Here is a 69,760-nt window from a genome sequence, read left to right on the forward strand (position 1 = left end):
TGGGATAATCCAAAGTATTTGATATTAGTTCAGACAAATCATGCACAGCTTAGGGGACTATCATGATCACCTTCTATCTCAAATTTTGACTTAAAAATAGTGTTAGTTGTAATAATGTCCTTTGTACTACTTTCCTTCGTCTTTTCATCAACTATATTCTACTACCAGAAGCGGATCCTGTAGAATGAGCTACATTTTGGTGTAAAATGACGAAAAGCCTTTTCAACTTCCTTTAGGAGGGGTGGTGATGATAAGGAAGAGATATCTAAGCAGATCGAACCTCTTGATAGGTTCTCAAAAAGTTTTAGTCAAAAGTTGTATGCTCTCGAAGGGAAATCAGTAGGAGACCTTGACGGTGAGCTTCACCTTAGAAGTTATTGTATAATTATGTCATTTTTGAAGTGAACCTTCTTTACGCACGGTAGGGTAAGTTCGTTTTATGTGAGTTGCTATGTAACGAAATCATGCAACGGATGTCCCCCCTCTACTCGGCCACGTGGTCGAGTTCGTAGTGGGGATCGCTTGAGCCGTGAGCGCGCTTCAATGCAACGTTCGTTACACGCAACTCCGGCATGTATAGTGTAGCCCTAACAAAATGTATGAATGTATTTGTACGTGTTTGTGTATGTGTGCCTACACTCTATAGTCGAAACGACGCCACTGACGTCAATTCCTTAACCCCTAACTCGGTATGTTTGTGTGTTTAAAGTTTCACTTCAGTAGCGTGTTGTATAATTACACGTTGTACTTTTTTAATGAGCATACATATTTTTGACCTGAGCATTAGAAAGATACAAATTTGGCAATCGGGAAATACGTTGAAGTTGATTTGCTGCTAATTTTTCACATTCCGTATAACATTCTACAATAATTAAATCTAAGAATAACAGGGGGGAAGGAGTCCGCCTATTCTTATAATTTCTTATATAGGGGTGGAGGAGGAGTTAAAAACTAGCAAAAAAAGTTTAACGTAATAAATGAATGGTCCCACATCGATTGTGAAATAAAATAATATACAAAGATAAAATTCTTTCTAATATGGCCTGTGGTGGCTCATACATCTACTATCATTTTGCAAAATATGTTTATTGTGCAATAATATTGAATACCCCCTTTAAATACAAACGTTCATTAATATTTTGCAATAATACTGACAAACCATTCGCATAAAATAATTCGAAGTGGTCTGTATTCTGTCGAAACTGTCAGACGCGGATCGCGATTTCGATCTTTTTGGATCTCATCAGCGCGTCGCAGACAGCTCCGACAGAACACAGACCAACTTTTACCTGCTCTCTTAACAGTGCGTTTTAGAAAATACCACAAATGGCGCAGTAAACGCCATCTGTAGTACGATGCTACATTTTAGGATTACGTATGCTCCAACAAGGTCCAAGGTCCATTTAAATATATAGATATCTACTTGCTGAAACAAATCCCAGCATAGCTAACCTCAACGTGATAGGCACGTTACCATAATCGAATAAAATAATTCGAAGTGGTCTGTAATCTGTTGAAACTGCCAGACGCGGATCGCAACTTCGATCTTTTTTGGATCTCATCAGCGCGTCGCAGACAGCTCCGACAGAACACAGACCAACTTTTACCTGCTGTCTTAACAGCGCGTTTTAGAAAATACCACAAATGGCGCGGTAAACGCCATCTGTAGTAGGCGTTTATCGTAGGTAAAAGTAGGTCTGTGTTCTGTAAAAGAACACAGTTCTCAAACTGTTAAATTTTTTTACGTGAAAACATCTCATTAAACTTGGCTAGAAATAAAACATAAGTCATACTTTTGTTCTCCCGGTCATGATAAACTTTATTTCTTAATTGCTACAAAGCCGTTAATTTAATTAAAAACTCCCATTCCTTGTCTTGTACCGAATTATTCGCCATTTTGATGCTCGACTCCATACTACACGTGACTGAACTGATCGCAACCGCTCCAAACAGTGAACTGAAAAATATTGCGCCATATTAACCCTACACAGTGCAAGCAAAACATATTGCGCAATAAAATTTAAACTCCTTCAAACTTCTGTTCAATCATTGCGCAATTTTTCAATATTATCCCTACACCGCTAATACCTAATATTGTGCAATTTTTGTTGTAGGTGTATGGGCCGCCTTAAAATACATAAGCTCAATTAGTACATATTTCCTATTCAATAAATAAAATTGTATATATATATATATATCTTGTATGTTCTTTTTCATATTGTACCTATATTCGGTCGACAGTTATAGTGAATAAAATAAAACGCTTATTTTCAAGTTTTAAACAAAGAAACAAAGGATTTATTGGTAAACATGACGCGTTTCGATGATCGGGTTATTATCAGAGAACTTTTATAATCAGTTTGTAAAACTTCATTAATAATAACCGAATCGTACAAACGCGTCACATTTGTTCATAAATCCCTTTTGTGAATTTTAAATGAGCAGGTACCTATTTTTATTTTTTTTCCTTTTCATTAAAGCAAAATGTAGTGTTTCATCTGTTGATTGTTACACTTGACAAATTTAAAACAGGTTTAAACTGAATTTATTAATTATTCATCATAAGGTCGTCAGTCCTAAGACTGGTTGGACACGCATCTCCACCCTTTCTTATCCTGAGCTAATCTTCGCATTTCGGTAAAACATTAACAACCCAGATCCTTTACTATTTGCTAACAGTAACCTAATCTAAGTCTACCTTTACCCCTCCTAACTCCCGTTTCTAACTCTAATATGTCTCTGACTAAACCTTCATGCCTGAGAGAAAGTGTCCTACCAACATATCTCGCCTATTTTTTATTGACTGACTTCCATAGAGTCCTCTGTTTTCCTATTCTTTCTAATACCTCTTCATTTCTAACCTTCTCTATCCACAGTATCCTCATCATTCGCGTGTAACAGCACATTTCGAACGCTTCTAACCTTTTCTTTTCCGCCGCGCCCACTGACCATGTTTCACATTAAATATTACCTACTGTAAATTATTCTTGGAATGTTTTGGACTTTTCGGGATTTCAGGACTTACTGGTGTTCTTAATAATTTATTCTTAATAGAATCCAGGGATATTCATATAGTTATGATGGAGTACGCAATAAGGTGGCTTTTAATTAAAAATTAATCCAAAAATATATAGGAAAAGTATCAATTTAGTATAATGTGAAAATGTTGAGTTGTTCATTAGTCCTAACTGATATGAATGATGAACATCGATTTTGAAATATTAATTTTTTTTAATCTGTTAGTTTTGAATAAATCTTCTTTTTCTCATATTCCGCTAACGAAATTATTACCAAATTACTCTGTGATGTTGTTGTGTATGTAGATATAAATGAGAATATCTTCAGATTATCGGTCATATCAGTTGTTAAAATAATGTTTATTAGAATTATTATTAAACCATATCTATGCGACTAATTGTAAATCAATTATTGTTTAGTTTAATTTAAGAATTTAACTCAAATCGTAAGGAAGATATATGTATTTATAAAGACAAAAATAGATTTTTCTTATAGTGTGAATAGAGGAATTTTGTTTTCGGTGATACTTCTATCTGCACATGTGTATATATTAAAACAGTAGTGTTATGTATTTATATTTAGGGTCATGGTCCATGGGTTTTATCAAATCATATTTATAGCTTTTGCGTATTGAAATTCGTAGTTTGTCCTTTTTATCGAAATTACCGTCTGACGGTGATAAAAAATATAAAATAAAGATTTCATTGCGAGTTAATGAACGGTTATTGTTGCTTTTTTGCAGCCAACAACTTGTGTTAACACTCTTGAAGTTTCATTTAATGGTTCCGTTTTAGTTAAAAAAAAGTTTCACAGTATTGTTATAAATAGTCACGCTAAATGGAGAAATTGCTTCAATAAATTCCTTGAATTTAGTTTTACATATTCATAATACAATACAGGCGAATTGAGAACCGAACACAGGCGTATTCCCTTACATGCAATCAGCAAAAGACAAAGTAATATAGGTATACGAGATCTATTTAAAAAAATTGTGAATTTTGATGTTGACGAGCTCGGACGTCCGGCACGCTCTTCGTCGTTAACATCTTCTCGGCCCCCTGAGAACATTTTGTACCACTGATAAACGTTGCTTCGGCTCAAGGTAGCTACAGGCAAAATTCGGAATGTGTCCGCGCACTTAATCTTTTTTTTTTTTCACACAAACTTGGTCAGTTTTTTTGAAATAGGCAAAAACGAAGACGAGCCAAAACACGTGCAAGCAAAGCAGCTGTCAAAAATTAACTGAACTTCGACATGGCCGAACCGAGAGAAATGAATACCAACATAACACCACAATACTTTTTGAACATATCTCGTATGTGTCCAATAAATGCAATTATAAATGTGTAATGAGTATAAGAATGCAGAGCGTTCAGTAAACAGAAACTGCACATTTCATTGACGGCATTTTCTTTATGTCGCATGATCGAAAATGCAGAATTTGATCAACAAATAAAGTTTATTTATTCAACCGCGGCTATCTGAAAATACCACCTGCTCCTCCGAAAAGTCTCCTAAACTAATCGACGTCTTTTGAATAAACCGTCACACAGCTCAAAAATTTGGAATTACATATTACCGAAGATGTTTGTATGAATTTTCCTGTATCACATGATGATGCCACACTTTGGTAAGTGGCGTAGCTCGAATTTCTGTCACCCGGAACGTAGCCTAAATTTACCGCTTTTCGTATTTTCACAATTATGTAAGATATTTTATTTAAATTGACCTGCATAGCAGTGAAAAGGTGTATCAGACACTGCTTGTTTGCATCTCTTTTTGTTACAGATTAATTGGTGTAATGTTATTCCTTTTCTTTAATATTCTCCTCTGCAATTCTATGTTTACGATATTCCCTACGTCTGCCGTAAGTAAACCTAGGCGTTCTGTCAGCAACTGCTCTAGTCTAGTTAGTAAGTTGAGAGAAGAAAGGAGATGCGACAGTTTTATTCCGGAATATGCCAGTTTTGAACGTCCCAACCATATCTAGCATTACTGTGCTGTGAGCCTGATTCTACAATAATATATCTTACACCCAAGAGAACATTTTTACATCCTTCACAATTATGCCGCCCGGGGCCCTATGACTCCCTGTGCCCCTCACGTTCGCTACTGCCTCTGATTATTATTGCATGTAACAGAATGTCGCTATGTTTGGTATTCAACTCGCCACTAGTGTATAATACGCAACTTTATTGACATTCAGACGATGATCGTAGTAATCGTTCTTATAGGAATTACTATCGGACTTGTGCATACAAGGTCTGTTCAAAAAGTATCGCGAATTTTGAATTTCCTCGGGTTTCTCACTTATATCGACAAGTTCAACCATGTTCTTTGCCTATTCCAAAAGATAGATCAAAGAATCTGTATCAGATTTTGTGTGAAAAACAAAATTAAGTGCGGGGATGCATTCCGAATGTTGACTGTGGCATATGGTGAAGCTACCTTAGACCGAAGCAATTTTTATAGGTGGTAAAAAATGTTCTCAGTGGTCAGAAAAGATATGAAAGGCAATGAGCGTGCCGGACCCCAGAACACATCAACAACAGACGAAAACATTGACAATTGACTCCTGCCTTTCGATTTTTACCAATAATTCGTACCAAAATTGCTCAATTTCGACTTAAAACAGCATCGCATTAACATTGCTTAGGAGGTATTGGACTCTGTCCGCGACGACCCTAATTTGCTCCAGAGGGTCATAAATGGTAACGAATCATGGGTTTATGGTTATGACGTGGAAGCCAAAGCTCAATCATCCCGATGGAAGCTGCCGCACGAGCCAAGACCGAAAAAAACGCGACAAGTTAGGCCGATTGTGAAGGTTTCGTCTATAGTTTTCTTCGATTGTAGGGGCGTGATGCATCGTGAGTTCTTACCACAGGGTAAACATTACATGCGCAATTGCGCGAAGCAATCCGCCAGGAACGCCCGAATTTGTGGAAGAGGAAAAATCGGCTTTTGCACCATGATAACGCCCTGCTTACATATCGTTGATTTTGCCCCAATTTTTGGTCGAAAACAATACGCTAATAATGCCACAGCCAGCATATTTCCTAGATTTGATCCCCTGTGACTTTTTCTTGTTTCCAAAACTGAAGAGGCCAATGAAAGGACGACGCTACGCTACGATTGAGAATATATAGACGGCGTCGAAGGAGGAGTTCAACAAGATCACAAAAAAATGATTTTTTGAAGTGCTTGGAGGATTGAAAAACACGTGTGTGGAACATCTGGTTAGGATTACTTTGAAGGAGAGAAGGTATAATTTAAAAAAAAAAAACACAAAATTCGCTATACTTTTTGAACAGACCTCGTATAGTGCATGTCAACAAGTACGTACAGCGACAAACTAAATTAATTAACTCGATATAATTACAATTCCACTACTTTATCTCATTATCGTGGATAGAGAAGGTTAGAAATGAAGAGATATTGAAAAGAAAGGAAAGGAGAACAGAGGACTCTATGGAAGTCAATAAGGAATAGGCGAGACAGGTTGGTGGGACACCTTGTCAGGCATGAAGGTCTAATCAGAAGCATATTAATGGCAGAAACGGGAGTTAGGAGGGGCAGAGCTAGAGCTGGACTAGGTTACTGTTCGCGAATAGTTAAGGATATGGGTTGTTCTAGTTTTAAGGAAATAGGAAAATTAGCTCAGGATTAGAAGTAGTGGAAGTGCGTGTCCAATCAGTTTTAGGATTGACGACCTTATGATGATGACTTTCTCTCATGCTTCTGTCAGTTTACAATAAATTTAGTGGAGGGCCTGCATGAAATAGTACCTACACTGAGGTAATAAATGGCGTCAGGGCTGGGATGCGCGAAACGGTGTCTTTGCGTAATTAATTAATTATAACTTAATGATTTAAAGAGAGTATTTTTATTAAACGGATGTTTTGCGCATTCAAACCGAAACTCCAATTGTGATATAAATATACCAAGAAGAGAAGGAATACACGAAAGAAATATGTATAGATATGTATCATGAGTTAGCTCGATGAAGAGTAAATATTTACGATATGGGAAATCTATACAAGAGTCCAACATCTGCTTCTGGGGTTCGGGAAAACCCAGAAAAACCCAACCAGACCGCCTAACAATACACATATCAGGAGATACATGTTGTGTTGTTTCGGCTAGAATATGAAACGCAAAGTGTTCGCGAAATGATTTAATTTAATAAGACAATAAATTCAAGAAACCTATGATTAGCTCATTTGTATTTCATATTCATGGCGAAACATCGCAATTTGTATATATATGTATATGCGGAACGAAAGGTCCGGGTCATAAAATTGAATACATATATAGATACATTATTTACATAAGACTCCGAATAAAATCATCATCACCATACGGTTGTCAGTAGGACTGGTTGGACACGTACCTCCGCTCTTTCCTATCCTGAGCTAAACTTCGCATTTCCCTAAAACTAGAACAACCCACGTCTTTAACTACTTGCGAACAGAAATCTAATCTAGGTCTACCTTTACTTCTCCAAACTCCTGTTTCTGCCACTAATATGTCTCTGACCAGACCTTCATGCCTGAGAAGGTGTCCTGCCAACCTATCTCTCCCATTTTTTACTGACTTCCCGAATAAAATATACAACGAAAATTTTGAAAAATCTCAAAAAAAGTAACAATCGTTTCAGAGACAAGGTGAGGTTCCATATCCCCCATCCTATTGATAAGAGCCGGACAAACATTAACTTCGTAGGAGCCGCTACCTGAGGTTAGTGTGGGTCACTGTATACCCTTCAATAAGTACGAGAGAGTAAGCAGTATTGACCCATATTGCTTTCTTTTTTTCTTCTCCCTTCCACTCCCATATCAAACCCCTTCAACCCGTAGACGAGCGAAGCCGCTCTCGCAACTTAGATAATACGTAGTACTAAAATTTTCTAATGATCATCCTGCAGCTCAGGGGTAGCATGCCGGACTATGTTCGCAATACATACTATTGGGTTCGGCTATGGAAGAGAGAACTCACTTACGAAATGGAAGGGATAAGGAAAGGAAAGAATTATCTTACTCGCACTTGCATGAGCTCCTTGGATATACCTATTTTTGTATTTGTGGGTTAACACTGGTATTGAATAACACAAATGTTTGATCTGAACACAATTGTTTATTTATTATTTGAGAGGTACACTGTTGACAATGTTGACTCGAGTTAGATCGGACAAAGACTGACTNGCAATACATACTATTGGGTTCGGCTATGGAAGAGAGAACTCACTTACGAAATGGAAGGGATAAGGAAAGGAAAGAATTATCTTACTCGCACTTGCATGAGCTCCTTGGATATACCTATTTTTGTATTTGTGGGTTAACACTGGTATTGAATAACACAAATGTTTGATCTGAACACAATTGTTTATTTATTATTTGAGAGGTACACTGTTGACAATGTTGACTCGAGTTAGATCGGACAAAGACTCACTATTCCCGATTCACTCAGCCAGGTGGCTCTGTTGCCAACTTGCAACCTTAAGATCAATACACAACACCTATGGAGCACTCGGGAGTCAAAAGAGCCGAGTTTGCCCTGCTCTGCTATAGATCGCTTTATAGGTATGATCTATTGGTTACCCACAGGTACAGCTGAACCATCGAGAGGTGGCCCCTGATTTTTTCACTTGCTGTGCAAATGATAAACAAGAATCGCATTCGGCTAGAAAAGGATGACGCACACGTTCGTGAAAATATGAAAGTGCGCAAGGGGTTGGTCATTAGGAACACACTATTTACTCCAACTTTATTTGTTCGTATTTTTTCGTTATTTAGTCGTCCACTACATTGATTATGAACATTAGGCCGGGCCAGTTGGTGTGCGTCAAGTTCTTAGCACGAAGAAGAGCCGAACTTAAATATTTTACCTTAACACAATATTGCTATCGTCTAAGGCGCATCTGTAGGCATTCTGATCTAAAGGGTTCACATCTCGTTGCTCTAGCAGTGCTTCACTGAGTTTTGTATACGTGCAATTCGCGCCGTCTCATCCTAAGAGGGAAGGATTTATACCACCTATATTGTATTACTTTTAAATAACAAAAATATGTGATTAATATTATAAAAATATCGCATTCTTAGTTACCTACACTTAAAAGAAAATGAAAAGTACTTTTGTATTGTTTTACTAAATCCAAAAAAGTCAGAAAGATTAGAAGAAGTGGCTAATTTTAGGTATATAGGAAGTCACATAAGTCAGGACGGAAGGAGTAGTAGGGATATACAGCAGAGGATAGGACAGGGTCGAATCGCCTTCAATGAAAAGAAGTCACTTCTATGCTTGCGAACGGTTAATTTAGGAATTCGGAAAAGATTGTTAAAGGTGTATGCTTGGAGCGCGGCGCTGTACTTGGACAGTGTGCGCGGCGGAAAATAAAAGGTTGGAAGCCTTTGGAATGTGGTGTTACAGGCGAATGATAAGGATACCATGGATAGAAAAGGTTGGAAATGAAGAGGTGTTAAAAAGAATAGGAGAACAGAGGACTCTATGGAATATGAAGATTGGAAAAACTTTGGCGGTTGTTGTAGAACAAACAGAAAAGCTCAAAACCCCAACGCCAAAACACGACACTGTAGTTGTCCGAAGCACTTTTCGGTAAGTTTACTTCAGTCCCTGAAGAAGGTAACTTTGTTATCGAAAAGTGCTTCGGACAACAGTGTCGTGTTTTGGCGTTGGGGTTTTGAGCTTTTCTGTTTGTTCGACTCTATGGAAGTCAATAAAAAATAGGCGAGATAGGTTGGTAGGACACCTTCTCAGACATGAAGGTCTCGTCAGAGACATATTAGAGGCAGAAACAGGAGTTAAGGGTGTGGGATGTTCTAGTTTTAAGGAAATACGAACATTAGTTCAGGATAGGAAGGATTGGAGGTGCATGTCCAACCAGTCTTAGGACTGACGACCTGATGATGTATGATGATCTTAATAAAGATATTATAGATATTTCGGGCAGCATGATTACTATTACATAAATCAATCTTTTAGCTGTATACTGTTTTCTCAATGTCAACTACTCCGCGGTAATGTGCAATGTGTAACAATCTGGCTGAGGAGCGCAAGATAGTTCTAATAACTTCACGATTGATCATTTGACTTTCCTTAAAACTAAATAAATATTCATGGAACCATGGTACAATGTGAATCCGTTTGTTGATTATTATTTCGTCAATTGTGAATGATTAATAACGTGATAGGTAAGTGTTTTGTCGCATCAGATCAATCGAAGCCGACTTCTCCCTTATTCAGGTGCTTACAAAAAAAATAAAGTGTTTATTAAGATTTTGCTGATAACTAGAATATTTCAATGACTGGTAATTATCTTTCTATTTATAAGGATATATGCATTTACTTAATCAGTCAATACTTTCCCGTTTGCTTGTTGTTCCAAATCGTTAAAACGATGATGTTTGTTACATTTATTTGTTGGGCTATTTTAGCAAACTGTAAGTATTATTTATTAATTTTCTAATCCAACGAATTATTTTTGGTTTGTATTTTGCTGGTTAGTATTTTATTCCTATTTTAATCGGTATCTAGTTGCATATTATGTCTCAGTATTTAATATCATGCGTCAGTACTTCAAAGGTTTGTGGAGATAGAGTTTTCATTATAGTCTTAAGAATTGAACATAGTCTTTTATTCCCAATTTTTTATTGTTTTTCCTGCCTGAATAAATGAACATATTAAAAACTATTATCTATTTTAAACTTGGCGCATCCTTTTTACTACCGTAGTACTAGAGAACTGGCAACAGTGCGTGAACGAGTTAGTCGAGTAATTCATAATACACAGCTCGCCTCATTGGCTCCGCAAACGCAAGTTCCGCGAAGTCACTCATTCCACGTTGCTAGGTTGTCTGATATACTACACTTCTAGTCAATTTTACTCCGATTCGTAGTTTTTTGGTTGAGATTACTTCGAAACTAGACGGAGAGCGTTGAAATGCTTGTGAGAATTGGATATCCCGATACTCCAATTGCTTTCTCCTGACTTTTTAACTATATCTTATGAGCATAGTGAAATTTTGTATACCTTGAAACCAGTGCTCAGCAAACCTTTAAGTTGGAAGATATTGTTTCATGAATTTCAAAGTCACGAACTTTTAATTAAATAATTGAACAGGACAGCGGCGACAGAGGACATTTTGTCTTTCCTAGTAGCGGGCTGTGGTGGGAGGAGGTCCTGCTTGCTACCTGCGGTTTGCTGGTCCTTACTCTGGACGGCAAGATGTCTACTGGTGCTATTATATTGCTGTCGGAGGGATACCGCGATCGATCGTCCTCTTTTAAGTGCTCATTTAGAGACGCACTCCTCTACCCTTAGCACCATCGAAAAAGCCTGTTGCGGTATTTCAATTTTGCCATTGGTATAAAAGCAGAATTGGAAAACTTTATTTTATTAAATGAGATAACACACATTTGATACATACAGAAAGTTAAAGTGGGAAAAAGAATAAGATAGAACATGTGTATAAGCCGATGTGGAAGTAATTCAGAATCTCATGAGTCATGACCTTTGGTTACGTAATGATTGACCGTCGCCGTTTCCAGATTAGCAATCGTCAATTAATCGTTTCGTGTCTTTTAGCAACTTCATAGTCCTCCCTCTCCCACCATTGATACGTGGTGAGACCTTAAATTAACTCCCTTGCTCAAAATCACGTTTTTGTACAAGGTATCTTAAAACATTTCAGAATATTACCTTTAAATATAGGCATAATCTACTTTAATTCAGGAAAATTAAGTACCATGATAAATATGCCCAGGCTAGGTGCCATTCTTCAATGTAGAAATCGCACGTTCAAGGAAAAAAGTAAATATACGAAATATCTCACCACACCTCCCTTCCTCCATGGGATATTTCGTGATTTTTCTCGATCGCCCCTCTCCCTTTCGAGTCTTATGTGATTAATGGACGATCTCTTATCTGGAACTCCAGTCCCGGTCAAGGTTTTTGAAAAGTAGAATGTATTGAAATAAAGGCCACCCCTCGCGCAATTTGCGGCTTATGAGATTTTGAGATATCTCTAATATTCGCTGTAAACATTGGTATCAGTTAACAGATATGCAACCGCAAAGAAACGATTTTGTTTGGAACACCGTCCTACGGATATTCAAATCAAAATATATCCGTTTATTAATAGGTTTTGGCTTCACAGCAATTTACGTTCTTTTTAATTGATAATGCAGTTTATGTTGCAAAGATCCATCTGCCAATGCATCACCAACGCCATTTTTGAAAAGCAACTTGGAGACTAGAGTAACTAACGGATACAATGCAAGCAGACTGCAGTTTCCATATCAGGTTTCTGTTCAGTATGATTACGGACTCAACATGCAATTTTGGGATCACGTTTGCGGGGGAGCCATCATATCACGTACATACGTACTAACCGCTGCCCATTGCAAGTTTCTGGATGGAAACATGAAGATTGTTGCCGGCATTACAAATCTAGGAGAACAAGCTCAGGAGAGACAGGACATTTTAGCTGCAGAAGTTATCCACTACCCTACATATCCTATGTAAGTTTTCATGTTGATGACTTTTTGCTAATTACCATACAGGGCGTCACGAAATCATCGCACAAGCATTGCATTTCGCGATTTAGGAGAAAGGTCCAAGCCCAAAAATCCTGTGTCAGATTTTGATGTAATATTCTATTTTGGAAACACTTTCCATTAGAAAATTGGATTCGAATCAGATCAATCAAATGTATTTCATGCCGTTTTATATGATAAGGTCAAATAATAATTTTATAAGAAATATGCGTTGCACCAAGGAGTTTTCTTCTTAAATTTTCATGTACCTGGGTGATTGTGCTACTCTTCAGGCATTTCTTCTTGTTCGACTTTATCGGATGCTGATGCTGGCTTTCATCATGGCTATGGCTACGGAATAGATCAATAGAAATTACTCCGTAAGTTGGTGTGCCAGAAGATTATCCCTCTACCTAGTCCACTTTTTTCGTCTGATCTACCTTGTAGGAACATTTGTATCAAGTGGGTGTTTCTCATGATACGATCCAAATACTGCATCTTTCTTTCGTTTTTTTATGATGTACATAACCTGTAATTGGCAATTCATCCTTCTGAGGACCTCACCATTTATGGCCCAGTCAACCCAAGAAATTGTTAAGATTCTTCGATAGACCCACATTTCAAAATTCTGGATCCTTTTTTTCTATTGCTTCAGACAACGTCAAAGCCTCGGCACCATACGGGGTCTGTTCAAAAAGTATCTCGAATTGGAATTTCCACGGGTTACGTATATTAGATTTTAGAGTTTTTTGTGGTGTTACCTTAGTACTGGAGTCTCTCACTTATACCGACAAGTTCGGCCATGTTGAATGTTCAGTTAACTTTTGAAAGCTACTTTGCTTGCACGTATTTTGGCTCATCTTCGATTTTTGCCTATTCCAAAAAATGGATCAAAGAATCTGTAGCAAATTTTGTGTGAAAAACAAAATTAAGTGCGCGGACGCATTCCGAATGTTGACTGTCATATATGGTGAAGCAACATTGGACCGAAGCAACGTTTATCAGTGGTGGTAATCTAGAGGGTCATAACTGGTGACGAATCATGGGTTTATGGTTATGACGTGGAAAGCAAAGCTCAATCATCCCAGTGGAAGCTGCCGCAGGAGCCAGAATCGAAAAAAAACGCGCCAAGTTAAGTAGATTGTGAAGGTTTTGCTTACAGTCTTCTTCGATTGCAAGGGCGTGGTGCATCATATGAGTTCTTACCACAGGGTAGAACGGTCAGTAAGGAATATTACCTGCTGGCTATGCGCAATTTACGCGCAGCAATCCGCCAAAAACGCCCGAACTTGTGGAAGAAGAAAAATTGGCTTTTACACCATGATAACGTCCCTGCTCACACATCATTGTTTGTGCGCAAATGTTTAGTCAAAAACAATGCACTCTTAATCCCGCAGCCACCGTGTCCCCAGATTTGACCCCTTTGTGACTTTTTTGCCCCGAAGCTGAAGTGACTCATGAAATGACGACGCTACGCTACGATTGAGGAGATAAAGACGGCATCGAAGGAGAAGCTGAACAAGATCACAAAAAATGATTTTCTGAAGTGCTTCAAAGATGGGAAAAAAACGTTGGCACAAGTGTATAACATCTGGTGGGGATTAATTTGAAGGGGACAAAATAGATAGTCATGAATAAATAATTTTTGAAAGAACTTAAAATTCGCATACTTTTTGAACAGAACTCGTACAGCAATAACAAAAATATAGCAATTTATCGGTATATTAGATATTCATTTAGACGATTGGTTTAACGAATTAACGCTTTGTATTTTGTTGGCCAATAAAGTTTGTATAATCTTTATATATTTTGTAGTAATGATAAAACTGTAACTTTTGGAGACATCGCCCTGATAAGACTGGCAACTGCTTTAGTTTGGTCTCGAGCTGTACAACCAGTATCAATTAGCCAGCACAATTCGGAATCAGGTAATGCGATCTTGACTGGATGGGGTGAAATAAGTTCTAACAGCGTTTTGGCACCTGTAACACTACAGTGGGCTCAAGTACCAATTTTGAGCACAACAGGTAAATAAATTGTATTATTCATTTTCATGGTAGGTACTTGTACACTAGAGAATTTAGAAATTGGCTGTTTTGCTATATGTTAAATAAACGGATAATTAGCAATAGTATAAGCCGCTAAACGTCTTTAGGGAAAGAATAATGTTTGCGTCACTTTTTAATACACAACAGTACTTGCAGTAAGTAGTATACGTTCAAATGCATTGAAGATTTTGTTACCCTGAACTGCTTGATATGCAGTCTAGGTTAAACAAACTAAAAAACTACAAATGGCGCAGTAAACGCCATCTGTAGCACGATGCTACATTTTAGGATTACGTATGTTCCAACATGGTCCACTTGTGTGGATATCTACTTTCTGAAAACGAAATGATTAAGCTAACGTGCCTTTCACGTTGAGGTTGGCTACGCCGGGATTCGTTTTCAGCAAGTAGAGATCCACACAAGTGGACCTTGTTGGAGCATACGTAATCCTAAAATGTAGCATCGTGTTACAGATGGCGTTTACTGCGCCATTTGTAGTATTTTCTAAAACGCACTGTCAAGGCAGCAGGTAAAAGTTGGTCTGTGTTCTGTCGGAGCTGTCTGCGACGCGCTGATGAGATCTAAAAAGATCGAAATCGCGATCCGCGTCTGGCAGTATCGACAGAATACAGACCACTTCGAATTATTTTAAACTAAAACACATTTGCATCTTTCAATTGTGAAAGACTAAATTACAATTTAGTAGCAAAATGTTGCAGACTGATCGAATAAACGCTTTACCTTTATCATCTAACATACACTAACTTATTTAACCTACTGCATTTATTTGTCATGGATATCAAAAATAATCTTAATGTATATAATTGATCTTTGATACTTTGTGAGGGACCATTATAACTAAATTTTTAATTATTTCTGTAACTTTTCAATACTTCACTTAAACGTTACATTGTCTATCGTTTTAAAACTCCTAGGTTGAGTTCCTCCTGAGTTCTAAAACGATAAGCAATCAAACGTTACAGTGAAGTATGTATTGAAAAATTACAGAAATAATAAAAAATTAAGTTAAACTCAATGTAGTATTTTTCGGTCTACTTTTATTCGCAGTGTTGTGTTGGCACTATTGATTTTTTCGCTGAAATAACCGTTAGGTGCAGTCAATGAGACGTTACTAAAAAAGCGTTTCGATCACGACAGTACTTAGGATCTAGTAGGAGTATCAAACATTTCCGCTATGAAAGCTTAGGTACGAGATATAGTAAATATATTTTCTTCTTTTTAGTTTGCGCCAATACTGTTCGATCATTATCTCCGCAATTAGCAGATGCTCCGTTTGACAACACTATTATCTGCACGAATACAAGATCGACAACTTCGCCCGTTTCTGCTTGCAACGGTGACAGTGGAGGACCGTTGGTCCAAAATGGGGTAATCATAGGGGTAGTTTCCTGGGGAATTTCTCCGTGCGGAGAAATTTCAAATGCTCCGACCATGTACACGCGAGTAGCTTCCTATGCTTTGTGGATTGCACAATATGTTACCGACTTATAAATATTTGTCTTTTCACAAGTGTTACTTTTTGACAATAAAAACGATTAAATAGTGTGTTATTTGCTATTGTTTTCTTTATTTTTAACAAGGTCGTATCAAGCCAATATTAAGTTAGGGTCACGCACCTCCACCCTTTCCTGTCCTGAGTTAATCTTCGCATTTCTCTAAAACTAGAACAACCCATATCCTTAACTATTTGCAAACAGTAATCTAATCTAGGTCTACCTCTACCCCTCCTAACTCCCGTTTCTGCCTGTAATATGTCTCTGACTAGACCTTCGTGCCTGAGAAGGTGTCCTACTAACCTATCTCGGTTATTTCCTATAGACTTCGATCGAGTCCTCTGTTTTTAATACTTCTTCATTTCTAACCTTCTGTATCCGCGGTATCCTTATCATTCGCCTATAACATTACATTTCGAACGCTTCTAACCTTTTCTTTTCCGCAGCGCCCACTTTCCATGTTTCACACCCGTACGCGCTGCGTTCCAAACATACACCTTTAACAATCTCTTTCGAATTTCTAAATTAGTTGTTTCCGAGCATAGAATTGACTTTTTTTTGTTGAAGGCGACTCGACCCTGTGCTATCCTCTGCTTTATATCCCTACTATTCCTTCCGTTCTAAATTATCTGACTTCCTACTTCCTAGTACCTAAGATCAGCCACTTCTTCGTCTCCTATCTTTATATTCGCTCTTTCCCTACCTTCTCTTCCATTGCATATATTGCAGTGTTTTCGTTTTACTTTTATTTATTTTCATACAATACTGTTTTGTCAATATCGCTTCCATTTTATTATTAAAGCTATTTCTAACTCCTCCGCGCTAGACGATAATACTGCTATTTTTTTATAACGAGAACAGTATTTTTTTATGGATAGAGAAATTAACGTAAGTGTTGACGTTCTTTTGTATTGTAAATTTGTGGCATTTTCCTTGAAATTCTACATTAGCTTCTAAGGACTTAAAGGATATAAAGTTTAATCGATTTAATAAATTAAGTGTGGCATCCAATATCCTTTTCTTCTTTTATTAATATTAATATTGAATTTCAGTGATATGCTACCATCTGCTAGTAGTAATACGTGTCACCTNGATAGAGAAATTAACGTAAGTGTTGACGTTCTTTTGTATTGTAAATTTGTGGCATTTTCCTTGAAATTCTACATTAGCTTCTAAGGACTTAAAGGATATAAAGTTTAATCGATTTAATAAATTAAGTGTGGCATCCAATATCCTTTTCTTCTTTTATTAATATTAATATTGAATTTCAGTGATATGCTACCATCTGCTAGTAGTAATACGTGTCACCTCGATACGATAAGTAGAATTCCATAGCGGCAACTTCTGTAGTACTCTAGCGCCGTAGTATGATAGCAACTCAAACCATAGATGTCGCAGCGATGTACTTACGCGGCAAGATGAATAATATTTAATTACTGCCATAAATCTGAGATTGTGTTGATATGCCAACGAAATTGTGTCGTATATAACAAAAGAAAAACCGGTCTAGTATGAATTGCACTCGCGCACCGAGGGTTCCGTACAAACTTAAAGGGCTGTATCGTTTGATTGCGACTTAGCATAGAAGTCGGGAATTATTCAATTAAATCGATTTTATGTTTAGCATATTATTATTTCCACTATAACAAGAGTTACTATTTTCCACATTGTTTAATTACATTCTTCAGCAAATATTCACTACTTATGTTTATTTATACAATATTTTACATAAATACAATAATTGCAGCGCTTATATGATTCTAGTATTTATAATAGTTATTATTTTTAATACCCCCAGTGGGTTATACCAACGTAACTTGTAGCACCCTTGTGATCGTCATGGCTTGAAGGAGTATGTGCAGGATGATGTGCATCGTTATTATGGTGGTCGGAACCACCATGTCCGTAATAGTGTCCTTCATGGTGATCACTATACACAGGGTCATATGGGATATATTTTCCGTATCCAGGATGATAATAGTGTCCGGGATGAGCAGAATCGCTATCAAAGCTCGGTTTGATATTTTTTCCTGGTCGAGTTACCTTGTATCCACCTTGAACTCCTTTGTTGTGACCATAAAACCCAGGATAACTGGAACTTCCTCTATGATTATCGTTATAATATTTGTCATGGTTGTCATTATTTTTAGAAACATCTTTTCCTATATGATTTTCATCATAATATTTCCCCTGGTGGTATGGATGATGAGATTCTCCGGTATATTTTCCATCATTATGTTTATCGTATGTTGTCTTGGGATTATATTTTCCATAACTATCATAATTTTTTGGATCGTATTTTCCATAGTGATCATAATTATTAGGGTAGTATTTTCCGTAATAACCTAGATAAGGATTGTTACCATAGTATTTATTATTATTGTTATCATTATGTTTTCCATTGATCACTGGATGGTAAGCTGTTCCAATCCTTTTCACAACTGCTTGGAATCCTTTATGGGGTCCCGCAACATAATCTACAACTCTTTTTGTACCATCGGGTTCATCGAAGGAGTATGAGCCCTTCACTACGTCGCCATCTTTTTCTTCGTGCTGATGTTTATGGTCTTTGGTATGGGGATCATTTACACCATAGCTGAATTGATAATATCCAGGAGTCTAATAATGTAAAATGTTATCCAATTTTGATTAAATTGTTTGAATTTGATAAAAATCATAAAAATGGGTAAGTGTTAATTACAAAGATTAACCTGTCTTTCCTAAATTGATTGGAACAAGCTGTTATCTACCTATATTGAAAGAGTTATTTCCTCCGCTCTTCCTGCGGAAGGCATTCATTTCAAACGGTTAATTTAATATAGTCTTAACGATTGATCTATCAACAATCGTAAGCGTATGTACCAATTTCTTTTTTGTTTTGTGCGTTAATAAGAAGCCTAGTCAATATACGAATATAAATTAAATCCATATTAAACAGAAGTAGAATGTATCAGTAACAGAACAAAGTTCTCTTTGCAAATTAATTAATTAGCAATAGAAATAGACACTGTGGTTTTCAAACCCTCCAACTGGCTCCAAATTGTTACCATACACTCCTTTATGGATTACGGATGATGAAAAGAACTTTTGACTACTTGAATCGGAAGAAATGCATCAATGGGTTGCAGATTATACATATAGTATAAGTTGGATGACTTTACATAGCAAAGTGAATTCTTCAAAAAAAAAAAAACTAAAAAACTTTTTGGTGTTTCATTTCCATTAGTAATACTGGTGGGCGGGTAGTCCCTCCGGACTGCACCGAAAGGTAGAGCGGAAGACCCCTTCAGCCTCATTTCAGGAATCGTTGGAATAGGTGGATGGTGATTCGGGTGAGATAAATAAAAAGAGAAGGTAGAGGTTTTTAGTCGGTAGGTCCGAGGAATCCGACACTATCCAGTCGTAAGGACGGCTGGGTGTCTTTTGAAGTTTTCCCCTCTTCCACAAAAACATAAAAAAAGGAACCCACAGAAAAACTTGGATCAAGGCAGACGGACCTGGAATCGAACTGGCGTCCTCTCGAATAATAAGCAACATGCTTATGACCTATAAGTACTTAATCAAAAATTTGGGGGAAACCTAACTTAATCTACCTTACCCTACTCTCGTAACACAACACAACACAAACAAACTTACGGTTGACAATAATCCTCTTTGCCCATATTGGGTATACAACTCCCAAGGGATACTATCTGACGAAAATCTGAAGCTAATATAAAGGTTTTCCTTTCCAAAAATATATATGTATTAATGTGAAAATTCATTTACAATTTTTTAATTTTTAACCTACTGTAAGCTACTATATTGGTGCGTAAAGCCATAGGTCTCGGGTTCGATTCCCGGCGAGGGTATGACAACAACAACAATTTTTTTTTCATTAGCCTGAGGTAATTTATAGTGGGTTAAAAATTAAAAAGCTGAAAATAAATTTTCACATTAATATTTGATATTAACTACTATTAAAAATGTCAAAGTATTTCATATAGTATTAATATTTTAAAGTACCGTCACGGAAAAAAGAATTGTTTATACTACTACTGGTTTAATTCGCCAAAAATTCTTTTAAATATCATCATAATCCCTAAAGGAATGTGTGGTAAAAATTTGAAGTCAATCGAAGGGTGACCTTTTCGGAATTCCAGACGAAATAAATAACATCAGAGATTAATAATAATAGATTTCATATTCCGTTCGGGCTATATATTAAAAAAATAATAAAAAATAATTTTCATTTTGAAAATGTCTTGCAGGCTAAGCTACGTCTACGTAATCCAAGCAACGAAACTGTATTTTGAGGCTTACTCCTTAAACACAATGCTAATTAGTTAATTACTTGTACAGATCCAGATACTTACAGTTGCATGTTGATGTGAAAAGGCGACCGCGATACATGGTAATGCTAGCAAAAACACGTAAACCTGAAACAAATTTAATTAATTTCTATTCCCAAAGGAAACATTTGGAAAATATGTAAATGTGTGTAATCATACCACTTTATAGCGCATGTTGTTTTCGGCAGCTGTAGGTATTAGTTAGTTGTCAGTGCTGATGTGATTAAAATATTAAAACCACTCTACCTTATATATACGTAGCAACCAATAAATAAGAATTTATTAGGTAATTTCATAAATCTATTCATTTCATGTGTACAAGGAGATCTTTTATTTCTTAAAAATTCTTTAAAATGTTGAAACTACACATGAATGAACATGTACCTATTTAAAAACTATGCATTTATTGTATAAAATTTGAAAAAAGTTGCCATGGTAGAAATAATTCTAAATTTTTATCCAATTTTATCTGAACTACCTAATTTATCTGCTACATAAAATAATGTTCGTACTGTTTTCTTATACTATATTAAGTAGGTTCTTGTTAGTACAGGGTGTAACAGAAGTAGGTGCCGAGCATTCGAGGGAGTCAACTGGATGTAATAAACAATCGCATGATGAATTCAGCAGCATGGTTAGAGGCAATTTTTTTTTTTAAAAATCACAATCACAAGCCAGTCCTGTGCTTTCAAAATTACCTATTTAGAGGAAAATTTTAGAGAAAGCAGATTAAGCAATTCGTATACATAGGCTTCACATACGATTTAGAAAATCAAGAATATCGTTTTTGAAGTTTTGGGTGTGATATTTTCAAGGAAATCTAAGAACGTGCCTTATCCTAACTATTTTTGAAATTACTGCATTATAAAACATGAAAATAAAGTAAATATTTGTATATCAAAACATACTTGAAAGTAGAGGTGAATTAGATTCCCGGCTCTGATAGAGAAATACGTCCCGCAACGCTGCACTCAATCAGCTGGTGATTAGCAGCATCCTTGTTGCATTTGTTTTGTATTTTTTTTTACTTCTGTATTGTTTATTTGTTAGATTCAGGATGTTTCCAAGGTCTAATAGCCGTTTATCCTTTTAACGTTTAAACGTCATGTGAGGCAATCAATGTGCAGTTCAGTAAACTAATTCAGCAAAACATCAGTCATTAGTATTGGGATCCGTCAAATGGGCATACACCATCTGGTGGCAAAATTTATAACTCGAATGAGGGAAAAATTTACATAGGAACTGTGCACCCAAATTGTAAAATTGTTTATTAANATAATAAAAAATAATTTTCATTTTGAAAATGTCTTGCAGGCTAAGCTACGTCTACGTAATCCAAGCAACGAAACTGTATTTTGAGGCTTACTCCTTAAACACAATGCTAATTAGTTAATTACTTGTACAGATCCAGATACTTACAGTTGCATGTTGATGTGAAAAGGCGACCGCGATACATGGTAATGCTAGCAAAAACACGTAAACCTGAAACAAATTTAATTAATTTCTATTCCCAAAGGAAACATTTGGAAAATATGTAAATGTGTGTAATCATACCACTTTATAGCGCATGTTGTTTTCGGCAGCTGTAGGTATTAGTTAGTTGTCAGTGCTGATGTGATTAAAATATTAAAACAACTCTACCTTATATATACGTAGCAACCAATAAATAAGAATTTATTAGGTAATTTCATAAATCTATTCATTTCATGTGTACAAGGAGATCTTTTATTTCTTAAAAATTCTTTAAAATGTTGAAACTACACATGAATGAACATGTACCTATTTAAAAACTATGCATTTATTGTATAAAATTTGAAAAAAGTTGCCATGGTAGAAATAATTCTAAATTTTTATCCAATTTTATCTGAACTACCTAATTTATCTGCTACATAAAATAATGTTCGTACTGTTTTCTTATACTATATTAAGTAGGTTCTTGTTAGTACAGGGTGTAACAGAAGTAGGTGCCGAGCATTCGAGGGAGTCAACTGGATGTAATAAACAATCGCATGATGAATTCAGCAGCATGGTTAGAGGCAATTTTTTTTTTTAAAAATCACAATCACAAGCCAGTCCTGTGCTTTCAAAATTACCTATTTAGAGGAAAATTTTAGAGAAAGCAGATTAAGCAATTCGTATACATAGGCTTCACATACGATTTAGAAAATCAAGAATATCGTTTTTGAAGTTTTGGGTGTGATATTTTCAAGGAAATCTAAGAACGTGCCTTATCCTAACTATTTTTGAAATTACTGCATTATAAAACATGAAAATAAAGTAAATATTTGTATATCAAAACATACTTGAAAGTAGAGGTGAATTAGATTCCCGGCTCTGATAGAGAAATACGTCCCGCAACGCTGCACTCAATCAGCTGGTGATTAGCAGCATCCTTGTTGCATTTGTTTTGTATTTTTTTTTACTTCTGTATTGTTTATTTGTTAGATTCAGGATGTTTCCAAGGTCTAATAGCCGTTTATCCTTTTAACGTTTAAACGTCATGTGAGGCAATCAATGTGCAGTTCAGTAAACTAATTCAGCAAAACATCAGTCATTAGTATTGGGATCCGTCAAATGGGCATACACCATCTGGTGGCAAAATTTATAACTCGAATGAGGGAAAAATTTACATAGGAACTGTGCACCCAAATTGTAAAATTGTTTATTAAAATAATAAAACACGTTAAAAAAGTAAAAATTTTTTTGATGATGGAGTCGACGAAGTTTTCTTCTAAAGTTAAATCAAATAAAAAGTTAATATGTTCAGTGAAAAGCTGCAATAGCACTTCAGACATAGATCTTCACTCTTCACCTACATTAACTACTTTCCAATAAAAACTAACCGTTTTATATATGTAAAAAATATATTCGGAAAATTAGAGAAAAAAGTAAACTAATAGAAGCTTGGATGAAAGCAGTAGGTATCAAAGAAGTGAATTCCGGAATAAAAATTTGTTCACGTCATTTTAATGCACATGATTATATTTCAGCAAGTATTTACCATCAGCCATAACCTTAATATTTAAAACTAGAATCATACTAAAATTATAAAGTGAGAAATTATTTATTCCTGTGTAATTGATTTAACACAATTCTAATGATACGATATAAGTATTTTGAGGTTAAGAACCTACCTGCTGCAATACAACAAAGTTGCAATAATGTGTTTGCAACGTTCTCTTAAATCGGCTTTGCACGTGCAAGTCATTGATATGATTTTGCTTAAATCACCCAGAATCACCTCACCAATTATATAACGTGAATCACTTTTTAAATCCGAAGTTTGTAAAAAGTAGGCAGTAAACTTGACGGAATTTGAAGGCTAGCTTCCGGATTTGTTATTTCCGAATTTTATAATGTGGTTGGCATTAAAAACACGCTCACCTTCAACGAAATTTCATTTCCGAGGCTTTGTGTCAGCCCAATCACATATTGTGTCAATACTTATCATTTTATCGTAATTTAAAAACTTGGAAACTGCATGATACACTATAGGAACTACGATAAATTTTCCCTAATCGGCGCCATGTTTTTAGGCTCCTCCCATTTGACGGATCCCAATAGGTCAGTCACTGTAGAAGAGTTGTCGTTACAATAATGTGACATGACACGTATTTACAGGTTTGAATCATATCACCGCTATAGGGAGGAAATTCTCGATGCAAAGGAATCCCCTAAATAGTACCCGCGAAATAGCATAGAACGTTTGCTCCTCCCATGTGACAGTTTTCAAATTTTAAAGGGACAGCTACTGCATCCTTATCATTTGCAGAGAGTGCAAGCCTTACTTCCAACTGATTTTCAGCCGCGAGTGCATTTGTGTAGATGGTTACGGACGGAATTTGGAATTTTCACAATAATTACAATTGGTTCGACGCAAATTCGCATGTTGTACATTCTACGCTGTCTCTTAGACATCTTAGACATTCGATTATCAGTAATTTTTCCATTCTTCATCCATTTAGCTGCAGCATTTTTATCCTCTATTCGGTAGACACCTATGTTGCCAATTCACGCACAGGACCGGCTTCGGATTGTAAATTATTGTGATTTACTTTTTTGCCTTTAACGACGCTGCTGAATTCACTGAGCGATTGTATATTGCATCTTGTTTACATTCTTTCAAAGTTCGGCATTTATTTCTGTTACACCCTGTATATTTAGATGCAATATGTATATTGTACCTACGTACATACAACATGAGTAAAGCAAATATTAAATGAATAATTAATTGCTTGATTTATTTCTATCCAAAACCCGTGCCAAAAGTGTCATTTCGTTTATATATGTTTGCAAGAGTTATATTCACCTATATTTCACACGCTAAGCATTGAGTATTATATTACTCGTATGTTCTATGTATTGCATTAAATCTAATGCCTCATCATTTTTTTTATATATGTATTATGTATTTTCATTTTTTATGTGTAGAGAAAAGAAAGAATAGTTTTTAGAGTAAGTTACTTTTCATCCTTCTAATAAGGAAGTCGATTGTAATTTCTAGTTTTTAATAAACGTTTTTAAAAACAAAGTTTCAAATTCCCGAAACTTAATTGGCGCAGTCAGTAGGATAGTTAAACGGTTCGGACAAAAATCGCCAAAAAAGGACCGCGTCGTTTTNTGTTTGCAATAAATAAAAGCCAGAACAATTGTTTGATGTTAACAAAAGCTGAGCACTAATTAGTTCTAACAAGTATTAGTTAAAATATGGTAGTTGTCACTATTAATTTCCATTTGATCATTTGTTATATCAAATTTTTTGTATATGCTAATTTTTATACTTTGTAATAACGATTTATTAATCTTGTCAGTTTTTTGCTCTCAACGTTTCGTCGACACGCATGGACGAAATCTTCAGGAGTTCTTCTTCCTAGATGGTAGGTCGAAGTCCTACTCAAAACTCCGAACGACGGCCAAAAGGCCCAAAAATTGACATTTGTATCAACGAAGGCAGCAAAAGCTTGAATACATTTGTGATTATTTAATCCTTTATTTGCAAGACTTTATTGTTAAATGTACGAGTTTGTTCAAATATGTCTATTAGTCGATTAGCATCGAGTCGAGTAATTTTTATATTTCAGTAAATTGTCTTTTTATGTTCATTTAAACCTATATTATAACGTCTTCCCTTTTGACTTATATAAACCTTAGATTCTCCGTTTAAAGACCAAGATTCAAGAAATTTTTTTTTATATACTTAATTAAACTATTTTATTAAAACTTTTGGGGTGCGATTCGAACAAGCAATCGTTTGGTAGTGTTACATTGTTAAAAACAGAAACAAATATTTTTCCTAATCCGTTTCTGGTTTATTGAATAAATATAAATGGTGTACATAATTATCAACTTACTAATTGGTTGAATTCATTTGATTATCAAGCAAAAAAAGTACAACTAAAAATGTCCCCAGTGGGTAGCGCCAACATGACTCTCGGCTCCTCCAAAGCCACCGTGATGTCCGTAATGTGCCGGATGATGGGCATGTCCTAATCTTTTAACAACAGCTTGGAATCCAGTGTGAGGTCCTGCTACATATTCAACAATGCGCTTGGTGCCATCTGGTTCATCTAAACTGTAAGCGCCCTTTACCACATGTCCGTTCCTTTCTTCGTGCTGAGATTTATGATCCTTAGTGTGAGGATCATGAACGCCATAACTGAAGTGATAATGGGCAGGTTCCTAAAAATAAATAAGCTATAACAGCGAATGGCATGAATCAGGAAACTGAGGTCAGAAATGTCATTTTAAATTCTTCAATATAAAACATTTGATATTCTGATGAGCATTATTACGTGAAATAAGAGGATAAAAGAACCAAGGGAATAGTTATTTCCAATTAATTTTTATGGAAAACTTATAATTTACCCTTAAAACATTCCCAGTCCATCAAGATTTTGAAATGTCTTAACCTCAAAATTCTAACGATGCTAATTTATTAGCTTGTTTCGTTTTGAAATTAGGATATTTCAAAATTACAGTCTTCTAAAAGTTCTTTGGGTGCAGACGCAATTTGGCGTCAAAGAGTGCATCGAAAATTGTTACCTTCACTTTTTAATTCTCCAATTTTTCGTAATAATGCTGACGAAAAGGAAAAGACTTTCAAAAATGACAGTAATACTATAGAATGTTGAAAAGAAGAACACGAAGAGGATAATCAATCGAGTTAATTACAAGTATTCAACAGTAGATTTAAGTCTGGCTCCACAATTGCTCTAGCACATTGAAATATCTTAAATAATCTCAAAACCAAACACGCCAAATTAGCATTACTTAAATTTTAAATTTAAAATATTTCACAATTTTTATTCTTCGACAAAAGAACGAATTAAGTTGTTGACCATCAGACGTGAATCGCGATTTCGATTGTATTTGATCTCATCAGCACGCCGTAGGTAGTCTCGACAAATCACCATTCAAACCGAAGGTTTCCGGTATTTATATAATATCGAGTTACGGCAGCATACTGCTATCTACTGATACTTGCTGCTAACAAAAATATCTATTTCAAATATTAGAAAAGGGCTTTACCAAATTGTCTAATTACTTGTTCGCCGAATCAACGTCCCAGCTGAATTAAGTACGGATTAGTTCTTGGTTAAAACTTTATCGAAACTACCGAACGTGGACTGCGATTTGGATCTTATTTGATCTCATCAACACCTCTCAGGCAGTCGCAATAAGTCACCGACCAAACTGTTCTTATTAATTTGGTTTGAGTGTTTCACGTATATAAACTACTTCATTGATTTAGCTGATAAATGGTAAGGCCCTTGTCTAGCATTTGGAACACTTCAGTTAGCAGGAAATATTAGTAGATGGCGACATAAGTATAGTAATACTCTTTTTAGAAAATACTACAAATGGCGCAGTAAACGCCATCTGTAGCACGATGTTATATTTTAGGATTACGTATGCTCCAACAATGCCCGAATTATTTTAATACTCTTTTTCCTTTCGGGCTTAGGAAATTCATCGAAAGCATTTTAATTTTTTCTCTTTCAGCCCCTGAATTTCTTGACCTTATGTTAGCAAGACAATTATGGATATAACAGTTTATATGAAATAATAAACAATAAAAATAAAAGGTACATAAACAAAAAAGTATTGAGATAGTTACATACATGATGTGTGGCTGACACTGCAACAATTACAGTTGCTGCTAAAAGAGCGAATACCTGAAACATTAATACAATAAAAAATTAGGTTGTTAATAGTAAAAATAATATTTTTTTACCACGGTGCCGTTCATGTTGGTTTAGACGTGTTGTTTCTGTAAAATTTGGAACTGTAAAGATACAGTTTTCGTACATTGGTTAAGCTTTTATAGGCAGAAATGGAACTTTCTTTTTGAAATTCGCTGGCATATTTGCAGACCTAAAATGCATATAGGTGTAGGTACACAAAAATTAAAAACCGTTTGACAAAAAGTTATAAAGTAATATTACATCATATTAGCATTATATAACTACTTATAATCAAAAGCATATGTTCATAACTGTTAAAACAAATTTGGTAATGCTGAACGGTTTTTTGGAAGTATATATTATTTGTTTTATTGCAAAAAAGGCACCAAAGACGTGTTGGTCTCATTCACACTACAAAAGTTTCCATAGCAGATTTAGGTTGCGCCTAATTGCACTCAAATTAATAAAACGAGGAGATTTGAGATGTTACTATTTCTTGAAACACAAATTCCATATCTTCTCTTTTTGAAGAAATTATTTTGGAAATGAAATACAATTAAGAGACTGAAAATAAACAGTTCTTATTACTATTCCAAACAATGCCGTCGCGACGGTTCGCCTTTACAACTCTTCTTCAGGGTAGACGAAAGGCTCAATAGCATTTTATAAAAATTATTAATAAAATGTGGTCATTTGAAATATTGTTATTCCATGAAATACAAATTCCATATCTTCCGTTTCATGAGATGTTATTTTGGAAATTAAATCCAATTAAGAGACAAAACAAATATTTATTACTATTATTGCAAACAACACCGCTTCTTCAGAATAAATTTTGTAAGTTAATTCTTACATAATTCTGTAATCAGGACCCTCCATACGGAAATCCTTTTAAGTTTACAATCTACTAACCAACCTAGAGGGATAGTAGAGGAATGTTTTCAAACTTTATGAACTATAAATGGATTAACTTTTAGCCTTAGGGGTAACAAACACAGATAAACGAGTGATACTTAGTTTGTATAAAAAGCAACAGACAGTCGGGCTGCAACGCAGATAAGTAAATATTACGAAAGGAGTTAGACAAGGATGCACACTGTCACCGCTGATTTTTTATCTATACATCGAAGACGCGATTAACATCAATGAAGATTTGCAGATGATATAGCAGTATTGGCATCAGGTAAAGAGGAGTTAGGGATAGCTTTAAATAAAATGGAAGCGGTATTGACATAACAGTACTGTACAGAAATAAATAAAAGTAAAACAAAAATACTGGTATACAAAAAGAAAAAGCGAATATAAAGAGAGGAGACGAAAGATTAGAAGAAATGGTTGATTTTAGGTATCCAGGAAGTCAGATAAGTCGGGACGGAAGGAGTAGTAGGGATATAAAGTAGAAGATAGTGCAGCGTCGAGTCGCCTTCAATAAAAAGAAGTCACTTTTATGCTCGCGAATGATTAATTTAGAAATTCGAATAAGATTGTTAAAGGTGTATGTTTGAAGCGCGGCACTGTACGGGTGTTAAACATAGACGGTGGACGCGGCGAAAAGAATAGCTTAAAAGCGTTCGAAATGTGGTGTTACCGGCGAAGGATAACGTGGATAGGGAAGGTTAGAAACAAAGAGATATTAGAAAGAATAGAAAAACAGAGGACTCTATGTAAGTCAATAAGAAATAGACGAGATAGGTTGGTAGGACACCTTCTCAAGCATGAAGGTCTGGTCAGAGACTTAATAGAGACAGAAACGGGAGTTAGGTGTAGACCTAGATTAGATTACTGTTCGCAAATAGTTGAGGATGTGGGTTGTTCTAGTTTTATGGAAATGCGAAGATTAGCTTAGGATAGGAAAGAGTGGAGGTGCGTGTCCAACCAGTCTTAGGACTGACGACGTTATGATGATGAAGTAAAAAAACTGAATATAAAATGTGAAACTTATAGTCAAAAATGTACTAAAGGGAGGAGGATGTCCGATTCTGGCCTCTGGTCTTGGAAACATTCAAAATTTCGAGATATCTTTTTTCCATGTTCATGAAGAGTGACTTATCTATTATCAGAATTATCAATGGGATTGTTCAACAAAGAATTTACATAAAACGTAAACTGTAGTATGATAAGCAGTTTTCTTCTGGACACAGTGTTTTATGTAAAACGTTTCTTTTTCTTGAAACTGATGCCATCTAAACAGGCGTATTGTGCGTAAACACAACCTTCAAGGAATACATAATTCTTTTCCTTTCTGAGATTATGTACATCTTAAAACTTAAGGTACGACTGGTTTAGTGTCCTGATTCATTTTAATTACATAATTAAGTCGGAATTAATTTAAGATCCACTTAAAAAAATAAAAATTTCCTGGCACTAAATAAAGATATTTTTATGAAACTATAAAGTTCTCATTTTAGGTGCTTATTTACAGATGCCTAATAGTGAATCAAAATTATTTACTATAAGGAAAAGGTGCCTATAAAACCTTTCTCTGAATCCACTTGCCTTTTTTCTTTTATCCTTTAAATTGTCTTTCTGTCTTCTGAAAAAAAATACCAAATTTGAACATCCTCGATTATAAATAACTTTCTTTTTATATGCTGTGTATTAATTTCAATTTTCTTTGTTCTCCTGTTTCGATCGATATGTCTATCTGTATTATCAAAAAATTCAAGTTATCCCACGTTTTCCAGAAAATCCGCTCCATCAAAAAATGTCAGTCAAGATTAGGTTGTTTCAAGAAACTTTTTCAGTTCAATTTCTGTACAGCACAGCAGTAAGTACTATTCACCAAACGGATATTGATCGTGTGCACTAAAAACAATAATTTTTTGTAGAGCAGAAATACAATTTTCAATTAAAATAGTTTTGAGAAATTTTACATTTATTGTATATTTTTCGCACCTCATCAACACTGCAATTTAATCGACACAATGTAAATACGTATGTAGTTAACTACTATAGATCTGGCAAGCCCATAACGTGTTAAAAAAATTAAGAAACTATAAAATATGAGATTTAAAGATGAAAAATAAATAGTAATGAGCAGATTGATATTTCTATTTGCGGTAAAAAAAGCAAACGCCCCAATTGGTTAAGTAGTAAGTAGATATAATAAAGCAAAAGGTAGTGGTAGTGTTTGCTTTATGGCACCTAATAAATTACCCTAATCCGAGCAACATTGGTTGCCTATCTCAATTTTTCTGGGCCATGCAGTTCACTAAAAAAATCAAAATATTTCTGTTTTTTACGTTTTTGCACTGCCGTGCCACTTCTTTCGTTCGAAAAAAAAAACTCGAACTGTATTTTAATGTTTATTAATAAAACAACTTCACTAAAACTAGTTAATAATTAAAATTAATAGATGTTGCTGTACCAAACACTGAAAATCTTAAACAAAAACATATTGAGAAAATTCAAAAATATATTCCATTAGCAGATGAAATAAAAGACATGTGGAATCAGAACACAGTTCGAATTCTTCCAATAATAATATCATCAATAGGCGTTATACCTAAAACATTACACGCTAGCCTAGCCGAGTTGAAACTGCATAAGTTTACGTACATAAGTCTACAGAAATCGGTAATCCTTGATACATGCGGAATTGTGCGTAGATTTCTTAACAGTACTGACATATCCCCCTTTTCAGAAAACACAACAGGTTAAATAAGAAGCAGAGTTTTTAATACTCACTGATCATATTTTAGGGCAAGAAGAACCGTTAGCTCCCTAAATTTTAAGAACAGAAAATTGGTTTCTATATCCCAAAAGATGTGAGTGAGGTTCTTTGGCATTAGCCCGTCTTCACTTGCTTAAAGTTACCAGTGCAAACTGAGAAGACCAGGATGATAATGCTTATGTTTATGTTGATCAAATATTTGTTTATTGTTATGTGATTTGATGATAAATTGATTACGTTGACGGATCGTTATGACTGTTCAAAGTGCAATGCTATCTTCCATATTTAAAGTTTCTCGTTTACCTACTACTATTTTCCCTCCAAGGGGGTGATAACGGTACCTGCCAGAAGTATACGTTTCAAGGCTATCTGTTAATATTTGAATATTAATCAAGGGTGAGTATTGAAACGGTTACTTATGGTATTTACAACCTATGCAGACCATGGGCTAGGGTAATAAACCGCTGTATCCAAAACGGTCAAATAACAATAAATTCAACAATTTTTTAAAAAATGCCACAAATAGCGCGGTAAACGCCATCTGTAGTACGATGCTACATTTTAGGATTACGTATGTTCCAACAAAGTCCATTAAAATATATGGATATCTACTTGCTGAAAACGAATCCCGGCGTAGCCAACCTCAACGTGATAGGCACGTTACCATAATCCTATCACCTGTCACGTTGAGGTTAGCTACACCGGGATTCGTTTCAGCGAGTAGATATCCATACAAATGGACCTTGTTGGAGTATACGTAATCCTAAACTGTAGCGTCGTACTACAGATGGTGTTTACCGCTCCATTTGTGGTATTTTCTAAAACGCACTGTTAAGACAGCAAGTAAAAGATGGTCTGTGTTCTGTCGGAGCTGTCTGCGACGCGCTGATGAGATCCAAAAAGATCGAAACCGCGATCCGCGTCTGGCAGTTTCGACAGAATACAGATCACTATGAATTATTTTATATTTCTGTTTATTTAACAGCTGACAAAAATCGGGATTCGTACTTTTCTTAAGAACACGCTAAACTATAATTTGCCCGAAGAGCAGGTTCTAACTCATTCTTATGTGGCTGGAATTTATTGAATAAGTTTTAAGGTGTTTTTTTAATAAAACAAAAACGAAAAGTACATTCGAAAAAAGCGCTTCGTACTTGTATAGATAATAACGAGAGCTTTGGTTTGAAACTTCGACCACTCTTTTAACTTGTCTACAACAGTAATCCATTTAATAAGAATAAAAAAAATCTCATTTGTCTAGAAGTATGGATGTAGCCGGCAAAATTGTAAAACTGCCCTAAAAATATAATTGTAATTGTTTGCAATTTGTTTATAAGAGAATGGTTATCAACTTTTTTGGGAAACAATAAAGCACAATATTCGGCAAATTCTCAAAAGCGCATGCACTAAATTTGGATCATTTAAATAAATATAACAAAATACTTAAGGATTACATAGTCGTTGTTGATGTTTTCTATTTACATGAGACAAAAATTTGTTTGTAATTCATTTACAATTGAATGGTGATCGACTATGAACGTTTGGCGTGTCAATGCACAACTAATACATTAATAATTAAAAATTGGCATGTTGTAATCCGACACGAGTATGAATATTAACTTTTCTTTCCCTGAAGGAAATTATAAGGATCGATAGGGAATAAATTGGTGATCTGGAATATATTAACTTTATCGTTTGGTAATGAACATAATTAATATCTAGCAATAATATTCATGCCGAATTCCAAACTTACCCATAATAAGAATGGTAAGTAACATATAGGACATAAATAATTAAGTGCTAATTAGTAGACAAAGTAAACAGAAAATAAAAAAAATCAACTTTGAAACTTTCATTTGTGCCAGTCTAACGTTTTATTTTTGTGTCCAATTAACAAATTAGCAGATAAGTAATTCATTAATTAATAGTTTAAATTGGTCAACATTCCTTTAAATTTCCGGTAAGGGTGTGACAGCAGCAACAATTTCTTCTCGGTAATTAGGGTAGAAAATTAATTTCACTTTAATGTTTAAAAATTATTAAAGTGAAACTTCTTTACGCACGGTAGGGTAAGTTCGCTTCATGCGAGTTGCTATGTAACGAAATCATGCAACGGATGTCCCCTCTCTATTTGGCCACGTAGTTGAGTTCGTAGTAGGAATCGCTTGAGCCATGAGCGCGCTTCAAAGCAACGTTCGTTGCAGGCAACTCCGGCATGTATAGTGTAAAATTAAAATTCATATAGTGTACAAATAATACCATTAAACCAATTTTTTAACCCCAATCCCGGTATGTTTGTATGTTTGAAGATTTTCTAAAATTAATTGTTAAGTGGACTTCCGGTTAATCAATTCGTCGGGAATTGTTTGAAACTTCTCCATATGCAAACGGAGATGTTGTGAATGCTTTTTTTATAAAAAGTAAAAACGAAAGATAAACTGAATTTAGTGTGACCATAAGTAATATTGAATTTCTTTATTTAAACGTTCATTTTTGCATTAACATTATTAATATTTTCCTTTTAAATTACATACTAGCAGTTGTTTCTTTTATTCTAAAATAGAATTCGTCTAAGCAGATAGTAAATACCAAAACAAACGAAAGCTCTACTTAATTAGATTATTAATTTTGTACCATTGTTGTACACATATGTCTAGTCGATGAAAAGTATTTAAAAATGCCCCCAATGGCTAGGCACCAACATGACTTTCGTCTCCTCCAAAGCCACCATGATGACCATGGTGTGCAGGATGGTGAGCATATGTCCTAGTCTTCTTTTTTACCTCCTATAAACTACCTCAGGTTATGAAGAAAAATTTGAACCTGGAATCGATCCCGGGACCTATGGCTTTACGCACCAATGCACTGACTACTAACCTATGAGAGATGACAACAGCAACCGCGACAAACCATACTTATTAGGTCACAGATCTGTCGAATTAATTTAAATATTTCACTTCGAAATTCAGTAGTGGTTAATGTACCAAACATTAATGTGAAAATTCATCTTCGGAGTATTCGTGGGTGTTCGATTCCCGGCGAGTGTGTGACAACAGCAAGAAATTTTTCAATAACTTGATGCAGTTTATAGTGGATAAAAACTGAAGATGAATTTCCACATTGATATTTGATAGAAGTGATTAATTTAGAAATATCCTTTTTTTTACATTAATAATTTTCTTTTAAGTTGCTTATCAACAATTGCTTGTCTCATTGCAAAATAGAACCCGTAAATAGTAGATAGTTAACACCAAAACTATGTAATTAGATTATTTATTTTGTACCAATCCTATACAGATATTTGTGTATAATAAATAAAGTATTTAAAAATGTCCCCAATGGGTAGCACCAACATGACTTTCTGCTCCTCCAAAGCCACCGTGATGACCATAATGTGCAGGATGGTGAGCATGTCCTAGTCTTTTAACCACTGCTTGAAATCCAGTGTGAGGTCCAGCAACGTATTCCACAATACGTTTGGTACCATCAGGTTCATGTAAACTGTAAGCGCCTTTTACAACGTGTCCATTCCTTTCTTCATGTTGAGATTTGTGATCCTTTGTATGAGGATCATTCACACCATAGCTGAAGTGATAATGAGCTGGACCCTAAGGAAAATAATTGAATCATCACTACCGGTCGTCAGTCCTAAGACTGGTTGGTTGTATATAAGGTTATAAAATTACAGAAAGGAATTTTAATCATAATAATAAAGACAAAGATATTGTAAAATGTTGCATACACTATCATGATGATGAGTTCCAGAGACTACCAATAAGCTTGCTACTGCTAAAAAGGATAAAACCTGGAAAAAAAAAACAATTTGGTTAAAGCTAGGTTTCTAAATTGTAATCACATTCAACCCCTTACCGTTACAGTAGTCATGATAAGATAAAGGTAGCAAGTAAGCAATGTATTTGGTTTAAAGTTAGAGAACTGCAAGAATGTAATGATATCAAATGAAGGAGAATGAAAGCTTTTATAGGAGTTTAATAATCACTTTCATTTTAGATAACGATACATATATTGGAGTAGGCGTATATCTATACTAAATATGTGTGCTTACAGACCAGAAAATATGCATACAAAAAGCCCATGTCCTACTAACCTTCGCTGGAATTTTAATATTGGTTTACATATCTATTAATTTTTTCAGTTGAAAGGTACTGCATACATAAATCTAACCTAATAAGGCTGCGGGATTTATATAATCCCAAAAGTAAAAAATACACGATTTCTTGTAAGTATCTATAGTCGGTCGAACAAGAGGTTACGTCTCTAGAACGTGTAGATTGTGTTGCAGTTGTATTGTCTAGTGCAAACATTTCGCTTTTCTTAGTAGATGGCATCTTCAGTGAGTTCCACACCATGACCAGCGACTGAAATCTCCAAAACTTACGATAGCACATAATGTCAAATTTGCATGCATTTAAAATGGAAAAAAGTTGAGGAAAAAGGAGGTTTGTACTTATGCTGTAGCAGTTGCTCTCTGTTACATGCTCACAGTTAATGTTATTGGTTAATGATCTACAGAAAGTTAATTGCTCTGATATTAACTAATGTAAGTTTTGTGACTGGAGGTAACATGGCTTTGATGTTTTTATAAAATTGTATTTACTAAAATATACCTTTCTGCATACAGTTATATAAGTTCTCTAAAGTTTTAAACCACACTCACCCAACTCTTTTCATGTTTTTTTTTTATCATAATCAGTTCAATTGGACACACATTTGCTCTTCTTCCTATTTTGAACCAATTTTCGCATTTCTCCGAAAACTAGAACAACCTATATCTCTAACCATTTGCGTACACTCATCTAATGGAGGTTTACGTCTACTTTTCTTTACTCCTGTTTTTGCTTTTAATAAGTCTTTAACTAGTTCTTCATGTCTGAAAAGGTGTCCTGTCAACCAATTTCGTCCATTCACTATTGAGTTCAATAACTCTTTCTGTTCTTCCTCTCCTCCTTTAAATACCTCATTTCTAAACCTCCTCTGCCCACGGCATTTTTTATATTATTCTATAACACCACATATCAAATGCTTCTTTTCTGCACAAGCACATGCGCTTCAAATGGTTGCTTTAATAGATTAATTTGAAAAAAAATTTAGAACACTTTAGAAAACAAACTATAATATGCAACGACCGACGCAAACATAGATTAAAAAAACTTAAGTAAAAGAAGATATAAGCATCTCCTTAGTTAAAAGTGTATAGTTAATAAGGTGTATTATATCATAGTATAACAATATAATTTTAATAATTTTGTATTTATATTACATTTTTTAAAACATGTTTATCAAGGTGCGCCACTTAGCATCTAACTGATCCATGAATCCATTTGGTTTAACCGGGCTTAGCCCAACGGTTGATTTTATGCATCCTGCCTATTAGGGGAGTTAGACCAGCAAAAGGTCCATCATCATAAGGTCGTCAGTCCTAAGACTGATTGGACACACGCCTCCACTCTTTCCTATTCTAAGCTAATCTTCGCATTTCCCTAAAACTAGAACAACCCACAGCCTTAACTACTTGCGAACAGTAATCTAATCTAGGTTTACCTCTATCTCTCCTAAGTTCAGTTTCTGCCTCTAATATGTGTCTGACTGGATCTTCATGCCTAAGAAGCTGTCTTACCAACCTATCTCGCCTATTTCTTATTGACTACCATAGAGTCCTCTGTTCTCCTATTGTTTCTAATACCTCTTCGGTTCTAACCTTCTTTATCTACGGTATCCTCACCATTCGCCAATAACACCAGATTTCGAACGCTTCCAACCTTTTCTTTTCCGCCGCGCCCACTGTCCATGTTTCGCATCAGTACAGCGCCGCGCTCCAAACATACGCCTTTAACAATCTTTTTCAAATTTCTAAATTAATTGTTCGGGAGCATAGAAGTGACTTTTTTAACTTCCCATTAGGAAGTTATTGTAATTGGGTCGAAAAGTGAAATCGGAATTTTCATTATATTTCCACGTTTTAACATATTAGTAGCATGCTAGCCAATTTTTTTGATGATGTGTGTATGTACGTACGTACGTACGTACGTACGTACGTACGTACGTACGTACGTACGTACGTACGTACGTACGTACGTACGTACGTACGTACGTACGTACGTACGTACGTACGTACGTACGTACGTACGTACGTACGTACGTACGTACGTATGTACGTACGTTCGTATGTCAGCATTTTTTTCGTTTTCGATATCTCAAGAACGGATTGAGATATCGCCCTCAACCAAAATTTTTTCGAAAGATATTATCATAATGAAGATCTGAAAGAAATTTGAACGAAATCGGTCAAGCCGTTTTTTTTTTATAAAAAAAAAAACGAATTAATTACAAACAATTTAATTAAAATACGTTCTAATCTAATCACAACAATGAAGTTACGGAATCAATAATAACGAAATATCATTATTCAAGACAGGGAATAACATATTATAATAACATATTATAATAAAAATTTGTTTATAACAAAATGAATTGTTATAAACAATCGATAAACAATAAAAAATAGTATTTACCAATTGACTGATGCAAGTACTCTATCAATTCGGTTTTCTCAGACGAAATACTGTTTCTTATGGGTTTATAAAATGACGAACTCTCAAACATTGTTTGTTATTTATTATTGTGCCGCGTTTTTTTCAAACTTTAGAAACGAATGTACTTTACAATAACTGTATTATCTAATGGGAAGTTAGTCGTATTAGCACCGACCAAAGTGTGCTCAGACCAATTTTTTATTTTTATTGAAGGTGACTCGACCCTGCGTTATCCTCTGCTTTATATCCTTGCTTCTCCTTCCGTATTGACTCATCTCACTACCTATATAGATACCTAAAATCCGCTACTTCTAATTTTTCATCTCCTATCTTTATATTCGCTCTTTCCCTTGCATACCAATATTTTTGTTTTACTTTTATTTCATTTCATACAGTACTGTTTTGTCAATACCGCTTCCATTTTATTTAAAGCTATCGCTAACTCCTCCATGCTAGATGCTAATACTGCTATATCATATGCAAATCTAAGCATGCTAATCTTTTGTTCCTCTATATCTAACCATACAGTTGTACTGTCCTTAATGATGTTGATCGTGTATTTTCGATGTATATAATAAAAAGCAGAGGTGACAGTGTGCATCCCTGTCTGACTTCCTTCCTATTATTTACTTCTCTATGTTGCAGCCCCATGTCTATAACTGCCTGTTGCTCTTTATACCAACTAAGTATCACTGTTCTATCTTTGTAACTCATACCTACATTTTTAAGTATATTTAACATCTTGTCCCATTTAACATTGTCAAAAGCTTTTTCTAAATCTACAAATCCTATGTACGCACTTTTTCTTTTTTCTATCGTTTTCTCTATTGTTACCCGTAAAGCTAGAATGGCCTCCCGCGTTCCTCTATTTCTTCTAAACCCAAATTGATCTTCTCCTCATAGTTCTTCCGCCCTTTTTTCCATCCTCCTCTGTACAATTCTACTTAAAATTTTTGACGGATAGGAAATTAAGTTAATTGTTCTAAATGTCTCTCACCTATCCACGCCTCTGTTTTTGGGTATGGTTAGTACCAGCTTCCTTTTATAATACTCTGGAAATTTCCCCGTCTCGTAAATGAGACTAACTAGCTTAAAGATAGGATCTCTAACCTCTTGTCCTGCATGTTGTAGAATTTCCACCCTGTATCCCATCTACACCTGACGGCTTATTATTCTTTAAGTTTTTTAATGCTACATCGAACTCTTCTCGCATTATTCAATAACCTAACTCATCTATCTCCACACTATCTTCTATATTTCCTAATAAAGGTATACCATATATCAAATTAAGTATACAATACTATATATTAAGTACTTTTTTTTAGTACATTACAATAAAACCTTAAAATTTAAGGTAAAAATGAGCCACGTCTACTAATCATTTGTTTAGTCAGGGGCGGTTATATTCCAAATGTTTAATGACTTTCATAAAATTAAAAAGTTTAATAGATACGCGACGAGTTTAGTAGTTTTTCGAGTCCATCAAATCTAAGTTGCGATTATATTTTTTATTGACAGTAGCGCCCTCTGTTCTCCTATTCACTATGATACCTCCTTTATTTCTAACCATTTCTATCCACGATTATCCTCGTCATTCGTCTGTAACACCACATTTCGCACGCTTCTAACATTTTTTTCCGCCTCTTCCACCGTGCACACGTTTCGCAACAATACAGCGCCGTGCACCAGATATTCACTTTTAACAATCTTCTTCGAATTTCTAAGTTAACCGTTCGTAAGCCTAGATTTGACTCCTATATGAAACACTTTGACATTCAATAGTGGTTAATATATCAAATATTATTGTGAAAATTCATCTTTAATTTTTAACCACTATAAACTACCTCATGTTAATGAGGGAAAATTTCTTGCTGTTGTCCCATCCTGGCTAGGAATCGAACCCGGGATCTTTGGCTTTACGCAACAGTGCTCTGTCCACTAAGCTGCGAGAGTTGACAACAACAAACCGTACTTATTTGGATACAGATCTGTCGAACTAATGTAATTGTATTAATACTGTATGAAACACTTTGAAATTCAATAATGATTAATATATCAAATATTAATGTGAAAATTCATCTTCAGAGCATTAATGCGTAAAGCCAAATGTCCGAAGTCCGATTCCTGGCGAGAGTGTGACAACAGCAACAAAATAATTCGAATAAAATAATTCGAAGTGGTCTGTATTCTGTCGAAACTGCCAGACGCGGATCGCGATTTCAATCCTTTTGGATCTCATCAGCGCGTCGCAGGCAGCCCGACAGAACACAGACCAACTTGTACCTGCTGTCTTAACAGTGCGTTTTATAAAATACTACAAATGGCGCAGTAAACGCCATCTGTGGCACGATGCTACATTTTAGGATTACGTATGCTCCAACAAGGTCCACTTGTGTGGATATCTACTTGCTCAAAACGAATCCCAGCGTAGCCAACCTCAACGTGATAGTCACATCAGCTTAATCAAATAAAACAGCAACAAACTTTTTATTAACCTGACATAGTTTATATTGGATAAAAATTGAAGATGAATTTCCACATTAATATTTGNTAAGAGAATGGTTATCAACTTTTTTGGGAAACAATAAAGCACAATATTCGGCAAATTCTCAAAAGCGCATGCACTAAATTTGGATCATTTAAATAAATATAACAAAATACTTAAGGATTACATAGTCGTTGTTGATGTTTTCTATTTACATGAGACAAAAATTTGTTTGTAATTCATTTACAATTGAATGGTGATCGACTATGAACGTTTGGCGTGTCAATGCACAACTAATACATTAATAATTAAAAATTGGCATGTTGTAATCCGACACGAGTATGAATATTAACTTTTCTTTCCCTGAAGGAAATTATAAGGATCGATAGGGAATAAATTGGTGATCTGGAATATATTAACTTTATCGTTTGGTAATGAACATAATTAATATCTAGCAATAATATTCATGCCGAATTCCAAACTTACCCATAATAAGAATGGTAAGTAACATATAGGACATAAATAATTAAGTGCTAATTAGTAGACAAAGTAAACAGAAAATAAAAAAAATCAACTTTGAAACTTTCATTTGTGCCAGTCTAACGTTTTATTTTTGTGTCCAATTAACAAATTAGCAGATAAGTAATTCATTAATTAATAGTTTAAATTGGTCAACATTCCTTTAAATTTCCGGTAAGGGTGTGACAGCAGCAACAATTTCTTCTCGGTAATTAGGGTAGAAAATTAATTTCACTTTAATGTTTAAAAATTATTAAAGTGAAACTTCTTTACGCACGGTAGGGTAAGTTCACTTCATGCGAGTTGCTATGTAACGAAATCATGCAACGGATGTCCCCTCTCTATTTGGCCACGTAGTTGAGTTCGTAGTAGGAATCGCTTGAGCCATGAGCGCGCTTCAAAGCAACGTTCGTTGCAGGCAACTCCGGCATGTATAGTGTAAAATTAAAATTCATATAGTGTACAAATAATACCATTAAACCAATTTTTTAACCCCAATCCCGGTATGTTTGTATGTTTGAAGATTTTCTAAAATTAATTGTTAAGTGGACTTCCGGTTAATCAATTCGTCGGGAATTGTTTGAAACTTCTCCATATGCAAACGGAGATGTTGTGAATGCTTTTTTTATAAAAAGTAAAAACGAAAGATAAACTGAATTTAGTGTGACCATAAGTAATATTGAATTTCTTTATTTAAACGTTCATTTTTGCATTAACATTATTAATATTTTCCTTTTAAATTACATACTAGCAGTTGTTTCTTTTATTCTAAAATAGAATTCGTCTAAGCAGATAGTAAATACCAAAACAAACGAAAGCTCTACTTAATTAGATTATTAATTTTGTACCATTGTTGTACACATATGTCTAGTCGATGAAAAGTATTTAAAAATGCCCCCAATGGCTAGGCACCAACATGACTTTCGTCTCCTCCAAAGCCACCATGATGACCATGGTGTGCAGGATGGTGAGCATATGTCCTAGTCTTCTTTTTTACCTCCTATAAACTACCTCAGGTTATGAAGAAAAATTTGAACCTGGAATCGATCCCGGGACCTATGGCTTTACGCACCAATGCACTGACTACTAACCTATGAGAGATGACAACAGCAACCGCGACAAACCATACTTATTAGGTCACAGATCTGTCGAATTAATTTAAATATTTCACTTCGAAATTCAGTAGTGGTTAATGTACCAAACATTAATGTGAAAATTCATCTTCGGAGTATTCGTGGGTGTTCGATTCCCGGCGAGTGTGTGACAACAGCAAGAAATTTTTCAATAACTTGATGCAGTTTATAGTGGATAAAAACTGAAGATGAATTTCCACATTGATATTTGATAGAAGTGATTAATTTAGAAATATCCTTTTTTTTACATTAATAATTTTCTTTTAAGTTGCTTATCAACAATTGCTTGTCTCATTGCAAAATAGAATCCGTAAATAGTAAATAGTTAACACCAAAACTACGTAATTATATGATTTATTTTGTACCAATCCTATACAGATATTTGTGTATAATCAATAAAGTATTTAAAAATGTCCCCAATGGGTAGAACCAACATGACTTTCTGCACCTCCAAAGCCACCGTGATGACCATAATGTGCAGGATGCTGAGCATGTCCCAGTCTTTTAACCACTGCTTGAAATCCAGTGTGAGGTCCAGCAACGTATTCCACAATACGTTTGGTGCCATCAGGCTCATGTAAACTGTAAGCGCCTTTTACAACGTGTCCATTCCGTTCTTCATGTTGAGATTTGTGATCCTTTGTATGAGGATCATTCACACCATAGCTGAAGTGATAATGTGCTGGACCCTAAAGAAAATAATTGAATATACTTGCGACCATACAATTACAGAAAGGAAAAGATTACATACACTATCATGGCTATGCGTTCCTGAGACTAGCAACAAACTTGCTGCCAAAAAGGATAATACCTAAAGGAAAATAATTTAGTTAACTATTTGATCTATAAATTCTAATCACATTCAACCCCTTACCATTACGGTAGCCATGATGAAGGTAATAGTTAAGTACGTAGTTAAATTGGACAACTTTAAGAATGTAATTATAGTAATATGAGGAACATGAAGGCTTTTATAGCAGTTTAAAAATCACTTTCATTTTAGAAAAGCACACTTTTGTTACAATATATGTGTGCCTACGGACTAGAAAATATTTACACAAAAACAACAGGTCGTACTAACCTTCGCTGGAATTCGGACATTGTTATATGTACATATAACGTATTAATCAAATAGTTTAGGGTTTATATAATCTTCTAATTTTGAAACTGTACACGATATGTTATAGAGGAGGCGAAAACTAACCTGAAGGTGATGGGCACACTTTAAATATGGTATCATACATATCGGCATAAAAAATTCGTGTTTCTATCTGGACCCGCTTTTCAAAATTATCTATGCACTGCTTTCTGTATTTCGTAAAGGAACCATTTTAAGGGAACTGCTTTTACAGAGTACAACAGAGGGATTTCATTGTAATTGTGCGTTTACTCATAAATATTTACTTATATAGGGATTAGAAAATACTACAAATGGTGCAGTGAAGGCCATCCGTAGTACGATGCTACATTTTAGGATTACGTATGCTCCAACAAGGTCCACTTGTGTGGATATCTACATGCTGAAAACGAATCCCGGCGTAGCCAACCTCAACGTGATAGGCACGTTAGCTTAATCGAATAAAATAATTCGAAGTGGTCTGTATTCTGTCGAAACTGCCAGACGCGGATCGCGATTTCGATCTTTTTGGATCTCATCAGCGCGTCGCAGGCAGCTCCGACAGAACACAGACCAACTTTTACCTGCTGTTACGTTATCCTAAAATGTAGCAACATGCTACAGATAGCATTCACTGGGCCATTTGTAGTATTTTCTAAAACGCACTGTTAAGACAGCAGGTAAAAGTTGGTCTGTGTTCTGTCGGAGCTGCCTGCGAGGCGCTGATGAGATCCAAAAAGATCGAAATCGCGATTCGCGTCTGGCAGTTTCGACAGAATACAGACCACTTCGAATTATTTTATTATATAGGGATTGTTGAATCTATAGAAGAAAAATACTTTCCGTAATTTATTACCGTTTCATTACGTATAACTTTTGTACTGTTAATGTAAAAAAATTTCGTAGCCAATACATTTATAATTAATAATGAAAATATTTCGATATTTATTTATTTGCATCAATATTAGGACAACCATGGTTATCTGCTGCATTTTTCATTACATAGCGTCATCCTGCCATGGGTATTTATTTTCGTGATATTGAGTAAGGAGCGAACAATAAGCCATATGACATTGCTAGAGGGGGAGGTCTAATAAATGGTAAAAGGCTATTCTTAACCATATGCGAGGGTTAGCAACGTATTTTTTTGAATGTTCAGTTAATTTTTGACAGCTGCTCTGCTTGCACGTGTTTTTGGCTGGTCTTCGACTTTTGCCTATTTCAAAAAATTGATCGAAGGATTTCTATCAAATTTTGTGTGAAAACAAAATTAAGTGCGATGATGCATTCCTATTGTTGACTATGGCATACGGTGAAGCCATCTTGGAACAAAGCAACGTTTATCGGTGGTACAAAATGTTTTCAGAAGGTCAAGAAGATATGAACGACGAAGAGCGTGCCGGACGTCCGAGCACGTCGACAACAGACGAAAACATTGATGAAGTGAAGAAAGTAGTATTGACCAATCGTCGAATTACCGTTAAAAAAGTTGCTAAGGACCTAAACATATCAATTGGCTCTTGCCATTCGATTTTTACCAATGATTTGGGCATGAGACGGGTCGCCGCAAAATTCGTATTGCTCAATTTAGACCAAAACAAGATCGAATTAATATTGCTAAGAAGCTGTTGGGCTCTGTCCTCGACTTTTGCTCCAGACGGTCATAACTGGCGATGAATAATGTGTTTATGATTATGACGTTGAAACCAATGCTCAATCTTCCCAATGGAAGCTGCCGCCAGAGACAAGACCAGAAAAAGCGGGGCAAGTTATGTCGAATGTGAAGATTTTGCTTACAGTTTTCTACGATTGCAAGGGCATGGTGCATCATGAGTTTTTGCCACAAGGTAAAACGGTCAATAAAGAATATTATTTGCAAGTTATACACAATTTGCACGAAGCAATCTGCCAGAAACGCCCTGATTTGTGGAAGAACCAAAATTTTTTGTGGGCGAATTTTTGGTCAAAAAGAACACACCATTAATGCCGCAGCCACCGTATTCCTCAGATCTGGCACCCTGTGACTTTTTCTTGTTCCCGAAACTTAAGAGGCCCTTGAAAGGTCGACGCCACGCTACGATTGAGGAGATAAAGACGGTATCGAAGAAGGAGCTGAACAAGATCACAAAAATGTTTTTTTGAAGATTGGAAAAACTGTTGACACAGGTGTATAATATCTAGTGAAGGTTACTTTAAATTGGACAAAATAGATATTCATGAATATATAAATTATTTTTGAAAAAACATAAAATTCGCTATACTTTTTAAATAGACCTTGTAGATTATATAACTGCATGCAGTTGTCGAACTGAAGATGATGCATTTTCTGTGATATACGAGGGTGGATTGATAAGTTTCCGGCCTGACCAAGAAAAACAAGGTTTTTAAAAATTTTTTTTTTTTATTTCTCAACATAATCTCCTCCAAGGCTGATACATTTCTCATAGCGGTGTTCCAGTCTATTAATGCCATCTCTATAGACTGATTCGTCAAGCTCCTCAAAATAACCATTTACAGCTTCGATTACTTCTTCATTGTCCGCAAATCTCTTACCGCCAAGCCATTTTTTGAGATTAGGGAACAGAAAATAGTCACTCGGGGCTAGGTCTGGAGAGTAAGGAGGGTGCGGCATCAATTCAAACTTTAGATCGTTGATTTTAGCCGTCGCAACGATTGACGTGTGCGCTGGTGCGTTATCGTGATGAAACAAGATTTTTTTCTTCGCCAGATGAGGTCGTTTAATTTTCACCTCGTGGCTCAAACGTTGCAATAAGTCTGCGTAGTATTGACCAGTGATAGTATTACCCTTTGCAAGGTAATCAATGTATATAATACCTCTTGCATCCCAAAAAACAGTAGCCATAACCTTGTTCGCCGAAAAAATTGTTTTTGCCTTCTTTGGAGTTGGTTCCCCTGGTCCAATCCACTGTTTAGACTGTTCTTTGGTTTCAGGAGTGTAGTGGTGGACCCACGTTTCGTCAACGGTTACGAATCGACGCAAAAATTCGCTTGGATTACGCTTATACAATGACAAATTTGCGGTAGAAATGTTTTTTCGAATCAATTTTTGGTCGACTGTTAGCAAACGCGGCACCCATCTTGCACAGAGCTTTTCCATATGCAAATGTTGGTGCAAAATATGTTGCACACGTTCATATGACATCTTACAGGTCTCAGCTATCTCACGCACTTTCAATCTGCGGTCTCCCAGCACTATTTGATGAATTTTTTCGATCATATCTGGAGTTGTGACCTCAACGGGGCGTCCTGAGCGAGGCCCATCAGAGGTGCTCACACGACCCTTTTTAAACTCGGAAACCCACTGCTTAACGGTTGAATATGACGGGGAGGATGTCCCCAGTGTTGAGTCCATCTCTTTTTTAATTTCCTTCGGCGTTAACCCCTTCAAATAAAAGTATTTGATGACAGCACGATTTTCCTGCTTTTCCATTTTTACGAAAACCACAGAGGCGTCTTGTTCAGCGTGCTGTCAAACCTACACTAGCAAGGAGATCGGGCTGAAACTATAGCTACAAGCTATCCAAGGATGGTACTATAGAATGTCACCTCAAGGTAGGCCTAGTGGCGTCATCTCTTGGTTAGGCCGGAAACTTATCAATCCACCCTCGTATAGTTAGCCGCAACAATCTGTGTCAGATGATTTTGAATACAAAAATAAAATAAACACAAAATTCCTGTAAAGATTTTATTTCAAAAATGTTAAAAGATCATGCTCTTTTATGTATGTAGGTCTAAAGCTAAAGCTACATCAGTAAATAATGCTGGGGTCGTTAAAGTAGGTTGAAATAGGGTCATATGGTTTATCGAAATCTTCCAAAACATTGTACTTCTTTTTGGAATCTTTCCAGGTATTTCCCTTACGATTAATAAAAGTATAGGCAATAAATTATATTTATCTTGGAAATTTAATTAAATTCTCTGTGTCCGCTTCCTCAATTTTCAATAAAGGAAATTTTATCCAGTCTAGAGAATTTGTAGGTACAAATTATCATAAAGGTAACTGGTAGGTAGGTAGGTATACGTTTCAATTATCGAAAGTTTTTTAAACTATCCTCGGAAATATTTCCAAACTTTAAACAGGTTTTAACTTTTCAGTAAAGGGCAATTTATTAAATTCGTAAATTAAAATGTTTGCTAGTTTAAATGTACTTTTAACATAAGGTAGGAGTCAAAAAGTTCTAGAAAACGCGCGAATAAAAACTAATCAAAAATATAGTAAATATAGTGGATTTTTCACTTCATTTAGAATCCGTATAATGTAGTCAAGTAGTTCGTTTCAGCTGAACGTTTCTTTCATAAAGAGTTATTTCTGTAAAGTTTTCTTTTGGGTAATTACCACGGACCTTTGAAACTTAGGTATGCCTTGTTACTGATTATATTTAATCGTTATCTTTTTTTAATAATGGTATAGCAGTATTAGCATCTAGCAAGAAGGAGTTGGATATAGCTTTAAATAAAATGGAAGCGGTATTGATAAAACAGTATTGTATAAAATAAATAAAATAAAACAAAAATACTGGTGTGGAAGGGAAGAAAAAGTAGGGAAAGGGCGAATATAAAAGATAGGAGACGAAAAATTAGAAAAAGTAACTGATTTAGCTATTTGGAAGTCAGATAAGTCAGGACAAGGAGTAGTAGTAAAGTTGAAGATAGCGCAGGGTCGAGTCGCTTTTAATAAAAATAAGTCACTTCTATGCTCCCGAACAATTAATTTAGAAATTCGAAAAACATTGTTTAAGGTGTATGCTTGGAGCACGGAGCCGTACTGGTGCAAAACATGGACATTGGGCGTGGCAGAAAAGAAACGTTTAGAAGCTTTCGAAATGTGGTGTTACAAGCGAATGATGAGGATAACGTGGGTAGAAAAGGTTAGAAATGAAGAGGTATTAGAAAGAATAGAAGAACAGAGGACTCAATGGAAGTCAATAAGGAATAGGCGAGCTAGATTGGTAGAACACCTTCTCAGGCATGAAGGTCTAGTCAAAGACCTAGATTAGATTACTCTTCGCTAAGAGTTAAGGATGTGGGATGTTCTAATTTTAGGGAAATGTGAAGATTAGCTCAGGATAGGATGGAGTGGAGGTGCGTGTCCAACCAGTCTTAGCACCGATGGCCTTATAATGATGATGATCTGTTGGTTAAATATGAATAACTACAAATATTATTACTTTACTGTGATCATCACTTGTACCCTCCAATTGTCTTTAGAAAATACGGAAGGTCAGTTAACCTAAGTTTATCTTACTCCGGCCTTTTGTTAATGAATGCAAAAATTATTTAAATAACAATAGGCAACGTTTATTTAACAGAAAATATACCTAATATATACCTAATATATAAATTATTCAACTAATATACAGTTATCTTTATATATATTAAAAACATTTAACAACAAAATGTTAACTTAACTATACTCACATTCTTATAATTTTTGACCAAAATAATATACAAACAACAAACATTCTTTAGCTTATAAACTTAACTAAAAAAAAACCTAATACATTTCCCTTCTATTTTTGTTTTTTTAGAAATATCCACTCCCTCACCCTTTACACCTATCATCTCACTGCACATTTTCAATGTTTCATTCTCGATACTTTCTTCCAATCCATACCTTAAGTTTTCTATTTCAATTTCTACAAATCCCGCATTTTCTCTCTTCTTCTAATCAGTATTTATTTCCATTACATTAATTCCCCTTTCTAAATCTTGCTATTATTCCTTTATCCTTATTCTTAATTAAATATTCAGGTATGCTGATCCATTTCCTCATCCCTTCGGCATATTTGGAACATTGAATTTTTCTTGGATCCTCTCCGTTTTCCATTTTCCTACATCTATTCTTTATCATATTACTTACACATTCAATCCCTCGTTTTTCCATTCAATTGGTTGTTCCTTGCTGATTCCCATTTCCTCTAATGCCTTATCCATTTCCTAATCATATCTGTTTCTCATATCTATTCTTAGATCTTTTTTTCTCCATATCCCTTTCCTTATATCGTCTCGTCTTTTAATTTTTCCAGCTTTTCCTCATATTTAATCACTCTTCATTTCGCTTCTTCTAGTATTTCTCCACTATCCTTTCTCTCCTAATTATTAAGTCTGGTGTGCTTCTTTCTAATGATAAAACCCATTTCTGTTCATATTTATTCCACCCTCATATTTCAACCCTATAAAACATAATGCTTCTTATAACTGAATTAGATTACAACATCCTTCATCCCAATTATTCTTACATAACTCTTGTCCTATCCCCAATATTGCCATTGACTTTGTACATTGATTCTCTACTATTTATCTCATCCTTATTATTTTCCCCCAACATGTACCGTAAATACTACGAACCTTTGAAGCTTAAGTATGTTTTGTTACTGATTATATTTAATCATTATCTTTTATGATATGATTCTTCTATTAAACTATTAAAAAATTTTCCGAGATACTGCTAGTCAAATTTGACTAACTGCAGATGATATTACTATTTGTACTCTCCTAGTGTCGTTGGATAATACGCGAAGACAGTTAATCCAACTTTACCCTGCTCCGGCCTTTTGTTAATGGATGCAAAAATTATCTAAATAACATTACGCTATGTTTNACCCAACTCTTTTCATGTTTTTTTTTTATCATAATCAGTTCAATTGGACACACATTTGCTCTTCTTCCTATTTTGAACCAATTTTCGCATTTCTCGGGATATAAAGTAGAAGATAGTGCAGCGTCGAGTCGCCTTCAATAAAAAGAAGTCACTTCTATGTTCGAACGGTTAATTTAGAAATTCGAAAAAGGTTGTTTTACTGATTATATTTAATCATTATCTTTTATGATATGATTCTTCTATTAAACTATTAAAAAATTTTCCGAGATACTGCTAGTCAAATTTGACTAACTGCAGATGATATTACTATTTGTACTCTCCTAGTGTCGTTGGATAATACGCGAAGACAGTTAATCCAACTTTACCCTGCTCCGGCCTTTTGTTAATGGATGCAAAAATTATCTAAATAACATTACGCTATGTTTACTTAACAAAAAATGAAATACCTGAACATTATATTCGATAGATAATTAACTACATTATTTTTCTTTTTATTAGGTTTAAATCACAATACGTTCGTAACCATGTATCTTTGTACGTACCTTGTAATACCTAATGCATGTAATAAAATTTTTTATTCAGCAGGTACTTCGTAATCAGTAATAGCAGATCGTTGAAAGTAACATTGACGGAGATTACTTTTCTCTGCGTTATAAAAGCCGAACGTAGCGACTATCACTTGAACATTCACCGACAATCATTCAACAAACTGAAACGTAAACGGAGAAATGAATTATTCTACGGTAATAGTAATTAAAATTCAATACCAACTTTAATTGCGTCTTCAAATAATGACATCTATCATTTTTGTTACAGCTTTTCTTCTTAGTGATTGTGGGCGGTCCAATGGCTTGGTGTACACATCATGAACATCACGAGGAGGTATGTTATTCCGTTAACTAATTTATTTATTATAATTTTACGTACTTTATCACTTACGGATATTGTATAAATATCAATTTATTTTGTTTTTTTTAACTAAAAATATCAGTGCTTTTATTAAAATGTAATGGACCATAAGGAAATATTTATAAATATATTTTACCGCTCCTTATAAAAGATATTCGGGTTCAAAATTAGAGGTGTTTTAAAATACCATGGGCCGTGAAATACTGTACACTTTAAAAACCAATGACTGGATTGTTGATAATATGTAAACAATGACGATTCGACGTCGAATTTTTTTAGTAAGAATAGTGGTAGCAACCCTAAGTCATGACACACGATATTTTGAACTATCTCTAGTAATTAAGCTAAGAGGAAATTTAAAAAAAATATCATAACACTGAAAAAACGTGGACAGTCTGGCTTTGATAATACTAAGTGTGCCAAAAACATTTTTCCAAGTGTTGTAGTATTTGGTTAAATTATTTACCTCGCTACATTATCCTTTATCCTTTATAAAATTAACTACGTTCCTTATCACTTACGGATATTATATAAATATCAATTTGGTTTTTTTAAAGTACAAATATCACTGCTTTCATTAAATTGTAATGGACCTTATAAAAATATATACATAATTATATTTTACCGCTTATTTTAAAGGATATTCGGGTTCAAAGTTAGAGGTGTTTTAAAATATCATGGGCCGCGAAATACTGTACACTTTAAAAACCAATGACTCGATTGTTAACCATGATAATCTGTAAACAATGACGACTCGACGTCGAATGTTTTTAATAAGAATAGTAGAAATCTACGAACGGGCGGAGTTTGACAATGTGCACAACCCAAGGTCATGACCCACGAGATTTTAAACTACCTCTAGTAATTAAACTAAGAGGACATTTAAAAAAAGATATCATAACACTGAAAAAACGTGGACACAGTCTTGTTTTGATAACACTAAATGTGCGAAAAACATTTTTCGAAGTGTTGTGGTATTTGATTAAATTATTTAAATCGCTACACAATCCTTTTAAATTTTTATTACCTTTAGCAATACTCATACATATGTCATTGTCACTTCATATTCTGATTATTCTTAATGAAAAACGTGATTCTTAATCATCCTGAATATTTGGAGATATCTTAGTGAATTAATAAGAAATGTAGACTTAAATTTTCTATCATATTACTTTGAAACGTTCTGTCATGTCTTGAAGTTATACAGCTTCCATACGAATGCATGGTAATTTATATACTTAATATCTGTCGAACTATTCTATCAGTGGCCCAAAAAATGGTAAGGATTTTCTGAAATACCTGTACCTAGATGTCTTCTTATGTTCATCGAATCATCTCTTTTATTTTTCTATGGTATTAGGTATATTCAACTCTTATAATTCATTAATGAAAGGCATGTGAATGTTTACCGTGATGTGAATTTTAAAACGGCCCATCATTAATCAACAGAAAAAGCTGAAACTGCTTCTTAGATTAGTAAAAAAATACAAGGACAGTAAAAGAATCGATCCTACATATCTACAATCAAATCAATAACTACATTAACTTCTGTAAAGTGTCGACTTACCTGTAGCAATATACAGGTCGGACGAAAGAAGCAGGCGAGCGGTCGCGCAAGTACTTGCCAATTTATGACCTATTTGGGTAAGTCACTTGGAACCGATAGACAAATATGCTTTCAGTAGGCGTAAATTATAGTATTAATACCTATAGGACAGTAGAGTACTAGAAAATAATGTAGAAACATAATTTACCAAAAAGAAAAAATAAACCTGTTGCCTTTGTTTTATAGTTAGTTTTCACATTCACTGTCATTATGGCAATCTCTATCACTGTCACCAACATTAACAATTAGTTCTTCTGTTTGTATGTCTATTACTTGCTCACTGATTCCTATTTTTAAATATTTAATCTACGCCCCTGATAAGAATATTGAAGAAAGAGGGCTGCAATCGTTATACTTAAAACTGCCATTTTTAAATTTCCGCCAGCTTCCAGCGTCAGGCCTGTATTTTAGAACGATTTGGGGCTTGACACTCTTGATGATTAGAGGCGGGAAGTTGTACTAGTGGTCTAGTATTTTTGTATAAATTGATTTTTACAAATCCATGTTAATTTGAATAGGGTGCTATTGAAAGTCACATTAAGAAGAATAATTTTGAGTTGGTGTGAGTTGATGCCAAAGTGGTTGGGAAAGTAGGGCATTTAGTTAGGTCATTTATTTAGATTCGGCTTTTAATTAGGCATTTAAATGGTTAACGTATTATCAGCTGTTTCAGCTGCACAGATTTCAGCTGAAAGACAGAAACCCGTTTTTCTTACTGTTTTCATTCATTAGGATCTTTTAAACCTCTTAATGAAATCGTTTTAGATTTCATGTAACTTTTGCAGCTTCTTTTACAATTTTTAATCGAAAAGTGCAATTTTAGTTCATTTTTTTCCACGGCTTAGTAGGAGATGGACGAAGAAACCTTCAGTGGAGCATTATTTTGTATTTTCCCTGTTCAAGTATTTAAAGGAAAGTAAGAAATCCGACGTTCTTTTGAAAAAATAAGGGCATTTTCCTGTATTAGAGTGCTTTAATTTCGAAATTTTAAGTAAATAGCTTAGTCAACGAGAGCCTTTTTTCATCGAAAATGAACATTTCCGTAAAGACGCAGCTTTATTTTTGAAGAGCCATAAAATTTTCAAGAATTGTTTCTAACAACAACATATTCAAGTGCTCCTAATTTTAGAAAGATTGGTTATTAACTTTACGAATAGTAACTGATCGATTTTTTTGGCTTAATGGTAAAATGCTAGAATCTATTTTGTAAATATTTTCTCCTACTGAAACCAAGGCAGAATATTAAAAAAACTTTCAAATTAAATATTCTGTGAATGTTTTGAAAAAAAAAATTATTTGGGCCGATTTTATAACGATCTTTTGAAAACACCTACGTTTACCTGAAGCCATATATTTTTTTAATTTTTAATTGTAAGTTGTCCGCCCTTTCATAACTTAAAATTGTATTAAAAATCGGTTGTCTGTAAAGTCGGTTTACTAACGATAGTTGAACGTGACAACGTCATAAGAAAATACTGATGGAATGGTTTCATTTTTCAAAAGAAAATTTTAATTTTATTTGTTTGATAGATATTTTGTATGGATATAGAGAAGGAGGTAAATGGAAATCACAATTGAATTGATCAAGTTACATTTATTTGTACGCATAAATACAATTATGTCAATTTTTATTTATTTTTTTTTCCAATGTACATAGTTTTTACAAGTATGAATGTGCTTTGAGCAATCGTTTTACAACTTTTATTTACAACTTTTTAACATCATTAAAATATTTGTAACTCTAGCTTCAATTCGACAATATATCACTGAACATATATTTAATATCGAAAGAATCATTACTTTTATCACCGCAATCATCATTGCTATAAACATTCACTTTTTACTGCACTTCATACTTGACGAAAACATGTAAATGTATTATTGTATAGCAGCTATCCACGCGGACGCATCGCTCACTCAAGTAGGAGAGAGACAGATGTCGAACGCTGCCGAACGCGGAAGCCGATTGTGCCTCATTGTCGCTCGTTCCGCGCTCTCGCTTGCACTTCAAGCCTTAAATGGAACGCCTCAGAGCGAGGTAACGCCGCATGAGTCATGTTTTTTCGTGTGTCCATCGAATTATAAGACGTTGTCACGTCAAAAACCAAAGACTAAAAACAAATTAATGTTCTAGGACCTTCTGAAGCTGAGATATTTTTTTTAACTTAGGATTAACTTATGATTAAAAATTAAACTGTTTTGTACGTCAAAAATTCCCACGGGGATAAAATTCGATCACTTATTAAAGTTAATAACCGATTATTCTGAAATTTGGAGCTCTCTTACATATTGTTATTAGAAACATTTCCAGAAAATTTCAAGTTTTTGTTTCCGACACATTTAATGCAAAAGATTTTTTTGTTATTTTTTACACAATTTATTAATAAACAGAAGCACTTGGTGATTTTCAATTAGCGCAATTGTTTAGACAATTATATGGGGAAGATTAAACATGGAAGATACATATGACGAAAAATGCACTGGAGAGGAGATATTTCACAAAATGTAAAAAAAAATCGGCTTGTTGCCCCAACATCTCAGACTGTGGATAAAGAAATTCATAATGCGCGTTTTTTTTTACTGTTGTACCAAAAAATTAAAAATTACGACGTAAAGAAAAAATGAGGTTATCTAGCTTCCTTGAATGGGCTATAAAAAATAAATATTACATTCAAAATATTTCTTCCAGAAAACACATTCAATAGAATAAATAGGAAATGTTACTATTTCCTGTTAATGGATACAATTTTGTCTATTCGTAGGGACCCGCCCATTATCACTTCAGCTACGGTGTTAATGATCCTCATACAAAAGACCATAAATCTCAACACGAAGAAAGCGATGGGCACGTGGTAAAAGGATCTTATTCATTACATGAACCTGATGGTACCGAGCGCATTGTGGAATATGTAGCAGGTCCACACACTGGTTTCCAAGCAGTTGTGAAACGTATCGGACATGCCCATCATCCCGAACACTACGGACACCACGGAGGGCACCATGAAGGATATGACGGTGCTGAAAGTCACGTGGGTATCACGCATTGGGGACATCATTAGGTAATTTATTTGTTAAAGGCTGTGTTAAATTAAATGGTTATTGTGAGTGCAATTTTTTTGTAATAAAAATAAAGTTGTTATTTCTATACGTATGTACTATTTATTAATTCTTGATAGGTATTATTTTCTTCTACGTGTTTTAAATCTATTGCAGTGCGTTGTTTGATGAAAAAACCATTCATTTTCCATTATTTGATTTTGATACATGAAAACTAGGTATACCATGAACTTTTCAAGGATCACATCCAAAAACACATGAAGTATCAATTCATGCATGGTTTATTGACACAAAAAACATTTTTGCGAAGAAAAAAATTTATTTATTATTTGTGACCCTTTTACTTCAACTTGGTGTTAAAAAATAAAAAAATTATGATGATACGAGCAGCTTTTATCAACTGAGAACATTTGCAAGTGGAAAACAAGAACAAGGAATATTTCTAATAATTTCTGCCACATTATATGCAGAATTATACTAATCTGAACTGAATCAAATCTGTACTTTAATGCGTAATAATTCATCATGAGGTAGTCAGTTGTAAGACAGGTTCGACACGCACTTAAACTTCTTCCCATCCTTAGCTCATCTTCGCATTTTCCTAAAATTAGAACATCCAACATTCTTAACTATTTGCGAACAGTAATCCAATCTAGGTCTACCTCTACTCCTCTTAACTCCTGTGTCTGCGTCTAATATGTCTATGACCAGACCTTCATACCTGAGAAGGTGTCCTATCAACCTATCTCGAACATATATCTTCAACAACCTTTACCAAATTTCTAAATTCATCGTTTTTATTAAAGGCGATTCGACCCTGCGCTATTCCCTGCTTTATATTCGTACTACCCTTTCCGTCCTGAGTTATCTCTCTAAGAAGTATTTATCGCTCGCATCAATTACATGCGCACAATGAATTCGAGTGAACAGCAAAAATTTGAATGTATTATATCTCAACCAAAACGGATCCTATTCACATGGATTACAAAAAATTAAGTCAATCACAAAAATTGTACTTATTATGATTAGTTTTAACCTAACCTAACCTAATTGTTACACTGTAAAATTAAAATTAGAATGCTGTCTTAAAATTCGGACGTGCTGGAGAAATTTTAATAGCAGGTCTTAACCCAGCGAACCGAATTCCTAAAGTTTAATGTTTACTTTGTTTTTGCTGTGTTAAACACCTTCTTTATGGGGTTTCCAAGGATTCCGCAGGCCTTAGTAGAAAAGATAGAGAAGAGCTGTTCAATATTGTTCAATAAAGAAGAAAGGCCCCGCAGATGTTTCATTAGATAGAAACAGCAGCGCCTCTATGATAGAGAAAATACACTTTGCAACGAACCGGCGACTCATAATGCTCCGTAATTCAGTTATTTCTTGTAAAAGTGAAATGAAATTCAGAAAAGCGCGATTACATGTACAGTCGAACCTGGATAAGTGATAACTGGGTAAGCGAGAAAACTCTATTAATAAGAGAATTTGCCAGGTCCCGTCATTTTGCCCTTCTAAAGCCTCTATAAGTGAGAAACATAAAATCTATATAAGTGACAGTCATTTTTTATGCGTGAGATTGCTACTTGCCTACACCTCTATAAGCGACAGTTTACTTTTGCTATTTTATGACTCGTTCTTAAATTTCAAGAGACTCTTATTTCATTCGAATGAGCAAATGTGCGTCTGTTGTTGTTTTCTATAGTTCTAGGAACTTAGGTTATTATAGCCAAATGTGTGTATCGACTTGTTTATCAATCTTATTACAGTCAGTTCATAAAAGCAGTTGCGAAGAAAGGTCCTGTACTTCCTCATAATGTCTAAACGAAAACTCAATGTGTTGTCGAACCGGATTTTTATAGACCTCTATAAGTGAGACAGAAACCCTCCTGTAACTCTGTAAGCTAGAAACTCGGGTTAGTGAGAAACCTCTATAAGAGAGAATCAGATCGCGGTCCCTTAAGCTCTCACTTATCCAGGTCCGACTGTATATATATAAGGGGTGGTCCAAAACAATTTTTTCATCAGACTTCGAAGATTCAAGTTCCATCACTTGATATCTCATAATAATGTATGCAAGAAAGGATTACAGAAACTTTCATTTAAATAGGAGATTTCAAATAAAAAATATTTTAATTTTATCTTCTTTATGCCTTACTAAATTTTTGGTATACACTGCTTACTTGTACACAAGTACATACACATATATCAAAGACTAGCGTGTCTCATCAGTTTACAATACAAACAGGAAAAATTGGCACAGCGATGGACCATCTAATGAAACGGACTTTAATACATGAAGCCACCCAATCAATGGTGATATCCCCAATGGGTTGTTCCAACGTAACTTTCAGCACTCCCGTGTCCGTTATCATGATGACCGTTCTCATAATGACCGTTATCATAATCTTCATGATGACCTCCATTACTGTAGTGATAGGGATGTTGGGCGTGGCCAACTCTTCTCACATGGGCTTGGAACCCACCATGTGGTCCTGCTTCGTATTCTACAATACGTTTGGTACCATCAGGTTCATCCAAAGAATAGGCCCCTTTGACATTGTGACCATCGCGTTCTTCATGCTGGGACTTCTTATCTCCAGTGTGGGGGTCATGAACTCCGTAGTTAAAGTGATATTGAGCAGGACCCTGCTAAAACAGATACGTTAAAATGTTTTCAAATGATATTTTAGAAGATAGTCACAATTACATTTTCGTACTCGTCATGCTGATAATGTTCATCGTTATTATGGTAGTAACTACCGGTCGCAATAGTTACAATGCAGAGGAGCAGAAAAGCCTACGAAAATAAAAAAGGATATAACCAGACATTAATACAATACTTGGATTTGATAACAGATAAGTCAGTTTTGCTACCATGGTTGCCAGCTGCAAAACGTGTCAAAGCAGCGCTATTCAATAATAATAATCAGTTCCAATAAGATTAGACATAGCAGTAACAACTACACATGATTTTCATAATGTACGACGTGAGCCGGAATTATAATGTCTATAGGTTGTATTTGTTAATAAGCTGCGAGGACGTATGGGCACGACCTAGAGGGTTTATGACATTGCTTATTAGAATTTGGGGGACACCGGCTCGATTCCGAGTCCCGTCTGCCCTAATCGAAGTTTTTCTGTGGTTTCCTTGGATCACTTAGGCAAATGCTGGGGTAGTAGTAGTCCACAGATGTTCTTCCATTCTCTTATGTCTTCACTTCGCCCGGCTCATCTTTCTTAGCCACCCACCCATTTTGACGATTCCTAAAAGAAGGCAGAAAAGGGCCTTCCGTCTCTCCTCCGATTGAAATGAAACACACAAGAGTTTTAAGCAAGGTAAAGCTGTGCGTATTCCATTTGCTGCGTTGATTAAGACATATTGGTTATGTTTTATATTCGACAACTAAAAATACCGAAAATCATGCGCAGTCGATCATCGCACAGCATACGAACGCCTTTTCTATCTTCTTTTCTGGACTTTTCATTTCGAGTTACAAATGTTTTTGCGCCTAAGCCTAATCTTGTTGGTCAGGGAGGCGCTTTATAATAAAATAAAAAGTTACTCATATTTAATTTTGAGTCTATAGTTTGTCGCTACATTTGACTTTATTTAAGACAATCTTATTAAATAATTATTTATTTTTTTTATTGAAACGCTAACTTCTGTACTTGCCACTTGACGTTGTAAAAGTTTCGATTGTCTTCATCGTTATAGGGTCGTCAGTCCTAAGACTGGTTGGACACGTACCTCCACTCTTTCCTATCCTGAGCTAAACTTCTTTCTGCCTCTAATATGTCTCTGACTAGACCTTCATGCCTGAGAAGGTGTCCTACCAACCTATCTCGCCTATTTTTTATTGACTTCCATAGAGTCCTCTGCTCTCCTATTCTTTCTAATACCTCTTCATTTCTAACCTTTTCTACCCACGATATCCTCATCATCCGCCTATAACACCACATTTCGAACGCTTCTAACCTTTTCTTTTCCGCCGCTCCCACTGTCCATGTTTCGCACCCGTACAACGCCGTGCTCCAAACATACACCTTTAACAACCTTTTTCGAATTTCTAAATTAACCGTTCGCGAGCATAGAAGTGACTTCTTTTTATTAAAGGCGACACGACCCTGCGCTATCCTCTGCTTTATATCCCTACTACTCCTTCCATCCTCACTTATCTGACTTCCTAGGTATCTAAAATCAGCCACTTCTTCTAATTTTTCGTCTCCTATCTTTATATTCGCTCTTTCCCTACTTTTTCTTCCCTTGCATACCAGTATTTTAGTTTTACTTTTATTTATTTTCATACAGTACTGATCTGTCAGTACCGCTTCCATTTTATTTCGATTGACTAAGGATTAGTATTAGTTAAATAAGGGATATTGTATTACAAAAAATGTTAGGTTAGAAGTGCGTATGATACTCACCAGTACAGAATTCATTTTCCAGATGCAAAACTGAACGAACTGATTTACCAAAGATAGGAATATGGGTAATGATAAGTAGTTGCTGGTTGTTGGACTTTATATATGATATGAAATGTAGATAATTTAATTGTAACATATAATCACATGAAATGAGAATTACAAAATTCAAGATAAAAACTACGTCTGTCGACAATGGCATGCTTATTGGATAGTAAAATTAAAGTACAATACGCAATTTTACTTCTTCTATTGCGATAGTAAGTAACGGTTACGTAAAAACTATTGGGAATGCGATTGTAAAATTGTCACGTGCGCTTAAGTACTTAAATCTCCATCCAGTATTCTAATAATATATTATGAGTATACAATAGGATTCGTGGTCATACATATATGTACGTGGGTACCTGTATAAATCAATTAAAAATTTACAAATGAAAGTGCTCTTTTAAAACTGAGTCTTACTTTCTTTTCATTGAATTGATAATATAATAGACGCATGTATAATGTGATCATTGTTAGCAGGAGAGCAACTAAATAAAAAGTTGGTACGCAATAAGCAGCAGCGGGTTATATTGTTAACCATTAAGTAACTACTCCTTATGAGCATAAGAGTTCAGTCGGTCAATTCGTTGGCTAGATCCTCCTGTAAAAACAAACCGAAAATGTTTTAAGAGTTTCTTATTAAATTTATAACAATTAAAGTAATTTTTGTTGCACTTCGGCGTCGCTTTTGTAAAAGTCGACCGAACCCAATTCCTGAATCTTTCTCCACACAGTCTAGCTGAAACGCAAATTGCGTGCCGCATTGACTACAGCTGCTTTGTAATTATTTTCTTTTATACCATTGAACAGTTCTTTTATTAAATAATACTACTTCTTCCCCCTGCCCACGGCCTTTTTTATTGTTCTACTATGACGTAGTGTCGGTCATCGTTGTTTTCTAATCGTTGCAGTTGTCGGCCATCATTCTTTTTCAATTGTTTTCGCATTGTCACTGATGTCGGCCATTACGGTTTTCTAATAGATGTATAGGGTGTGTTCCGAAATATAACCCAGCATACTGGTCAGTGCTGATGACGTCATGAATCGGCGCCATATTGTACTGGTGTGCCACCATATTGTACTGGTGAAACAAGTGTGTCGTAACAGTATATCAAACGGGCGTGCTTCAGAGTTTGGACAATTTTTTATTGTAATAAACGTTAATAACTTTTGGAACAAAATTGTTGTAAATGAGCACAAACACTATTCTCAATACGGCGTCAATTAGACGTCAACGCACTGGCCAGTATATTTCGGAACGAATCAACAGTATGGCGTCGATTCACGCCGTCATCAGCACTGGCCAGTATACCGGGTTATATTTCGGAACACACCCATAGTAATCAATGATTAAAATTTAAAGAAATTGTTTGTAAATAGGTATGCAACACATCGTACACTTCATCGTAAGAAATTGCTGATACTAACTACGTAATACTACTTTGCCCTCTGCTGACTCACAATTTCTTTTATAAATAATATTAATAATCAAATTAGTATTGTATATATATAATGTATGCCTTTATTTCCCTACAATGAGTCTATGATAATTCCTAATATATCTTTTTCTTTTTCAATAATTACTTGACCAAACCCGAACGAACAAGATCGAATCTTCAAGACCAAGACCAAATACGCAAGACCTAAAGAAAATTTATTAAATTATAATCTTTTCTTGGAACAAAACATTTTTTTGTATTTGAAATTTTCAGTTTGCTCTACTAGATTTCCTTAATACTACAATAATATCGAAATCTGTGTTTGAAAGAATTCTTAAAAAAAAATGCAAGTAACAGACTACATGAGCAACATCAATACCAAGACCAGGACTAGAAGTGTTTGAGCAAGACCAAAATCAAGACCAAATAAACAACACTAAGACTAAGAGCAATACTAAGACTCGGACAGTCTTGTTCTTGGTCTTGTTTTTGCTTAGCTCATCACTAGTATTTTTCACAATTCGTAAATAGTGTTAATTGAGTACGACGGCAATAATGAAAAAAATTGGGTCTACACCAAGTATTAAATTCTACAATACCTTAATTAGGTATACCTGACTTACATTCAAAATATTTTGCAGAACGAAGTGTAAGTGCTTTTGGTTCCCCACATATTTGTGAAACCATGCACTTTAGAAAAGAAACAATATTATGCAAAGACCGACGCAAACATAGATTTACGAAAGTAAAAAAAAGTAAACATCTTAATTAAAACTCTAGAGCAAATAAGGTATATTGTGCGGCCCTTAGTATCTAACTGATTCGTGAAACGATTTGAGTTGACCGGGCTTGGCTCAAGCGGTTGATTTTATGGATGTTGTCTTTTATTAGAGTTGAACCAGCAAAGGGTTCATCATCATAATATCGTCAGTCCTAAGACTGATTGGACACGCACGTCCCCTCTTTCCTATAATGAGCTAATCTTCGCACTTCCCTAAAACTAGAACATCCCACAGCCTTAACTATTTTTGAACAATAATCTAATCTAGGACTACCTTTACACCTCCAAACTCCCGTTTCTGCCTCTAATATGTCCCTGACTAGACCTTCATGCCTGAGAACGTATCTCGCTTATATCTTATTGACTGCCATAGAGTCCTCTGTTCTCCTATTCTTTCTAACACTGCCTCATTTCTTACCTTTTCTTTTCAGCAGCGATCATCGTCCACCGCCGCACTCCAAACATACACCTTTAACAATCTTTTTCGAATTTCTAAATTAACTGTTCGCAAGCATAGAAGTGACTTCTTTTTATTGAAGGAGACTCGACCCAGCGCTATCTTCTGCTTTGTCTACTACTCCTTCCGTCCTGACTTATCTGACTTCCTAGATACTTAAAATCAGTCACTACTTTTAATTTTTCGGCTCCTGACTTTACATCGTTCTCTCCCTACTTTTTCTTCCCTTGCATACCAGTATTTTTGTTTTACTTTTATTTATTTTCATACAGTACTGTTTTGTCAATACCGCTTCCGTTTTATTTAAAGCGATCTCTAACTCCTTCTTCAAAATGAAAATTAATAACACAAATTTAAGTAGAGTAGAAAGCTACAAATATCTGGGCTTCTTTCTTGACTCTAATTGAAGGTAGTTCAAACATGTTGAATATTTGATTAGTAAACTATGATCTTTTTGATTCCTTTTCTTAATCGGCAATTGTTAGTATGTAAGTTTTGTTTAGTTCATATGTTTTGTTTTTTTTGTGTGCCGAACCTTAGAAAAGGCTTTTTCGCCTCTGTAAGATTACTTTTTTTTGTAATTAAATTACTTGTAATTTTTCTGGCTTAATAAATTACATTAAATGTTAATTGTCTTGGACACTCTCATTAGGAGTAATTACACCGGAATTAGTAAATGACCATGGGATCTTACCGTGTACGTATCTTATGCCTTCTGATTAAATTATTTTTATACCAAAGTGTTTTTGCTTATCGGTCTCTAATAGTAAGCTTCTCTATCGAAAACAACCTGTAAAGCGCAAGCGTTGTCCAAGTTATTGGCTTAGTATCCATGACAACGGTGTATCTGTTATAATGTTTGCGATTCGGTGCATCATCAGACCGCGGTCACCCAAATCTTTTTTATCGTTGGTTAGAGAATAATTCTGTGCGAAAGTGAAAGTGTTTAAGTTTACGGATAACGTGGCAATTTCCTTTCTAGTAATGTATATGACTTCTTATAAAGTGTGAATTTTTTCATTTTTGTTCGACATTTTCATCCGCGTTTCGCGTGGACGCTCATGTATAACTTATTCATCCATCTTCCCTGTTCATCGCAAAGGTACGTGATAACACACATATTCATAAAGAACGAAATTATTTTGGTTGACTTGTTTTTGAAACAAAGTTCTCTTTACTATTTAAAACGTTACTGCTGTAAAACCCCCCAAAAGACACTGATATTCGTTGTCATGATAAACTTATTTCGGCCGATGCGGTTATCTACAAAAGTGAATACAAAAGATTACTAAAGTGTAAAATGTTTGATAGTTGGATACTTAAATAATTAAAATTTATGCAAACATAGGTGGAATTGTAAGTAGCTAAACTGGTTCTATATCACTTTAGCGCCACAAAATTAGGTACATAAAATGAAAGAGGAGGGGCAGTTATTAGTAAGGGATGATGTTTGTTGTTGTGTAAAAAATTAGGGAGAATTTGGCAGTAATTATGTTTTTATTATTTGGAAGTTACGAAAAGACATGCAAATGAAATTAAAATGGCCAAAATAAAAAAACGATACATGAAAATTTCGGGGGTGGAAGGGGGGGTGGTTTAGGTTCTCAAAACAATTTACTGTTGCAAATAAATAGTTTGTAGGTAACAACTGCGGTATTGATAGCCACTGATCGGTACTAACCGTAAAAGTTTAGCAACAAATATTCTATTTTGGGGATATATGAAAGGCGCTAAGGGAATGGGGAACTTTTACCCTCCATAACCCTACTCACCCTAGCTAACCTAGCATAACACAAACTAACATAGCGTAGGTTAGACTGTTGGGCAGAGAGCAGTTAAGATTATGGTTAGTAAAAGTTGCCCCCTCCCACTGGTTAAATTAGGTTATAATTAGGTTGGGCTAGGTTAGGTTCTGTTTCAATTATGTGTAAATATTTTACAAGTTGTTACGAACTGACGTCACCGGCTAGAAAAGAACAGTGCGTTACCAAGCATGTGAGTATATCATTCAAGTCTTAGTACCTACGATGATTTTGAACCATTTATTGCAAAGAATACTTTTTTAGGTTGCTTAAGTAAAATAACTAAAAATAGAATTTCGTAACGTCGATCCCTACAAGCTTGCGTAAAATTTGTATAATTCTAAACCTAGGCACATATGTTAATCAAATTTTGCATGTAAAAGCTTTTTTAATTTATCTCTCTTATCTATTTCTGCAAGAGGTAGCGTTGGAAACATTTAAAATTACGAATCACAGGTTTTAAATACTTTATATGTTTATGCATATTGACTACTTTTAATTTTACTGCCATGCGTTTTAAAAAATGAAGTTTCGGAGTTGTTTGCAATGTCACCCCTCAAGTCGTTCGGATGCCCTTATTAGGAGTAATTAGACTGAAATAGGTAAATTATTATGGATCCATATCGTGTGTGTGTCTGATCCTTTATTATTATTATTAAATCCTTAAATCTTCAGTTATTTCAAAATTCCGTTCTACACAATACTGATTATCCTATACACTTAGCACAATGAACAATATTCCTATTTCTATCCGATAACTATAATACAAAATTAACCTTGCTATTAATATTTTTACAACCTTATATCCTACACTACAACAAAACAACTGTAAGTGAACGAAATTTCTTCATTATTAACTTATTAACTTATCTTTCCTAAACCTATCCGTACATACCTAGCCATCCTTTTAACTTCCCATTAGGAAGTTATTGTAATTGGGTCGAAAAGTGAAATCGGAATTTTCATTATATTTCCACGTTTTAACATATTAGTAGCATGCTAGCCAATTTTTTTGATGATGTGTGTATGTACGTACGTACGTACGTACGTACGTACGTACGTATGTACGTACGTTCGTATGTCAGCATTTTTTTCGTTTTCGATATCTCAAGAACGGATTGAGATATCGCCCTCAACCAAAATTTTTTCGAAAGATATTATCATAATGAAGATCTGAAAGAAATTTGAACGAAATCGGTCAAGCCGTTTTTTTTTTATAAAAAAAAAAACGAATTAATTACAAACAATTTAATTAAAATACGTTCTAATCTAATCACAACAATGAAGTTACGGAATCAATAATAACGAAATATCATTATTCAAGACAGGGAATAACATATTATAATAACATATTATAATAAAAATTTGTTTATAACAAAATGAATTGTTATAAACAATCGATAAACAATAAAAAATAGTATTTACCAATTGACTGATGCAAGTACTCTATCAATTCGGTTTTCTCAGACGAAATACTGTTTCTTATGGGTTTATAAAATGACGAACTCTCAAACATTGTTTGTTATTTATTATTGTGCCGCGTTTTTTTCAAACTTTAGAAACGAATGTACTTTACAATAACTGTATTATCTAATGGGAAGTTAGTCGTATTAGCACCGACCAAAATGTGCTCAGACCAATTTTTTCTGTTTTTTTTTTACCCCCAAAGAGAACTTTTATTTCAACCTAAGTCTATTATTATCTTTCTTCACTTTTAAAATCCAAAATTATTTCTATTCGCATTAAATGACTCAGTCCACCTCCTCATTCATCAACTCATAACATTCTTCTCATGTCCAACATTCTCACATCCTCCTACATGTTTTATGCCCTCTTCCTTTCTCTTACATATCCTACATATTCTCTATTCTTCCTTTCTCCAATATTCACAAACCCTACATTCGTTCTCTGTCCTAAATCTTGCTACCACACTTATCCCCTTCCCCTCTTCTATATGGCATCCATTCTCTCTGCCAGTCCCTGAATAAAATTCCCTTCATACCCACCACATATCTAGATCTCTATTTTCCTTAAGGATGTTTGGGAGGTACGTCAAAATACTACGAGACAAGTAAAAATTGGGAAGAACGTTCCTCATTCAATTCTAAAACTCCTGTAAAAATTACAAATCGATTCACTAAACCATTAAATAGTTATTGATATTTTAAAAAATTGTAATTTTACACGTCAACTGAACTCTGGAGAATCACTTTAGCGTAAGGTTATTCAAATTCACTAAATGGTTATCGAGGAAAAAATGAAAAATTAGCTGAAAATCTCGTTTTTACTTGATAATATAATGATAATATTTATAATTGTCTGAATGAAATGCAATTTTAAAGTTTTAATTATTATTTAAACATATTAAAAAGTTTTACGCTCATTATTAATAGAGATTGAAACTAAATATTTTTTTGTTTCGAAGTTGAAATCAAGGCATATTCACTGCCAAAAGTCAGTTAAAAATTTTCCATATTATTTGTTATTTCTTATTTTATTCAAAGTTTTTGGTCGAATTCCAAATTTTCTCTCAAACCGTATACTTTTTTTTAGTGTAGATAGTATTTATTTACCACATGATATGCTGCAAAACCTAATTAATCACGAATTTCTAATTTTATAAACTCTTGTCTCCGATTGTACCTCCCAAACATTCTTAAATCCTTTCCTTATATTATTTCCTTGCATCTATTTCCCACCAATTTTTTAACCCTTTTCTTCCCTGATCCATTCCCTCATCTGTTCCTGATTTATTTTTAATATTTTTAAGGCTCCCTTTCTTTCTCTATCACATCTACTTTCGATTTCATTTCCATTACCTTCCTCCTTCGATTCCTTATGACTAAATTATTTTTATAGGTCCCAAAGTGCTACAGTCACTATCTAATAGTAGGCAAGCTTCTTTATCGAAAACAATGTAAAGCGCAAGCGTTGCGCAAGTTGCTTAGTATCCATGACAACGATGTATCTATTAGATCTACTAGTCGTGTAGTATGAGCTTCGTTGAATCATCAAGCCGGTATCTTTTTTATCGTAGGTTAGAAAATGAACGTGTTGCAGCTTGCGGAATACGCGTCGATTTCTTTTATAGTGGTGTATGCGACTTTTTACAAAATGTGTTGTATATGGAATAATTGTACTTTTCGGCATTTTTTCGTTTTTGTCCGATGTATGAATTTTATCCACTTCGCATGTGGATGCTCAAGTAGGTGCAGATTCTCCGTCCAGGTGCAGTCTCTCGGTCCATCTTCCGTGCTCAAGGCCAAGGTACGTGATAACAAAGAAAGAAATAATTTTTCTTCGCATCTTTTTGATACAACGTTCTCTTGACTACTTGAACACACTAACAATTTTCATTGCTTTTAATCGTCATCACCAACTTGTTTCGACCGATGTAGTTACTTGTAAAAGAAAAAGGGGCGAATTGTATCACCTTAGCGTCCACAAAAATATGAAGTTTCGCGTATAGAAAATGAAGGTGAATGTTCCAGTAGTGCACTGTTTGTCGTTGCATAAAAAATTGTAGAGGGTTTGGCAATAATTATGCTTATTATTGAGAAGGTACGAAATGACTTAAAATTCCGGGGGAGGGGTCTTTAAATAATTTTATTATGAAAGTTATAACTGCCTGATTGACAATCGATGACCGGATGAGACTCATCTCATATCTCAATATGAAAAGCACCCAAGGGGTGAGGAAACTTTCTCTCACCGTAAACTAACCTACACTAGCCAACATAACACAAACTTACATAACATAAGTCAGATAGTGTAGGTTAGGTTACGGTGTGTTAAAGTTCCACCCTTGGTTGGGTTAGGTTAGGTTGTACTTCAGTTATTTGTAAATATTTTACCATTTTTAGTCAAAACACCTGGTTTCAACCTAATACATTGTTGTCATATACATTGGGACAAGTCAATTTTTGTGGCTGCTTCACTGTTAATTTAATATTCTTTATATTCACCTACTGTATTTGAAGTTTATGTCTGATACACCCGTTAAGGGAATGTTACGATTTCAATAGATTTACTTTAAATGTCTATTCATTTAAGAGAGTAGAATTTCTTATATAATTTATTCAGATAAATGAGAATAATAATTCAACGATATAAACAAAAGGATAATAACAAGGAACAATAGAGTACTATCACTACAAACTTTTCGGCATATTCAAGTAAAATTGATCAGTGGTGTCCCCAATGAGCAGCTGCTACGTAGTTTTCGCCATCATGTTTGTCGTTAGCGTGATTGTGCCCATGTCCGTAATGTTGAGGATGATGAGAATGTTCAAAGCATTTGACGACAGCCTGGAATCCACTGTGAGGTTCAGCCACGTATTCTACAATACGTTTGGTACCGTCAGGTTCATCTAAAAAGTAAGAACCCTTAACAACATGTCCGTCTCTTTCTTCATGTTGAGACTTGTGGATTTTGGTGTGAAGATCGTGAACACCGTAACTGAAGTGATAATGGGCTGGTGCCAGAAAAAGGAAACCCTTTATAAGTTGGCTATCATTTCAATTTTATATATAAATTGTTGGAATGGAGAATGTTCAGTTGCGTGTAAAAATTGAAATCTTAATATCATCGAAATAACCCAAAACTATAAAACTCCAAATCGAGCGTGTGTTAATCGAAATTGGATATTTTGAAAATTACTAAACGGAGATGATAGCTGATGAAGTCCCGAAAATATTGTCTTCACTGTTATCACACTGATCACATTCCTTTTAGAGTTTCGTACATCAAAAGAAAAAAGCAACCCTTATAGAATCACGAACTCGTGAAGGTATCAAGTTGAACTTAATATCAAATAGTCAAATCTGCAAAGCCTTGGAGCTGTGAAAAAAATTAAATTTGTAAATCTACGTAATGCCGCATATTTTAAGTCTCACATGGGGATCAAAACAAACGTTAGATAGTGTAGGCTAGGTTATGGTGTGTAACAGTTTCTCCTTCTTTCTGGTTAGGTTGGGTTAAGGGTAGGTAGGTTACGTCAGGTTGTATTTATCATTTTAACTTAGTTAATTTGTTATTTGTAAACATTTTACTATTTAGTCAAAATACGCGATTTCAACCTAATACATTGTTGTCATATATATACTTCATTTCCTTTCTCTAGCGATGTGCCCTTTCCAATGTCTTGGATGCGCGCTGGCAAAATTGTAGGTAGGGAGAAAGAAGCTCATTATATTCTCGACTCTTGTTTATTAAACATACTTTTTTATACAGTACCTGCCAAAAGTTTTGTACAATCATGAATAGTAGTGCGAGTCGAAAACAAGCGTTAAAGCCTTTAACATGTCTTCAAATATAAATAAACATCTCGTTGATATTTTCAGTAGTAAATAGTACCAATAACAGCACATTTGAGCAATGCAATTGTAGTGGATAAAATGGTCAATTTTTCCGTGCAGTACTGTACGGATTATACGCTCCTCACCGGTTAAGAGTTTGGCCGAGAGTTGTCTCCTTTCTTTTCTGGCCTAGTG

The 69,760-nt window shown here is 34.9% G+C and overlaps 5 protein-coding genes across 7 annotated transcripts; 2 read left to right on the top strand and 3 right to left on the bottom strand.

Moving 5' to 3' along the window:
* The first annotated feature begins 10,370 nt into the window (after positions 1 to 10,370).
* On the top strand, positions 10,371 to 16,196 carry LOC108735964 (trypsin alpha-like). The gene is made up of 4 exons (XM_018468209.1): positions 10,371 to 10,478; positions 12,239 to 12,557; positions 14,388 to 14,599; positions 15,864 to 16,196. The coding sequence occupies exons 1-4, from the start codon at positions 10,436 to 10,438 to the stop codon at positions 16,130 to 16,132; spliced, it is 843 nt and encodes a 280-aa protein (XP_018323711.1). The 5' UTR covers positions 10,371 to 10,435; the 3' UTR covers positions 16,133 to 16,196.
* Positions 16,197 to 17,809: 1,613 nt separating this feature from the next.
* Positions 17,810 to 22,082, bottom strand: LOC108735952 (histidine-rich glycoprotein-like). Of its 2 annotated transcripts, none has more exons than XM_025981425.1 (3): positions 22,020 to 22,082; positions 21,885 to 21,947; positions 17,810 to 18,753 (listed from the first exon to the last, which is right to left on the bottom strand). In XM_025981425.1, exons 1-3 carry the CDS (start codon positions 22,032 to 22,034, stop codon positions 17,920 to 17,922), a joined length of 912 nt encoding a protein of 303 aa, XP_025837210.1. In that variant the 5' UTR covers positions 22,035 to 22,082; the 3' UTR covers positions 17,810 to 17,919. The 2 variants fall into 2 exon arrangements, with proteins under 2 accessions (XP_025837210.1, XP_018323695.1); XM_018468193.1 differs by lacking the exons at positions 21,885 to 21,947; positions 22,020 to 22,082 and adding exons at positions 20,490 to 20,552; positions 20,625 to 20,687.
* A 3,767-nt stretch (positions 22,083 to 25,849) lies between these two features.
* On the bottom strand, positions 25,850 to 27,731 carry LOC108735955 (adult-specific cuticular protein ACP-20-like). Its single transcript, XM_018468198.1, has 3 exons — positions 27,700 to 27,731; positions 27,587 to 27,640; positions 25,850 to 26,144 (listed from the first exon to the last, which is right to left on the bottom strand). The coding sequence occupies exons 1-3, from the start codon at positions 27,712 to 27,714 to the stop codon at positions 25,860 to 25,862; spliced, it is 354 nt and encodes a 117-aa protein (XP_018323700.1). The 5' UTR covers positions 27,715 to 27,731; the 3' UTR covers positions 25,850 to 25,859.
* Positions 27,732 to 50,446: 22,715 nt separating this feature from the next.
* LOC108735954 (cuticle protein 7-like) lies at positions 50,447 to 55,360 on the top strand. Its single transcript, XM_018468197.1, has 3 exons — positions 50,447 to 50,495; positions 50,569 to 50,634; positions 55,030 to 55,360. The coding sequence occupies exons 1-3, from the start codon at positions 50,481 to 50,483 to the stop codon at positions 55,324 to 55,326; spliced, it is 378 nt and encodes a 125-aa protein (XP_018323699.1). The 5' UTR covers positions 50,447 to 50,480; the 3' UTR covers positions 55,327 to 55,360.
* A 2,224-nt stretch (positions 55,361 to 57,584) lies between these two features.
* Positions 57,585 to 59,799, bottom strand: LOC108735953 (adult-specific cuticular protein ACP-20-like). 2 transcript variants are annotated; one of them, XM_018468196.1, is made up of 3 exons: positions 59,747 to 59,799; positions 58,029 to 58,118; positions 57,585 to 57,967 (listed from the first exon to the last, which is right to left on the bottom strand). In XM_018468196.1, exons 1-3 carry the CDS (start codon positions 59,759 to 59,761, stop codon positions 57,629 to 57,631), a joined length of 444 nt encoding a protein of 147 aa, XP_018323698.1. In that variant the 5' UTR covers positions 59,762 to 59,799; the 3' UTR covers positions 57,585 to 57,628. The 2 variants fall into 2 exon arrangements, with proteins under 2 accessions (XP_018323698.1, XP_018323697.1); XM_018468195.1 differs by having other exon boundaries at positions 57,585 to 57,970.
* Positions 59,800 to 69,760: the final 9,961 nt, after the last annotated feature.

The sequence above is a fragment of the Agrilus planipennis genome, unplaced genomic scaffold, assembly GCF_000699045.2.
Source record: "Agrilus planipennis isolate EAB-ADULT unplaced genomic scaffold, Apla_2.0 scaffold60, whole genome shotgun sequence".
Taxonomy (NCBI): domain Eukaryota; kingdom Metazoa; phylum Arthropoda; class Insecta; order Coleoptera; family Buprestidae; genus Agrilus; species Agrilus planipennis.

What these genes read in the sequence shown, in the direction of transcription:
- LOC108735964 (XM_018468209.1), top strand. Translation starts at nt 10,436, where the DNA reads ATGATGTTTGTTACATTTATTTGTTGGGCTATTTTAGCAAACT. An exon ending in TTGGGCTATTTTAGCAAACT is followed by an intron (nt 10,479 to 12,238) that starts GTAAGTATTATT and finishes TATGTTGCAAAG; the next exon opens with ATCCATCTGCCAATGCATCA. An exon ending in CACTACCCTACATATCCTAT is followed by an intron (nt 12,558 to 14,387) that starts GTAAGTTTTCAT and finishes TATATTTTGTAG; the next exon opens with TAATGATAAAACTGTAACTT.
- LOC108735952 (XM_025981425.1), bottom strand. An exon ending in TTTCACATCAACATGCAACT is followed by an intron (nt 18,754 to 21,884) that starts GTAAGTATCTGG and finishes TTACATTATTAG; the next exon opens with ACTCCTGGATATTATCAATT.
- LOC108735955 (XM_018468198.1), bottom strand. An exon ending in CAGTGTCAGCCACACATCAT is followed by an intron (nt 26,145 to 27,586) that starts GTATGTAACTAT and finishes ATTTATTTTTAG; the next exon opens with GAACCTGCCCATTATCACTT.
- LOC108735954 (XM_018468197.1), top strand. An exon ending in ATCATGAACATCACGAGGAG is followed by an intron (nt 50,635 to 55,029) that starts GTATGTTATTCC and finishes GTCTATTCGTAG; the next exon opens with GGACCCGCCCATTATCACTT.
- LOC108735953 (XM_018468195.1), bottom strand. An exon ending in AGCATGACGAGTACGAAAAT is followed by an intron (nt 57,971 to 58,028) that starts GTAATTGTGACT and finishes TATCTGTTTTAG; the next exon opens with CAGGGTCCTGCTCAATATCA.